General features: G+C 49.5%; 5 protein-coding genes across 6 annotated transcripts; 2 read left to right on the forward strand and 3 right to left on the reverse strand.

Annotated features, from left to right (window-relative positions):
* Window positions 1-383: 383 nt before the first annotated feature.
* Window positions 384-4,292, reverse strand: LOC126037747 (claudin-16-like). Its single transcript, XM_049798465.1, has 5 exons — window positions 3,178-4,292; window positions 2,721-2,823; window positions 1,516-1,680; window positions 1,166-1,357; window positions 384-581 (listed from the first exon to the last, which is right to left on the reverse strand). Exons 1-5 carry the CDS (start codon window positions 3,289-3,291, stop codon window positions 490-492), a joined length of 666 nt encoding a protein of 221 aa, XP_049654422.1. The 5' UTR covers window positions 3,292-4,292; the 3' UTR covers window positions 384-489.
* A 3,399-nt stretch (window positions 4,293-7,691) lies between these two features.
* On the reverse strand, window positions 7,692-11,903 carry CLDN19 (claudin 19). The gene is made up of 5 exons (XM_049798376.1): window positions 11,681-11,903; window positions 10,417-10,581; window positions 10,104-10,191; window positions 9,493-9,639; window positions 7,692-8,068 (listed from the first exon to the last, which is right to left on the reverse strand). Exons 1-5 carry the CDS (start codon window positions 11,901-11,903, stop codon window positions 8,017-8,019), a joined length of 675 nt encoding a protein of 224 aa, XP_049654333.1. The 3' UTR covers window positions 7,692-8,016.
* A 1,695-nt stretch (window positions 11,904-13,598) lies between these two features.
* P3H1 (prolyl 3-hydroxylase 1) lies at window positions 13,599-21,443 on the reverse strand. The gene is made up of 15 exons (XM_049798253.1): window positions 20,932-21,443; window positions 20,294-20,446; window positions 19,893-20,082; window positions 19,309-19,440; window positions 17,619-17,758; window positions 16,791-16,880; window positions 16,627-16,679; window positions 16,163-16,284; window positions 15,856-15,983; window positions 15,665-15,760; window positions 15,380-15,530; window positions 14,754-14,871; window positions 14,457-14,532; window positions 14,162-14,302; window positions 13,599-14,079 (listed from the first exon to the last, which is right to left on the reverse strand). The coding sequence occupies exons 1-15, from the start codon at window positions 21,412-21,414 to the stop codon at window positions 13,960-13,962; spliced, it is 2,193 nt and encodes a 730-aa protein (XP_049654210.1). The 5' UTR covers window positions 21,415-21,443; the 3' UTR covers window positions 13,599-13,959.
* Window positions 21,444-21,618: 175 nt separating this feature from the next.
* Window positions 21,619-25,111, forward strand: C1H1orf50 (chromosome 1 C1orf50 homolog). Its single transcript, XM_049798413.1, has 4 exons — window positions 21,619-21,767; window positions 22,696-22,782; window positions 23,915-24,046; window positions 24,759-25,111. The coding sequence occupies exons 1-4, from the start codon at window positions 21,633-21,635 to the stop codon at window positions 24,939-24,941; spliced, it is 537 nt and encodes a 178-aa protein (XP_049654370.1). The 5' UTR covers window positions 21,619-21,632; the 3' UTR covers window positions 24,942-25,111.
* Window positions 25,112-30,201: 5,090 nt separating this feature from the next.
* On the forward strand, window positions 30,202-58,956 carry CDC42 (cell division cycle 42). Of its 2 annotated transcripts, none has more exons than XM_049798388.1 (6): window positions 30,202-30,307; window positions 43,939-44,080; window positions 48,970-49,042; window positions 51,246-51,355; window positions 51,463-51,660; window positions 57,536-58,956. In XM_049798388.1, exons 2-6 carry the CDS (start codon window positions 43,976-43,978, stop codon window positions 57,623-57,625), a joined length of 576 nt encoding a protein of 191 aa, XP_049654345.1. In that variant the 5' UTR covers window positions 30,202-30,307; window positions 43,939-43,975; the 3' UTR covers window positions 57,626-58,956. The 2 variants fall into 2 exon arrangements, with proteins under 2 accessions (XP_049654345.1, XP_049654355.1); XM_049798398.1 differs by lacking the exon at window positions 57,536-58,956 and adding an exon at window positions 56,020-57,492.
* The last annotated feature ends 8,861 nt before the right edge of the window (window positions 58,957-67,817 follow it).

Raw genomic sequence — 67,817 nt, forward strand, 5'->3', positions numbered from 1 at the left:
TCCAGGCTGCTAGCTTTACCTAGTTTTTAAATGCAAACCTTGTGCTACCCAGTTTCTCAGCGCAGGGGCGGTTTCCCGCAGGGCCGCCGGCCACGTGGAGTCAGTGTTGCTCCGTGCAGAAAAGACTTTCCGCTAAATTCCTCCAAAGCACCGGCTGAGCAATGTCGGAAGAGCTCCTCTGCCCCCAGAGACCTAACAGCTTCACCAGGCGAATGAGGGGGCATCTTTGCTTAAAGCAATGCTTTTCTGGGGTTCATTTCCATGAAACCTGGCTGGAAGCGGGGAAAAAAACCTCCTCTGTGGGTGACTTCTGCAGCACCCTTGCTTTTTGCAGCCACTGATGCTACAGCTCATGTGGACCCTGCAATCAGAGCCTTAAAGCAACCGCAGAGATGTCCCAGTATAGGTGATGGTGCTTTAATAATGGGGTCAGGCTGGGAGGGGAGAGTGTGCCGCAGCAGGGCCGGGTGCAGGAGGTGCTGCTGCCCATCACACGCGGGAGTCCATGGCGTACATCTTGCTGGTGGCCGTTTGGCTCTGGGGCTGAGGAAGCCTCTGGGGTTGCCAGCGGCTGCTGGGGTCTGCCAGGAAAGAGTTGGGGTTGTGTCATGGCTGGCAATAGCAGGGGGGCTCAGGGGGGTGCTACAGCATGGGGACACGGCAGGAGAAATGAACGCGGACAGTGGGGTTGGCTTCCACCCAGTGGGACCAGGCGTAAGGGCTGGAGATGATGTCTGGTGAGGCATCACCGGCCCCATATCCCCCATGGTGGGATGGCCAGATTTCCACCGGCACATCCTTGCGAAAACTGGCTCAGGCTTTGGCTGGTTGCAGTGATGCGGCTTCAGCATGGCCACTGCTTTGGATAGACATCAAGACACCTTCACCAGGACCTCAGTGTCCCACAGATGTGGATGGAACATTTCTGTACCCCACCTCCATGCCCTGATGGGGCTTATGGGGTCCTTGCTCAGCCCAATCCTGCCTGGCATGACCCAGCCTCCCCTGCCAAGGTGCATGGGCCAGACATGAAGGGGTTCCCTTTGGTTTGGCTGAACCCTTGGAGAACTGCCTGTGCCTTCCGAGCTGGTCTTTTGCCCCACGTACATCCCTGCAGGGCAAAAAGCTACTTAAGGTGGGATAGGGTGGGACAGGACAGACTGACCTGTGCAGGCATAGAGGCAGCAGGTCAGCAGGACGGATGCCACGAAGCAGCCCATCGAGCCAGCCATCCCCAGCCAGCATGACCACCCGAAGTCGTAGTGGACTCCCAGGAATATGTTGTGCGACACCAGCATGGCCCTCTCCAAGTAGACATCCACTGCATACCACACGGAGCCCACAAGACCCAGGATGCCTAGGAGAAACGGGGCTGGCTAAGAAAGCCATAGAACAACCCCCCCCCCCCCCATGCTCCCAAGACCCCTCTGAGGGGGTACCCCTAGTTCCCAGCATCCCTCCCACTCCCTGTTGGACACGAGGTCCATCTGTCCCCGAGCTCTCCCAGCCACGCACTCCCGACGCCAAGGATGACACCAGCCCCGTAGCACATCTTCAGTTTGACACGAGGATCTTCCTTGAGGAACTTGATGCAGTCGAGCCCAAGGAGCAGTGTAGCCAAAGCCAGGCCAGCCAGGAGGTCCGCTGTGATCAGCAGGGTCCGCGTCACCACGATCTTCACTGGGCAGGGAAGGAAAAAAAAAACCCAGAAAGGGAACTGAGGAATGCTCAGAGGAACTGGTCTCCCCACTCAAGATTGCTGCCTGTGTCCCTGCTAGAGTCACCCAGCGCACCAGTGGCCATGTCCATAGGAGATATCTACACTGGGACCCACCAACCCCATGCCTGCGATGTGCCATAGGCAAGGTGCTCACCAGGCTCATCAGAAACTTTGCGACAGGACTTAATAAGCCCATTATTAGACGAGCTCAAGAAATCAAACAACTTAAGGTGCACCGATCAGCACCCGGGATGTGATCACCTGCTCAGAACCTTCTTGCGCAGGCTTGGACAGAAGATGCTGCTGTCCAGACTGTCTGTTTTTTCCTCCAAGTTGTGTAGCTGGTGTTTTGAACAGTAAATGTCAACATACCAGCGAAAAATATGAGAATTGGCATGGTTCACATCACCAGCCGTGTGCAATGTGACTTCTCCCTGCAAAGCTTTTTCCCCACAGCAGCACACCAGCCCCACTTAGTCTATGCTGACTTCTTGTTCCCTCCTCCACTGCCCGAACCTGTGTTGTCCCATGTGATCACCCTATACAGGACAAGGGCTCTCCTGTGCAGTGCCTGACGTGCCCTGTGCAGGCCAGGAGAAATCTCCATACCACAGGATGACTGTCTGTGAGCTGAGGACACAAGTCCTTGGCCAGTGGGAACGGTCTTCACCCCTGCATGCAACATCAATGGGGTTGCAAACCCCACCATGCAACAGGGGCAGGAGCTGCGCCTGGGGTCTGCATGCCAAAACACCTTTGTTGTGAGGTGGCACAGCTTCATGGCCTCTCTCCTGCTTGGTGACCCCATGGCAGATCTGGCTGAACCACGGGTTTCTGTCAAGGCTGTGCTGATGGGACAGGAGACCAAGAGAAGCCCTGAGCCTGCATTGCTAACTGATGAAGGTCAGCCCTTTGCAACAAGGATCATCTTCTTGAAAAGCGAAGGGGGAAAACTCTTAGCTGTGAACTTAAAAAATCCCTCCAGACCGTGCCAGCTTACCTGGATGGTCAGCCAAAATGGAGTCATACTGGTCACAGGTCCTGACCCCATCCTGCATGTTGGTGACACACTCCCTCCAAAGCCCCCGGCATTTGTGGCTTACCTGGAAGCCGGAGAAAGACACTCAAGCAAAATGCACCAAAAAGCACCCCAGCTCCTCAGGGATATCCCAGCCCAGCAAGGCAGACCTTCAGGCTCTCACCACCACAGCTGGACATGTCCTGGTGACTCCCTATCCATACCTTGCTCTCTGTCTCCTCCTTCTGCTCCAAAATTTCTCTACCTCTCTAATCCTCCAGCTCATGCAGAAAGCAATGGGTTTGTCCCACCATGTCCCCTTGCCAAGCCCGGGGAGACATGGTGCAACCCCATGGGCATCAAGGCACCCACCTTGCTCCCAGCTGCTAACCTTGACCATAGTTGCTCTGCTAACCTTGACCATGGCTGCTCTGCTCACCTCCAAGCTGTCATCAGCATTCACCATCCAGCAGTCGGTGCACGTGGCAAGGAGCAGGAAGATGGTTGAGAGAAGAGCAAGACCGAACACTGTCATCTGCAAGGCCGTGCTCATGGGGTTACCTGCAAGGGCACAGAGATGTCTGCCACCTCCACTCTGACCACTTCCCAGGTACCCGATCCACCAAGGACAAAGTGCCACCTAGGCCAAGGCGTCCTCTGAATCCCTGTGAGTCATCTGGGCCCCACTGCATGGTCCTCAGTGCTGCCAAAATGCTCTAACACCCTTAGCCAAGGTACCCTTAGACAGGGCCTTCAAGGATACATTAATATTGCGGTGGAGACATACCCACATCAGGCTGCTCTCTAGATGTCCTGTCTTCCAAATAGACCATCTGAAGTTGCCAACCATTAGTACTTGCCCTTTGGGAATCAAGAGCTGCTGGAAACCATTGCCAAACAACTGCTGTTGTCAAAACCTGTGATCTGAGCATGCATCTTCTGATATCCTGAAGTTTTCTTGTTTGCCTCCATCCCTGCAGCCACGTGATTTGGTGGGAAGAGCACCTTCCTTTTCTTGCTTTTTTTTTACCTCCAAGAAAAGCAATGAAGTGTTGACACATCCAGGTTGGAACACAAGCAAGTGTCCCATGGAGATGTTCTAATCTCAAGCAGAAAGCCCAAAGAAAGCATCTCCCATTATGAAGGTAGATGAGGGCTGCTGGGGCTTGATGTAGGTGCCCTTAAGTGCTGCCAAGGCTTTCCAAAACCAGACAAGACCATCTGTTTTCCATCCTTGCCAGAGATGGAGGGATTTTGCAGAAAGGGGAGCTGTGCCCAAGGTATGGAGCACAGATCTCCAAAGCCTGGACATGAATCCCACCTTGCTGCATTTTGCAACCCAACATGCTAAATATTTTAGTGCCTGAAGTCGCAACCACTGTGACAGCCCTTTGGACAGAGGGGTTCCCATAAGTCGCTTAATTAATGAGACTGGATGGGTCTCTGAGCTGCATGGGTTAATTATCATAGGGTGATGACTCTTCACCATCACTGGGTTTGTGACCTTCACCCAGATGCTGCCCACCCTGGTGTGGCACAGGCTTCCCCCGGGGGCAGAGGTGGGAAGGAAAGTCCTGGTCCCCACACCCAGAGTGCAACATCTCCTACCACATCCCCTCTTGGGACGTCGCTGGGAGCAGAGGTACCACTCACCCCCACTCTTTCAGCGTTTCTGTCAGCTTCACTCTGAGAGTGTATCTCATTATTAACAGGCAGCTGCTTAGACCCCCGTTTGCAATATTTTTTTAATTTCCCAGGCTCCCGTCTGAGCTAACTCTCCATAACCTTACTTTTTTCCACTAAACCTTAGCTGTTTTGGGGCCTTTGAAGAAAATCTGTTCAGCCAGCTGAGTTATATCAGCAAGCAAAAAAAAATAAAAAGGGGCTCGGGGCGGGAGCGTTACCTTCACCACAGGCTCATCCTTGCTGGCGTGGGAGGATGGCAAAAGCTCTTTCTCGCCGATGAGTGGGGCTGGGGATGTGGGTCTTGAAGATTCTTTCAAATGTCGATGGGATTCAATCCTGACCCACCTGATGGAGTTGAGGAAATGCAATGCCTGCCAGAGCCAGTGCCGGACTATTTAAGGTTTTTCCAAAGCACGTCAGATGGGCTTTGTGCTCCAAGGCGTGATAGGCATCCCTGCAGTTAAAACGGTAATAGGTTGGAAACAGAGCCTCCCCAAAAAATATCACGTGGGCAAACCTGTGGGAACCTGCCGGGAACACTCCCTAGGTGGGGGACTCTGTGTCCCGGGCAAATAGCCCAATATTTTTAATTAATGCTTTGGAGTGAGCGGTCTAAGACATGTTGGGTCCCCAGGACTGGTGCAAGAGGGGTGGAGGTGGGCAGAGAAAGAAGCTAAAATGCAAGGAAGATAATTAGAACCTTTTGGCCAGGCATGCAGTCAATAATTAAGACCCTTTTTTTTTTTCCTCATGAAGTGGAAAACAAGTGATAACCACTGCAGTGGTTATGGCTCAGATAACATGGCCTGTCAGGCCCCTGAGGAGGTTTTTGTCACCCTGGAAACTGGTACCCCAGCTGCCTGGCACTTGGAGCTGCCCTAAAAGCTTCAGGTTTGTTCCCTGATCCCCTACTATTCAGAAAAAAATTGCTTTTGCCCTCATTGTCACCAAGCATTGTGTTGCAGCATCCTCCGAGCATCCCTGGGATCAGCTGTGTCCCGTGGCTCTCAGACATCGCTACACCCTCATCTCCTAAGCCCGTGGAAAACACATCCTTATTTCCATTTCGGGGATTATATTTAAGAGATGCACTTGGGCTTTTTAAGTTTGTTTTGGGTTTGGTTTTGATTTTTTTCCCCCTCTAGATAATCCTCTGCAGCATTGAACTGTGGGGCTTTTGGCAACACACCAGGGTCTTGGCAAATCCTTGAGCTTCAGCCCCGCAGAGGCACCCGGGTGCTTGATGTGTGCGATCGCTGCGGCTTTATTTTGGGTTATCCTGTTTTCCCAGGATTTTGGCACATGGCAGGTCCAACACTTCAGCATGTAGTGGTGAATTAGGGATGAGAACGTCCAGGAGGGTTTGTGTACCTTCATTTTCCAACATTTACATCTCAGGATTTTATGGTACTTGGATATACACGACGTGAAATTCTGGTGTGACCCTGAAGCAATACAAAACTGCAGCTTGCATGCCCTGGTCACACCTATAAAATAGCCTTATTTTCATTTTCTGCTGATCCAAACAGTCAGTTTATTATATATCGAACTAATCTGCCTTGTCAATTCTCAGCTGAAACCTTCTGGGGGTGGGGTGGGGGTTGAAAAGATGCAGGCAGAAGGGCAGATCCATCGGTAGTTGAATAAAGATCATTTCCCTGGTTAATGAAGGTGAAAATCAGATCCTGTGTCCCACTAGGTTTGTAAAACCCTTGTGTTAAAAAAATGGTGTTGACAGAAGACCCAAATCTTTGTGTTTTAGCATATGCTGTGCAGGGGAAACCTGCTATGGCTGGAAGGAAAAAAAAAAAGAAATAAAGATGTTTTCTTTGATGGGACCATGTCATAGAGGCAGAGAGCACTCTAGATGCCAGTGGGGCAGGCCAACAAATAAAAATGTATAAAAATGAATAAAACCACCACCAAATTAAACCAGTCATGGCTCAGAGGCATGAGAAAAGCCCCTCTGCGTGCAGACCAGTTGCGGGCCCCCAGCCAAGGGCAGCACTGTCACAGAAACATCTTCGTGCTAAATATAACAAGGGGCACTGAAATGGCTTTTAAAATTATTTTAATAATTTTTTTTTGTTGTTTTTTTTTTAAGAAAAAAAGGTGATTTTTTTCAGTGCTGTGGCAATTTAGTGATATTTGCTGCGATCTTGGCGTCTGGGGGGTCATTTTCCCTTTTGCCTCATTTCTGCCTATTTAAAAATTAATATTATTTCACAGGGGTTTGGATGCGAGCAAGAGGTATGACCAGAAATCTCAATATTGGTCATCATACTGATTTTATTAAATAAAAGTATGTTGGGGGGGAATCCCCCCCATGTTTTAGCCTGGATGTGATGTGGATGGAGGCAGATCCCACGTATCGCAGTGAACACTGTGTCCTGTTCCCGTATTTTATCCTGCTTTGCCCTGTGCAAAACACACGAGGAATTGTCCAGAGGACAGTGGGGGCCTTTATACCCCCAAACACGTTATCGTCGCTCAGCTATTCCCACCCACCCCCCCACCCCCCCCCCCCGCTTTGATGTGCTTCCAGCCTGGGCGTCCATCCCCTGGGAGCCCTTGGGTGACTCATGGAGATGTCCCGGGAGCCACTGAGGACCCCAAATCCCTGCTTTTTGAGGTGGGACGGGATGTATTTGTGGTCCAGGTGCCGTGGACAGGATGAGGATGCTGAGCTAAGACAGTGGCTTTGCAAAATCCTGGATGAGAAGCATCATCCCCTAAGGAAAAACCAAGCACAGTGTCATGGGACAGGGGGTCCTGCCCCTCCACGGGGAAAGCAAAAATCAGCTTCAATTAGCCAAGTGCCCAATTAGGCACAAGCCAGCTCTGAATTGATGGAAAATGGGAGAAAATAAGGGACAGCCCAGCTTAGAGGGGCAATAAGAGGAGGATGCTGGTCGTGTTCAGTCTTGGGAAGAGCTCTGCAGAGGGACCAAGTGGTGTCTGCGAGCACGAGATGCTGGATACGACCCTGCCGCATGGGACATCTGGGCTCTTCCATGGCTTTAGCCTTAAATCAAGCAATTTTTAAGGCTACATCCCCGCTTTCGAGAGCAACATGTGGCAAAAGACTCGAGATATTTAGCGAGCACCTGGCCAGGAGGGCAAAAAAAGTTCAGCATGGGAGGGAATCGCCTGCCTGGACCACGCTGCCCAAGTTGCTTCGACCCAGCAAAGGCATCACTTGCAGGGGACTGGCTCAGATTTGGAAAAGGGGAGAACAAAGAGACGATTTTAGAAAGATGCCCATGATTGGAAACATTTTAATACCACTGAGTCACAACTTTTAGTACAAACAATCAGCAAAAAAATGCATTTAAAAATCCCAACCGGTCCCATTCCCACGGCCATGCATCCCATAGAAAAGTTAATGCAATTTTATATTAAAAGAATAAAAACAATATTCTACACAATGCTGTGCTCCTGATATAAAAACACTTTTTGATTGATTTTTTTTTTTTTATAAAGCATGAGTTTCCTTTTCAATCCTCACTGCAGTAGCTTTTGGTGTGTATTTTTGGAGGGGAACCCCACAAGTTGGGTTCAGCCAACCAAGCACCTGATGGGTGAAGACAGACTATAAGCACTGCTCTCCCCTGATGGGTGAAGAAGACATTTTTATAGGGGGTCTGCAATTTAAAAGAGAAAGAGGGCTGTTAGTCCCAAGTGAGAGAGAGGAATCAAACCCCAACCCCCCTGGGGCAAAAATATCCTTGCTTCCCCTCCAGCACAGACCAAGACCCAAAACAGCACATGGGCATAAAATAAAATTGAGGGAAAGGAAATAAAATAGAGCAACATAAAATAAAATAGAGGAAAACATAATAAAATAGAGGAAAATGAAATAAAACAGAGCAACATAAAACAGAGCAAAATAAAATAAAAAATCAGCTACTTCAACTAATTGGGATTCAAAAAAATATAAAATCAAACTCCTTGGATCATTTCCACTCTTTTTTCCTGCAGGTTAGCTGGTATAGCACACGCAATACAGATGGATGGATGGAGGTATGGGGAGTTTTGGGGGGGGGGATTTACAGATGAAATTGGAGCTACGGCGTTTGCAGAGCAGTTAGTAGCTGTCAAGACGAGGTACAAGGAGGTGGAGACAATTAGCACGTTGGTGTTTGAAGACTTCACCGCCTGCTCCAGGAGATCCTGTTGGGGGGAAGAGGGATTTGGACACAGTGGGGAGGCATCAAAATTCATGGGTCTGTCCATCTGCTACCCGAAATAGCTGCGCTGGGCACCAAAAGTAAAAACAAACCACTGCTTTGCGTTCAAAGCCCCCTTTTTGCCTGCTTTAATTTGACCAGTGCCATTTATTCTTCTGCTTAACAAGGCCACATACTTGTGCCTGGTGAGAAATAAGCCCAGGGCAGATTTTAGCTGGCAGAACTCAGCTGGAGCACCAGCAACTGGGCTTAAATCAAGAATTAATAATAATTAAAAATAATGCTGCTTTTGGGTGGCAATGAGGCAGGGGAAAGCTTGCACCCCAAAAGCATCCCTCTGCCAAAAGTGGGGTGCAGGGATGCTCGAGCCCTGGGTTGGGCTGGCTCTGATGGAGGTGGGCAGCAGCTTCATCCCGGGAAAACCAAGCACCGGCTTTGCTCCCCGCTTGCTCCTGAAAACAGGATGGAGAGGGTGGGTGGGATGTGGAGGGGTGACAGCACAAAGCACTTCTGTGCAGCACACCCCCACGGGACTGGCATCGTGCCCCCGCGGGAGCGGCATCGCCCCGCCGCTGCCATTGCTCCGCAGACGGACGCGGTCCAGCCACCCACGGTCCTGGCCACCCTGGGGGGGGGCCAACCCGCCTGGCTGGGGGGAGCCTGGCAATGATGGATAAGGGAGCTATGACCACCCAAACCCCCCGTTTTAGGGGATGGCGCTGCAAATGGTGCCGAAACCTGGAAGATGAGGAGGAGAAGAAAGGTCTCGTGGGGCATCCAGGGACCAGGCAGGGGGGGAGTGCCGGGGTCTTGCCGGTTTCTGGGGAGGGGAGGGAGGCAGTGGGCAGCAAGAGGGCAGGGTTAGGGATCAGACGTACTCCCGAGTCGTCGAAGGCTGCGACTGTCGGTAGTACTGCTGTCCCCGCCGCTCTTTGGCGGGGCAGGAGCAGCACAGGAGGGACCCTCCCAGCACGGTGAGGCTGGCAGCCCCCCAGCCAACGAAGAGAGCCGAGCCGAATTCGTACCTGTGGGGAGAGAGAGAGAGAGAGGGGAGCATTGGGGAGGGGGGGAGCTGGAAAAGGCAGAAGTGCAAACTGAGGTGGGCACAAGGATGCTCGAAGCCCTGACGAGGCTACGGGTCACGTTGAGGCAGATATTGGTTCTTCTTCTCTCTGGCCACCCCCATCTTTTACGCCGGCCGAATCCGGCAACTAGGTTTCCCCGTGCTTTAATTGTCCCTTGGACTGAAACCCCACGTGAGCACTTTTACTCTGTCCCAGTGCAAAGTCGGCGCTGGTACCGACTAAAGCTTTAGCATCGGGGAGACCTTCAGCACCATGGCAGCTGTGGGGTGGTACAGGTCCCACCCTGCGTGGGACATCTGCCTACGACCCAGCACGTTGCCAAAACTGGCAAGTGAAGGTCCTATGGGAAGTGCAGGGACAAGATGGGATTCAGATAAAGAGCATCGCCTGAGCCGGGCTCTTACCTGGCGTTGATGGGGACGGTGCTCTCTCTGAAGAACTCGTAGGTGACCTGTGTTGCATACAGGGACACGGCAGCCAGTGTGCACAGACCTGGACATGGAATCACAGAATGGTTTGGGTTGGAAGGGACCTTTAAAGGTCATCTAGTCCCATCGCCCTGCAATGAGCAGGGACATCTTCAACTAGACATCAAACCTTGAACAACAACAACACCCAGCCCATCACCAAACCTCTCCCCTTCCTCCATCAAACAGCTTTTAAAAAGCATTTGAGGTCTTCTGCATCAGAGAGATGCAAAGGCTGGAGCCGCCTTACCGGAGAGGACGAAGAGGATGCCTCCAGCAACAGCGATGCGGCTCTTGGTAACGGGATCCTCTTCGCCAACTTTGGTGCATTTCATGCCCACCACGCTCACCATGATGCCGAAGAAGCCCAGGAGGAGAGAAATCACCATGAGAGCCCGGGAGGTCTGGATGTGAACTGTAAGCGGGGGCAGGGGGGAGAAAAGCTGCTCGCCAGCATGTGCTTTCGGCCACAGCCGGACTCCGAAAGCAAGGTCACCTCGTCCCACGCTGGGGATGAACCTGTCCTTAACCCTGTCCTTGCTGTGTGGCTCCCGTGTCACCCCTTCCCCAGCCTGGGAGACCTCAGCTCAGCTCAGGGCACCGCTCCCAATGTCTTCCCTGACCTTCCTCCCTGCCACGCTCATCCTTGCCATGATTTCCTGGGCTGGGAAACACCTTGCCCACAGCGGCACCAGCAGTCCCGAAATGCCACAAGGGCGATGCACAGCCCCGGGGCTTGTGATGTCCCCATGGGGCACTGTCAGTCCCCAAACGTGATGCCCACCCTGGAGCTCAGACCCACAGGGGCCGGGGTGGGGGTCTCAGACACACAAAGGGGCTCAAACCCATGAACAAGAGGGGCTCAGACCTGGGGGGAGGGGGTGTCAGGGGCCAAGAGGGGCTCAGACCCACTGGGTGGAGGTGGAAGGCTTGGACCCACATTGTGGCTTAGATCAGTGGAGGGGTAAAGGGGGCTCAGACCCTTTTGAGGGGGGCTCAGGTGCATTAGAGGGGCTCAGACCCAGGGCGGGGGGGTTGCACAAGAGGGCTCAGACCTACAGAGGACTCAGACCACTGGTGGGGCCAGGGAAGCTCGGAACCTCAGGGGTACTCAGACGTGGAGAGGGTACAGATCTGTTGGGGGGGTTCAAACCCACAGAGGGGCTCAGACCCACGGGAGGCTGACTCCAACCCACAGAGGGGCTCAGACCCATATGGGGTAGTCAAACCCATAAGAGGGGCTCAGACCCATATGGGGGGTGTCAAACCCTCAGAGAGGCTCAGACCCCTACGGGGGGGGTGTCAAGCCCGTAAGAGGGGCTCACACTCATACAGCGGCTTCAAACCCAGAGAGGGGTCAGACCTGCAGGGGGACACGGGCAGTTCGGACACACAGGAGAGCTCAGCCCCACGGAGGGGTGTGTCTCTATCCCACGGAAAGAAGCGAGGCTCATCCCCACGGGGCCCCAGTCCCTTCACACCCCCCCCCCCCATCCTCCCTGCCCCGTACCCACCGTCGAGGGAGAGGAGCGAGTCGTGGAGGCGACACTGGACCTGCCCGGTGCTCTGGGCTGCGCAGCTCATCCACAGCCCCTCGTGAAGCCCCACGGCCGTAATGATGGCGTCCCCGGCGTACGAGCTCTGCCTCCACTGCGGCAGCACGGCCGCCGCCAGCGCCGCCACCCACCCGCCCAGCCCCGCCAGGTACCCGGCCAGCTCCCGCGCCCCACCGCCCATCGCCGCCGCCTCCCGCCTGCCCGCGCCGCGCTCTCCCCCACGGCTACGGCCAAGGCCCGCCGCGGCCACGCCCACGCCCCTCCCGGCCACGCCTCCCTCACCATTCGGCCACGCCCCCCGGGGAGATTCTGCCGGAGGGGGCGGGGAGGGGGGAAAAGGACATGGAGGGGGGGGGGTGTTGGAAACGGGAGGGGGAGGTTGGGGTCCCATGGGGAGTAGATTTGGGGTCCCATAGGGGGAGATGTGGGTCTGGGAGGAGCAGGAAGATTGGGGTCCTGGGGGGGATTTGGGACTTGGGGGAGGGGGGGAGATTTGGGTCTTGAGGGGGAGATTTGGGGCCTGGGGGAGGGGGGAAAGATTGGGGTCCTGGGGGAGATTTGGGGCTTTTGGGGGGAGATTTGGGTCGTGAGTGGGAGATTTGGGTCCTGGGGATATGAGAACTTGGGGCCTGGGGGAGGATTTGGGTCAGGGTAGGGTGTTTTGGGTCTGGGGCGATTTGAGTACTGGGGGGGGGGAGATTTGGGGCCTGGACCAGGGGGAAGATTTGAGGCCTCAGGGGTGATTTAGTGTTGGGGGGGAATTTGAGTCTGGAGGAGGAGATTTGGGGCCTGGAGCGGGGGTGGGGGCGAGATTTGGATTGAGGGGGTGCGTGATTTGGGGCTGGGGGGGTGATTTGAGTTCCTGGGGGGGGACATTTGGGGCATGGGGGGGTATTTGGGTCTTGAGGGAGGTGGGGACCCCCCAAGCAACAGTGGAGGGACATGGGAAAATGGGGGTCCCCAAGGGAGGCAGGGAAGGGGGACTGGGGAAAGGTGAGCCCCCAACCCATCCCTGACCCCTTGCACCCCTGCAGTGGGCCGGGACCCTCCTCCAGCCGCAGAGGTCCCGGGGGTGGCTCCAGGAATTTGGCATGGGAGCAGGGAAGGGGATCGTGCCCCCCACACCCCCAGGCTTGACCCTCGCCTCTCCACAGGGGGAATCCAGGCACGCCACCACGGCATCAAGAGCCACCATTGATGGTGCGGGGGGTACACGTGCCACCGCCCCGGTGACACAAAGCAAGTGGCAGCCCCAGGACCTGGCAATCGTTAACCGCCCCGACCTCATCAGCAGTCTGCTCACGCGCTCGGCCGGCCAGGGTCGGACACCGGGATGGTGGGCAACCACCAGAACTATCCATTCATCCTAGAAAAACAGTCCCCCAGGACCCCTCCTCTCCCACTCCGATGCTGAACAGGACCTGCCCTACGCCCTCTCCAAATATTACGGGGGTGCCCAGCTCCGGCAGCGTGGGGCAGGATTTATTTACTCACATTCCCCAGATGGTTATGGTAATGGCTGGACACCCACGGGAACAATTTGATGCCCTGTTTGGGGGGTGCCACGGTGCTCAATGTCCTTCTTGTTCAAGGACGGTTCCCTCCCTAAAATCGTGGGTCCCTTCCCGCACTGCAGGAGCAGAGTCCAGGCGATGCTGTGGGGCTTATGTAGGGGTTGCAGCACCCATGGCACCTGCTTGCCCCTCAAAAAGTCCCCCTTATCCCCCCAAAAATGCCTTCCTGGGATTGCAGGGCTGCAAAACCCTCAGGTAAATGTTTGCAAGGAGGGAGGGATGTGTCCCACCACCAGATGACAGCCAAGGTGGCGGGGTGGACAGCAGCCTCTGCCCCCCCCCCCCGCTCAGCAGGCAACAGCTTAGAAAAAAAACACCCCGCCTTTATTCACCCATTTTCTGCAGAAGGCACTTAAATAGCCGCAGGTTCAGCTGAGCAGCAAGGCACGTGTCTGCTACTGTGGCACTGGGTCCTCACCCCTAAAAAAGCATCCCTCCCTTGTCCCCCACCTCCCCCCAGAGTCTCTGCTTTACACCCAGGTCAGCTCCGCAGGGGGGATGCTGGATGCCGCAGGGGTGGTGCAGGGCATCCCCCAATTCCCCATCCCACGTTGGTTGGGGGCGGGGGGGGGGGGCTGTCCATCAGCCCCACGGCTGAGCAGCCTGAAGCCGCAACGCTGGTGTCGCTCGTCCTGGCGGGGACGTCCTGGTCCCCATGGGACATCACAGCTCGTCCTTCCCCACCGCGACGGCAGCTGGCGGTTCCTGCTCCGTCTCTGGCAGCAAATCTCCCTCTTCTGCACTGAAAAGCATCTTCACCAGGTCGTCTGCCTGCACGCGCTCCTGTGGGGCAAGACCCACAGGGATAAGCATGGCCATTGTTCCCCCCCAGAAAAACCCACCCGCTGCTGGGGAGGGGGCTTACCCGCTCACTGTGTCGAGGGTCCAGGGTGAACCAGAGGGCGATGGCGCAGCGTTGGCCCTTGGTCACGGCTTTCACACCGTGGGGGTTCTCCGAGCCGGAGGAGAAGCCCACGGCACGGCCACACTGTGGCTGAACCTCTGCCTGTCATGAACAGGAGACCCCAGTCAGGATGCACCCTGTGGGCAAGGGGGTGAGGTGTTCCCCCCCAACCCAACTTCATCCCTTGCGGTAGCATAGGGGATGGGGCCAGGGGTTTGGTGCTGCATGTGGATCCTCAAGGAGCTGAGCTACTTACAGTCTCCGTCTTGGCATCCAGCTCGGTGAAGTAGAAAGCTCCTCCTTCAAAGTCCCCGTTGAGGTAGAGGATGGCGCTAAACGAAGCAGGGGACAAGTGGAGGTGACGACCATCACCCCAGGCCACAGCTCCAGCAACTGGAACCACCCCCAGTGCCACTCTGCCACTCTGGCAAGAGCCAGAGGCAGGAGAGCCCAGGTTGGGCTGTCCTCCCATTCTGCTCCTTCCAACCCAGGTGCCAACCAAGCCACGGTGCCCTCAGGTGGGGAAACTCTGGCTGATGGACACTACCGGTACCTGTAATCCCGGAAGGTGTAGGCTGGAGGTTCCTTCACGCACACCAGGGCCTCCGCGTTGAGGATGCAGTTGTCCACATGCACCTCATGGCTGTTATCACTCCGGCCTTCTTGCTTCTCTAGGGTGGAAGAAGACCTGGCACATCAGGACCCCTTTGTCCCTGCAGGACAGGGGTCCGTCCCCAAGCAGCATGTGCTTGGAGGTGACAAGAGAGTCATGTGTAGCCTAAAGGCCTTCCACTTGCTGGAGCGTGGACCATGAGAGGCCATTTGGAGGGCACAAGCCCCCATTGACTTGTCCCATGGCATCTCCATGGACCTCCAGACACAGCCTCTCCCAGCACCCAATCCCAAACGCCTCCAGGTGCTGAAATCCGGTACGGCATGAAGCCACCTGCCCCCTTAGAGGCAACCAACAGAGCTGCTCATCTTCCCAAACTGGGCTGAGGGACAAGCTCCCCAACGCCTTCCTTTTCCCAAAAGGAGCAGGTTAGGGGGCAGCAAGGAGGTGTCTAAGGAAAGGTCCAAGGCCAGACCACTCCAGCTGTTGGAGAGAACCCAGACAGAACAAGAGGCTGAAGGAGACTCGCTTCTCCTCAGGTTGTGTTCCTCCGAGGCCATGCTCACCATCGATGGCTGTGCGGCACACCAGGTGGGAGTAGGAGAAGTGTAGCGGGACCTCCAGGCGGAAGTAGGACTCCATCATGTGCCGCACCTTCTCTGTCACGTTATAGTAGAGGTAGGCGCTCTGCAGGGGGACCTTGCCCTCCTGGCCCAGCTGCGGGGGACAGAAAGGACATGGGCTCAGCCCCAGGTGGGTTGGGCAAGCATGGGCAGCTGCCTGCCTTCAAACCCACCCCCTCCCTTGTCTCCACAGCCTGTTTCTCCTCCCTTCCCCACAGCCACCCTAACCTTGAGGGCCTTGAGGACAGTCACGCCATAGAAGGTCTCGCTGGGAGTGTGAGGAGATGTCTTCCCACGATAGCCATCCCCGGCCGAGGCAGCTGCCTGTAAAACCCAATTGGTGTTACGTGTCTGACTTCTGAGCCGCAGGATGGGACCCTTCAGCATCCCCTGCCCGCTATTCCCATCCCTGTGCTCACGTTGGTGAGTCTCTGCAGCTCCCGGCACTCCTCAGCAGAAAGGACTCCATCCACCACAACGCGCTGGGAGCCATTCAGGGTCCTGGAGTTCATGGTGACACTGGCTCCTTCGTACACCAAGGGGCCACCTGTGGCACAAATGGGATCAGGAGGACGCAGGGATGGGTGCCACCAACCCTGGGGTACAGCGCTGTGGGAAGCTGAGGTCCTGCCACCTGCTCCTGCCACCACCCACGTGGAGGGACTGTGAGCTGGCAGTGGGGGACACAGAGGTCCCCATCCCACCTCCCCTCCTGGCTGTCCGCACCTTCTCGGATGAACTTGCTCATATCGGCAGACTCCTTGGCCTTCTCCTCCACCAGCGTCTCGATCTCCTTCATGAGGTTGCCAATCTCCTCCGAGATCCGCGCTGCCGTCTCCCGCTCCACCCTGGGCATGCAGCAGCCATCAACCCAACAAGGGGGATCAGGACAAAGGCAGGACAAGTTGTCTCCAGGGGCTGGTGACAATGCCCAAGGCTGGAGAGAGTCATCTCAACGCAGCCCTCACCCTGAGCTGCTCGGGATGACCTACCCATCCCCATCACCCAAGGGCCTATGGGGAGCAAAGTTCTGCCCTCCAACAGCCTCTTCCAGCCCCAACACCAAAAATCCTCCCTGGTGGCAGCTCCATGGCCATGGTCATTGGCTCAAAACCCACGGAGGAAGAGGGGTACATCCCATTGGTCCCCCCGTTGCATAGCCTTGGCCATCAGCCTGGGAGAGTACTCACTTTTGTTTCTCTCGCAGCCTTTTTGGTATCACCTCTTCAGGTGTCCACGTGTCCTGCAGCCAGAAGAACAACATCAGGATCCAGACAAGGATCTGGCTGGGATGCAGACCCCTTGTCCCCTTTCCAACTGGCCACTGCATCCAGCCTGGTCCAGCACCACTCACCGGGTCCACGAAGGGGATGCCGAAGATGTCGTAACTGAAGAAGAGCAGCTCCTTCTCCATCAGGCTTCGCTGGCGGTACTCCTGGATCTCCTGTGATGAGGGACAGAGGGACCAGGTGAGGGCACGGCATGAGGGTTCTGGAAAGACCCCGAGCGAGGGCAGGAGGGTGCAGCGTTTACATCATTCCCATGGTCCTTGCGCTGGACCCGCAGCCCTGGTTTCCCAGTCCCTCTGGCAGCCGGGAAGCAAGTGGCTTTCCCCATCCTGCATGAACTTCCCTGTCCTGTGTGGATGAGCCCTGGGGAGAGGATGGGGGAGACAGAGGCACATGCGTGTCCCTCCTGCGGAAAGCTTTTCAGAAGCAGATTCCCTTCCCTGCTCCAGCTGACGTGGGGCAGAGACCTCCATCCCTGCCTACCACCCCCCAGGCAGCACCCGAGCATCCAGATCCACCTATTTTGAAGCCAAGTCGTCTCCTTTTTAAGCAATTCCACTTCAGTTGTGGAAGTCTGTAGCAGAGGTGGGCTCAGAGCCTCCTAAAAAGCCTGTCCGTCTGCCTCTCACAGACCTCTCCCACAAGAGCTGGTCCATTTGTGCAAGCCATCAAGCCTTCACTTGGCCAAAAATATTTTGCCAGTGATGTTTTTCAGTCTCTCAGCTATTTTCCAGCTTGTTGGGTCTTGCATCCATCCATTCCTTTCCACCTTGCCACCGAAGGGTGGCTGGATCAGAGCAAACCCGACCAGAGCAGACCCCAAAACTTCTGCAGAGGTCCCCAAGGAGGGGAGAAGATGTCCCCTGAACAGCTCAGCCCAGCCAGTTGCTCACCTCTCGGGGTTGGATGGGTCCTGCCAGGTTTTCCCCCAGGACGGCGGTGTAATAGGCCAAATTCTGGTTCATCACCTCATCGTTTGGGAAGAAGAGCAAATAGGTTTTGGCGCATTCAATGGCTTTTTCATAATTCCCGTCTGCAAAGAGAAATGGGGCTGTTAACAGCACGTCCAAGAGCATCAGAGACAGAGCAAACATGGATATGGAGGAGAAGTGAGAGAAAGTCGTCATTGTTCTCCAAAGGGTCTCCCAAGCAGGGCAGATACCCTGGAACAAAGATAACTGCTGCCACAAAGGCAAAAATGAAGAGTCTAAGGTGCTATCCTGCCTCCAGAAATCACCTCACCAGAAATCAGGGCCACTGCTTGGGTAGTTTCTCCCTTGGACAACATCTTGAAGCCTATTTCCAGGCAGCAAGACCCAACCATTTCCAGGCTAACCTGCAATTTTCAGCCACTTAAGCACCCTGACCCACTTTCATGCAAAGGATCACAGCCTTTCAATCTTCTTGGACTTCATCTTTTTTCCCTCCTTTTGGAGAAATTTGCACAGAAACAGTTTAGATTTTTCTAAGGAGGTGAATAAAAAATAAAGTAAAATGGGGTATATTCTTCTGGGTTATAACTAACAGTTCTGGAGGGGAGGGTGCCTCTGTGGTTTGGAGCAAGATGTGGATAGCTGGCAGGAGAAAAAAAAAAATAAAATGCTTCTCTAGGCTGTTATTTCACTTGGAAAGCAAAGCTGCCCAGGAATTGAGCAGCTAAAGCAACAGGGAGGGTTACTGCAGTGAGGCTCAGCGAGATCCAGATCTCCTGCAGACCATTTCAGACTGGAGGAACATGCCTGTGTGAACCTCATGAAGTTCAACAAGGTCAAGTGGAAGGTCCTCCACCCGTATCAGTAAAGAGATGGGTTTAGAGCAGCCCAGTGGAGAAGGACCTGGAGATACTGGTGGATGAAAAATTGGACATGAGCCGGCAACGTGCGCTCACAGCCCAGAAAGCCAACCATATCCTGGGCTGCATCGCAAGAAGTGTGGCCAGAAGGTCCAGGGAGGTGATGCTCCCCCTCTACTCCTCTCACGGGACCCCACCTTGGAGCACTGCGTCCAGCTCTGGGGTCCACAGCACAAGGAAGACATGGACCCGTTAGAGCGGGTCCAGAGGAGGCCGTGAAAATGGTCAGAGGGATGGAACACCTCTACAAAGAAAGGCTGAGAGAGTTGGGGTTGTTGAGCCTGGAGACGAGAAGGCTCCAGGGAGACCTTCTTGCAGCCTTTCCATGTATAAAGGGGGCTTGCAAGAAAGATGGAGACAACTTTTTACCAAGGCTTGTAGTGACAGGACAAGGGGCCACAGTTTTAAACTGAAAGAGGGTAGGTTTAGGTTGGTCATAAGGAGGAAATTTTCTACGATGAGGGTGGCAAGACACTGGCACAGGTTGCCCAGAGAAGTTACGGATGCCCCGTCACTGGGAGCGTTCAAGGTCAGGCTGGACGGGGCTCTGAGCAACCCCATCTAGTGCAAGATGTCCCTGCATCTTGGGTTGGACTAGATGATGGTTGAAGGTCCCTTCCCAACCCAAACCATTCTGTGAGTCTATGATTTCTGCCCGTGAAAAACAGCCCCTGCAGAGCATGATGTCCAGCACAGACAGCCACTGGAGGACGGGGCAACGAGCTGCTTACTGTTGTAGTAGGCAAACTGGAGGTAGTTGAAGTGCGAGGGCAGGAAATCCTCCAAAGGCTTCTCCCGGCCGGGCTGCGAGGCCAGCTCCGTAACGCATCCCTGCTTGCAGCTTAGCACCTGCATGTAGTGATCTGGTGGAGAAAAACCCCATGTCACTGCTTGTGGTCACCCAAGGGCTGGTGGACAGGACCTTGAGGGGTCTCAGCTCCAACCTCCTGCTCCCAGTGGGGCTGCTGCCAGCTTTTTGGTGGTGGAAAGCCTCACGGATGGTGGTTGCCCACCTCTGTGCGATCGGTCGTGGGGCTGTGCCGCTCTCTGGAGACAGAGTGGCCATCCTCAGCCTCCCACCCTTGCGTCCTGGTGACCCTCGGCTGGCCCCTCTCCTGTGTTTCCATATCCCTCTGGAATTTGGGGGATTCCTGGGCATCACCCCCAGTGCTAAGCGTGGGCAAACATCTCCTGCCACTTACTGACCATGCTCTTCCTAGTGAAGCCTAGGATGGCATTTGCCCTCTTGGGGACAACCCCCCCCCCCGGATTGTCCCCAACTCTTGAGACGGGACACAGCACGCACGGCTCCCACCTGTGATGGCCTGGAAAAGGTCGGCATTGTACTCCAGGTAGTTGTAGCCCTCGTAGTCGTAGGGTCCCTCACAGAGCGCGCGGCACTCGGCGTCTGCCACAAAATATTCCTCCAGCGCCTTCTCCAGGTGCAGGATGGCAGCAGCCGGTTGCTCCTCCGTGTAAAACCGGACGCCCAGCCTAAACTCGCTCTGCAGATGGAGGAGAAATGATGGTGGGGACTCGGCGCCCTGCTCCCTGCGGTGGAGCACCTGGGGAACCTTGTCCCCACGGGACGGCCCTCCAGCACCAAGGTGGCATCTCATGAGATTGCCGAGCCAACAGCCACGGCGTCACCTCCCCAGGTCCGGCAGTAGCTGGGTGTTTTGGGGAGAGGTTGCTCAAGGTTGGGGGGGCTCTCACCAGGTGGGGTTTGGCCTCCAGGTCGGTGAAGTCATCCTCACGGACGCCTGCCATGGCTTGGTAGTACTCCAGGTTCTGCCTCATCTCCTGGTGCCCGGGGTTGGCCACAAAGAAGGTGTGCGCCGCCGCCGCTGCTTGTGCCGGCCGGTTCATCTGGGCAGGACCGGGTGGTGGTGGTGGTGGTGGTGGGGGGGTGAGACAGCGCCGGTCACACCGTGCGGACCCCCCACGGGGTATGGAGGGGACCCCAGTCCCCAGGACATCACGGTGGCTGCGGGGGGGGTGGGGGGGGTGTCCTGCAGCCTAGAGGGCGGTGACGGGGGGTGGCTCCGGCGAGCTCCGACGTGGCACTACCGGGGCGGGGAGCGGAGGGACGGGCAGGGCCCGGGGCCGCCGTCCGGCACCCCCCACCCCACCGGGGCAGACAGCCGGACTCCTCCCGGGTCTCGGGGGCACCCCCCGCTCCGAGATCGCCCCCGCCCGGTTCTCTCGGTCCCACGCCCCGTTCCGCCGTCCCTCCGGGCATCCCGCCCATCCCGGATCCCCCCGCACCGGGACGCCCCTTCTTCCCCTCCCGGGGTCGCTGCCGGTCCCGCCGCCGGCGGACTCCCCCCGCCCTCCCCTTGCCGGTCCCGTACCTTGAAATAGGCGACCTGGAGGTAGTTGTAGGGGCTGCGCTTGCTGAACTCTCGGTCCAGCTCGTCACCCAGTCGGTACCGGGAGGGTGCGGCGGGCCCGCAGCCCCGCAGGCAGGCGGCTCGGCGCAGCAGCCCCCGGAAGAAGAGCAGGTCACGGAGCACCGGTTCGAGCTGGGGGTCGGCCCCCTCCACCGGTCCGGCCGTAGCGTTAGCGCAGCGCAGGCGGCACCGTACTAACCGGGAACGCACGGCCACCCGGGCCCGTAGCGCCCGTTCCATCTGCAGCACCACGGAGGGCCAGTCGCCCCGAGTGTACGCCTCGGCGCCGGCGGCGAACAGGGCGTCCGGGGGCTGGGCCGGCAGCGGAAGGTCGGCCGATGCCGATGCCGGCGCCGGCCCCGGCCCCGGCCCCGGCGGCGTCGCCGCCCGCGCCAGCAGCACCAGCAGCACCAGCGGCGGCAGCAGCAGCGCGGGCAGCGCCATGGCCGAGGCTTGGGGCCGCGCCCGCCGACGCCCCGCCCCCCAACCGGGCACCGGAGAGCGGCGCGCCCCGCCCCCTCCGCCTCGCCCCGTCCGCCGACCAATCAGAGCCCGCAGCTGCTCCGCCTGTAGCCCCGCCCCGGTGCGGCCCGTAGTCACGCCCACGCTGGGCGGAAGCTCCGCCCCGCTGGGCGGAAGGGGCGGGGCTTGGCGGGCCGGTAATGGCGGCGGAGGGCGGCGAGGAGCCCGGCGCCGGGGGTGGCCTAGGCCTGGCTCTGGTGGAGGGCAGCGCAGGCCGCGCCGCCCGCGTCGGGGACCCCGGGGACCTGGTGGCCCTGGCCCGGCAGGTCCAGCAGGTGAGGGCCGTGCCCCGGCGGCGGGACCGCGGAGGCGGGGCCGGGCCCAGGGCCGCGCGGGTACCCGGTGTCCCGCTGCCTCTCGGCCGTCCCCAGGGCCTCCTTAGCCGGCGGCGGCCCTGGTGCCTCCCAGCACGTCCCGCTGCTCTCCGGTGTCTCCGGCGGCCTCCCGCCATATCCCGCTGTCCCCTCCCAGTATGCCCCAGTGCCCCCCAGTACCTTCCCATTTTTCCCAGGGGGCCATGCTGTTTATGCCTCCAGCACCCTCCTTTGCACGTCGGTGCCTCCCACTGTGTCTTGCTGGTCCCCCCCCAGTGACTCCCAGAACATCTACAAAGTTCCCAATCCATACTAGTATACCCTACTGCCTTTAGTCCACCCCAGTGTGTCTTGACTCTCCCAGTTCATCCCAGCACCTCTTTGATAAGTTCTGTTGCCCCTTCAGTGACTCCAGTCCATCCTAGTGCCTCTCAGCCCACCCCAGTGCCTCCCAGTATGTTCTACTATCCCCCCTCGTGCCTCCTAGTACATCCTACTGCCTTCCAGTAATGCGTGCCAGTCCAGTACATCCCCCAGAGTTTCTCAGTCTACCCAGCCCACCTAAATGCTTCCCTGTAAGTCCTACTGCCTCATCCTAGTGCATGCCACTGCCTCTCCAGTCCACCCCAGTGCTTCCCAGTATGTCCTACTGCTCCTTTCCACTGCCACCCAGCATGTCCAGGCAGCTCCAAGTGCCTGGTCCCTGCTCCAAAGCTGTCACCCTGCTGCCCGGGGATGCCACGACTGCCCCACAGCTGCACATGGGGCAGCTCCTGCACCACCCACAGCCCCGTTAAAGCCTTGAGCGAGGCCATGACCGCCGCTTCTCCAGCGCACGCCCAGGCCATGGCTCTTCCCCATTCTGACCAAACCTCATTCTTCCTCACAGGCGGACGACTTCATCCGAGCAAACGCCTGCAATAAATTGACTGTCATTGCTGAGCAGATCCGGTACTTGCAGGAGCAGGCTCGGAAGGTGAGGATGCATCTGTGAGCTGGGTAGAAGGCTGGTTGCCTTGTGCTTGTGAGGGGAGGGAGATTGGTGTCTGACTTAACTGCCAGACATTTGGAAATAGCTGTGGCCTGGATGTGAATCATGGCCAGGAGCCAAGTAGAGAAGATACAGTGGTAAAATAAGTAGGGTTTATTGTCTGGTATCAACTGGGGACAGGGGAGGGTTGGTTTTGGTGCTTTCCCTGAGTCCTCTGCACATCAGGGAGGACTTCTGTTAAGGACGAGGAGCAAGAGTGGCTAGTCAAAAGCAGCTTGGGTGTCAGGAAGGACAGAGAGGTGACTCTGGTTTTGGGACCGGTAACTCTTGTCACCATAGTGTGTGCGCTGTGCTCCTGGGAGGACTCAGCACAGTGGGGTGACAATGTGGCTCTGGCTGGATCTGAGCCCCTGGGAGAGATGAGCTGTTACCTGATGATGGGCTTGGCTTTCCAGTTTGTCCCAGCTCATTTGCTGGAGCAGGTGGCCCCGGCAGCAAGCCCAGCAGAGCTTGGCTGTCCTCTTCAATTCACACTTCACCCTTGGGGGTGAAATCTCGGAGCCTGAGTGGGAAAGGATTTGCCAGTCACTGCGACTGGCTCACTGCCATCAAGGCCACTACGTCATATAATCGTTAACTGGTGGAGCCGGAGCTCTGGAGCAGTCAGCTGGTGGAGCTGGGGAGATGAATTACCCTTTGTTTGCTGTTCCTTCACTTGGGGAGTGCAGCAAGGAAGCCCCCAGGGTCCAGCAGCTGCGTACAGAGACGAGGAACGAGTCTAGCCTGTGGTGGGGTCAGGCACAGAGGTGAACCTGAGGCTGTGCTGAAGAGGTCCTTTACGCTCGGAGGTATCTCCACCTCCGTGGAGGGGTGCAGGAGGTCTGAGGTCCAGCTGACAGGGGAAACTTGGAGAAAGCTTTATCTCTTTGGAAAGCATTACTTCCTGGGGCAAGTAAAGATGTGCCATGTGAAGCCAGGCATGTGCTGGGGAGGACGAGGCCTCGTGAGCAGTGTGTTGAGTGGTGTGTCAAGCGATGTATCTCAGGCTCTGGCTGAGAGGCAATAGCATGTTGTTTTATTTCAAGTGTGGAAATTTTAAAGTTGGGGGTTTTTTTAGGTCTTGGATGAAGCTAACAGAGATGCTGATCTGCACCATGTGGCCTGCAACCTTGTGAAGAAGCCAGGAAACATTTACTACATGTACAGGCGGGAGAGTGGCCAGCGATACTTCTCCATCCTGTCTCCTAAGGTGGGTGGTTACAGCCCCCTGAGGAAGCAGAGGGGAAAAAAACACGTTTCTGGTGCTTGGGCACTTCTGAACCTCAGACAAAAGCACCAATTTAATGGGGGCATTTGTTGGCACCTACTCAGTTGGCATTTGTCCTTGGTCTGAGTTACTCTGCTGGTGTAAGAGCCATCTTATGAAGTTCCCTTAGCTCTTGATGGATGGTGAGCAAGAAGACCTTTGGTACATCGACCTGAATTCTGCCTTTCAGTCCCTGCAGTTCACTCTCTGAAAGAACTGCAAACATGCCCTGGGCCTTCCCTGTCTGGTGTGGCTGTCTGGCAGTACAGTCTCCTTGGGTGCTTCAGCCCAGGGATTGAGTTTGCAGCTTGGTAGGGGTGGTGTTGGAGGTATCTTCCTTCCAGGTCACCTGTTTTCTTAGACGCAGGGTGAAGACTTCAGAGCAAAGCACCGAGCATGTAGAGGAGCTCTGTGCAGGTCAAGGAGATCTTGTATCCCCAAGCCTCCCTGCGTCAGCAGCACTGTCGCTTGACCTGGACATAGACTCAGGGTAGTTGAGCCTATCTGTAGGTTAGAAAATGGGATGGTCCTGTAGTTGGGGTTGCTTCAAAGGTGGTAGGATTACCCAGCACTGGCAGAGGTTGGGCTGAGGGACAGGATAGTGCAGCTCCAAGGGAAACTGAGCAGCGATGTGAATCTCTCCTTTCTCCTCCAGGAATGGGGGACCAGTCCCCATGAATTTCTCGGTGCCTATAAGCTCCAGCACGACATGTCCTGGACTCCGTTTGAGGACATTGAGAGACGAGATGCTGAAATAAACATCCTGGACAAGCTCCTGAGCCGGCAGGCAGCACTGCCCCCATGTACAGAGCCCAACTTCCAGGGCCTGACCAAGTGACACAAGTGACCATACGGGACTTCTTGAGCAGAGTGCCTGCGTGAGGACACGCAGTGCCTGCATGCTGCCAAAGGCAGGGCAAGGAAAGAGACCAAGAAACAAAAATGCTGATGCTGCCAGTACTTGCTCTGTGCTTCAATGAGACTAATTCTGCATTTGGTCTTACTGGATTTTCTAGTAATTGAGTAATTTATTTCTTTGACTTATGCCAAGCTGTAGCAAAAGGCAGATAATATCAGGTAGAGTCAATTCCAAGAGAGCTTGGGGCAAAAAGCAAAAATGCTTGGGGCAGATGTGATAATGCTATAAAATACGTCCTACCTGTCTGGCTCTGGTGTACCTCACGGTGACTGCCTGCGGCAGGTAATGATTTCAGGGCTGGATTTTGCCCCTTGTTAAAATGTACATATTTAGCTCTGTGGCCTGGGAAGAGCGGTCAAAACCCTGCGCAGAAGGGTCTGTTGTGACCGGAGTCTGTTGGTCTCTGTCCCAGCTGGTCCAAACCCCTGAGTCTGGCCCACAAGGTGACCTGGAGCTCTTCTCTGGGAAGGGCGTCCTCAAAAGTGCCATGCAGGCTTCAGGTGCTCTTCAAAAGGTGGGTGTTTCACAGTCCTCGTGTGTTCCCCTTGGCTTCGAGTGGTTGATCTGTGTTTTGGGTTTGTGTGGCAGGGTTTTTGGTAGCTTCATGGTGCTTTGTTACCGGCTGGGCTTAAACCATGACAACCTGTGAGGGTGAGACTGGAATTTGCAGGGACACTGTGCCAGAGCAGTGAAGAAAATAAATCAGTCTTGATATCAGATGTACCTCTGAGACAGGCCCCGTGTCCTGTCTGCATGGCAAGCATCCCTTTGGCTTTACCAGGGAGACTTGGTGGCATGTGGGGCTGGTAGGACATCTCCAGCTTTTTTCCACCAAGAACTGGGGAGAGGCAAAGATCAGAGCTGCTGAAGAGATGTCCTCCCTCTGCCCAGCTGCTCAGGGCTCCTCCAGGAGCTCACCTCCTCCTCTGTGAGGAGCCAAGGTGGGAACGTACTGATGGAGAAGGAGGTGTCCAGGTTGGACCCCAGCATGTAACGTCAGATCTGGTTGGATCCTCCCATGGGTTGTTCACCTCCCTGAGATGACAAGGTGGTGACCTTATGTGCTGCTCAAGGCAGTGCACATGCACACTGGCCTTAGCTCTTCTGCTGGCAGCATGTGAGGGTTGGGGACCATTTGAGGAAAGGGAATTGGGACCCCAGGGTCTGGGTCCACCAAGGGTGGAGGTGGTGCTTCTTGGTGGAGCACAAACACAAGTGCACTTGTGTTTGGGCTCCAAGAAGCACCACCTCCACCTCCATTTGCGGTTGGGTTCTCCTGACTTCCAAGGTGTTGGTGGAAGACTGGTGTCCTCTGTTCCCCACGGCATGGCCTTGAGTGCAGCGGTCACTCACCTTCCTGGGGGCCTTGCTTGTTCCAGGCAGTCACTCAGCTTCAAGTGACCTTCCGAGGCATTGCCTCTCCTCTCCTTACTGCTGCTGAGGAAGACACCGCTGCCTTCAGCTCTGCTGGGTGATGCCTGACACAATTCAGGGCTAAGTCTGTGTGTCAGGCTTGGATTGGTTCATGCATATGCTCTCAAAATAATCTCTTTAACTCCTCTACACTTCCTTGTTCCCTTTCTAGCATTGATTTGTTCATCTTACACCAAGGCCCCGGAGCATCCTGCTCCTCCTGGCCCTCGCCTGCAGCTGGGAGGGGTTTGGGTGCCCCACTGGAGTCCTGCAGAGGAGGCTGCTGCAGCACTCCCAGGTCACCCTTGACTCATGCCTCTCCATCTCAATGCCTGAATTTACTGCTTCAGGTTAGGTGCTGCAGTGACTCTGCCAAGGGGTGGGAGGACCTCTTTGCATCCCCAAGAGACCCTTGGGGACCAGCGCCATCACTGGGTCTTGCCATCGCTGCAGTTTATTTCCCCATCGGCAGGGCACAGCCTCTCCTCCAGCCTCCAGTCTCCCTCCAGTCTCCCTCTATTCTTGTCCCCACACCCCTGGCACACCCTGGGATTTGCCTTGAGAGATGCTCAAGGCTGCTGGCAGCACCGATTCCCCATGGGAAGAGCTATTCCCTGCCAGGATCACAGAGGGATGGGAAGTTTGAGGCAGCTCCCTGGCAGCCCAGGACTTTTTTTTGTCCTAGATTTTCTTCTCCCAGCTCTGCCAGGTGCAGTTGCTCATCCCAAACCCAACATGGTTGAACCTCTGGTTGGCAGAAACCCGGTCCCTGGAGTCAATGCAGGACATTTCAATCACCTTTTCCCAGCTCACCCTCCCTCACTTGGAGCACCAAGGGCAGATTAAAAGCAATCTATTATTATTATTATTACACCAGGGTATAATTCATTCCTTATCGAGTCACAAGTGTCTAATTTGATGGTTTTTTTCCCTGCTTGTTTCATCGCCCCAGGTCTTATTTTACTGTGTATTATTAAATCTTAACTTGGAAGGGAGAAGTTAATTACTGCATGGGCTTTGCCGTGGTGCTAATTACAGCAACATCTGAGATCTTCACATGTGTTGATTTATGCTCCTCTGGGAAGAGGGGATTCCTGCCCCAGTTTTATCACTGTTTCCCATCATTAAAATCTGTACAATGACATGCGCAAGGGGATGGGGGTGATGCTTGTAGACCTCCATAGCTTGTGATTTTGCACGCTGGCCTTTGGTGGGATTTCACGCATGCTTTCCTACATTTCCAACAAATGCCCTGACCCCCTGTCCCCTGTAACTCGCTGGTGTTCTGCAGTTCCTTTGGGCGCTGGCAAGTCTTCTTGGATTTGCCTCAAAAGAGCAAAACCACTATGGCCATAGCTTTGTATGAAAATAGAACTATCCAGAGGCAAGACATGGAGATGGTGGGCTCGTGCTCTCTGCACTGCGGGAAGCGGGGATATGGCTGCCAAATGATCCTGCTGTGGGGCAAGGAGGTGATGCTGGAAAGGGAGAACTGTTCCCCTGAAACAGCTCACCCAGCATTGCCATCTTGGCTGGGTTTTGATCTAATTAAACCCAAAGAGCTACGGTGATGTCGGAAATACTGGAAGGTGCTCCCGCGGAGCCAAGCAACCCATCCTGTGGAAAGCCGGCAAGTATGGAGCTGGTGGCAGAAAAATGAGCTGGAGTTTCCTGCAATGCCTGCAGCGAGGATGAGTTTCTGGAGAACCGAGGAGATGCTACCCGGCGGAGGACTCCTCGAGTCCCTCCAGGTTCATGATCTCATCCGCTCGGCTCAGCCTCTACTGAGCTGTTGCCTTTATGGGTTTTTGGCTTGACGGGGCAGGGATTTAATCCAAAAATCAGCTGGGAAGAGTCAGCAGGATGCTGTGCTGGAGGGCAGAGGTTGTCCACAGATGAGGTATGGGCCGCGTCTCGCTCCTACGTGTTTTTCAAGCCTTTCATTTAGATGAGTGTGTGCCCTCTGCTTTGCTCAGAGCGGGTAGGTAAGGAGTGAACAAGGCAGAACCAGAGGTTGCAGGCTCACAGCTGCTGTTCCAGCTGCAGTACGTAACACATTTGCCAGATAAAAAGGTTAAAAATCAGCTGTCTCCTGCAAGACTTCGTTTCCATTCACAATTGCATCTTGAAAATTCATTTTGAAAATGCTCCTCTCCCTTTGCTCTTTTGTGAGCTCTCAGGGCAGCAGTGAACGTGGTCTGAAGGCAATAGCTTGCTCTGAAATCCCCGTGGATGTACAATCTTGGCAGGAGAAGACACAGAGGGACTTCTGACACCATTAATGTTGGGCAGAGCGGTTTTTGCTCCATCTTTGAACATGCAGATAAACCAGCGCTCACTTAAAAGGCCCGGCAGAAAGATGCTCTTAACATCTGATCCTCTCCTGGGTGCTCCCCAGAGCTGACGTTTGCTCTTAGGGCTGCCGTGAGCCTTCTTGTTGTCTTCTGGTCCCGAGAGATGGATTTATTAACGGCTCAATGGCACGAACGATAACTGAGTGAGAGAAAACATCTCTCAGACATGCTAAAATTGCAGGACGCACTGAACCAGGTCCAAGCACTTGCAGACAAAATTAAAAACTATATAGAGGTTTTTTTTTCAGCCTTTTCAGGTGGTTTTCAGCTGCCCACAGCAGGGGGTTTTGCCCATGGGCTTTCTGCTGCTTCCACGTCACTTTCTTGAGCTGCGCTGCAAGACCGGCAGGTCTTCCTAGCTTTTAAAAATTGAATTAACTCTAAAATAAAGTTTTCTGTTTCAGGCCAGATTTTGGCTCCTGCTTCTCAAATTGGCAGCACCTGGAGGTTTTCTTGTGCTCTTGTTCCTGAAGGGTAGCGTTTCCTTTTATTTGAGGGAGGCTTGGGGGTATTTGGTTATAACCCCCTGGGAATATCCCCTGCCCCGTGGGGTCGTCTCCTGGCCAGGGAGACTTCAGTAAAAGCCCTGCCTGGATGGCAGCACTAATTAGCTCATTATTGGTGATAAACCCCTGATCCGTATTCCCCCAGCGTTAGGGGATGTGCAGTGGATCTAGCAAGGTTAATAAAATTTGGGGATGGGTTTTGTTTTCCCCTTAGGAGACAAGGCGACCTGGGACAAACTCGCAGGGAAGCACCCACCCAGCATTGCGACCCGACGGCCCCCGAAGGCTGGGCGATGATTTAATTCTTAATTAGGCCCTTTCTTTTGGGCACCGAAGCCTGGATCTCAACAAGGGGAGTTGTAGCTCTTTGGCCCTTTTTGTTTCAGCTTCAGCTCCAGGCAGGAAAAGAAAAGGAAGAGAAAATTGAGGGAATTTGGGAACGGCGATGCAGGGGTGCACATGCAACACGTAGGGGAGACTTTGTGCCCTCCCTGTGCTCCTGTGGCCCTTGGGGGGATGCAGGCGGGTGCAAGTGTGGGGCCGGGGAGGGGGGGTGTTCCCGCAGCCCCCGGGGTGCATACACGGGGGTGCAGCTGCTGGGTGGGGGGGTCCCGCATTCCCCGGGGCGCATGCACGCCGGTGCATGCTTGGCATAGGGGGTGCTGCGGGCACGGCCCAGGGCCTCTCCCCCGGGTGGACGGGGCTCCCCCGGTGCGGGCAGGCCGGCAGCCGGCCCCCCCGCTCCCCGCCCCCACCGCGCCGTGTCCCGCCCTGCGGGCGGCGGCGCGCGCTCCCGCGGAGGGGCGGCGCGCGCCCGCGCGGGGGGGCGGGGCGCGCCCGCGCGGCCGGCAGGGGGCGCTGCTCGGCTGACCCGCCCCTCCACTGCCGGCCGCGCCCCTCGGCACCGCCCCGTGCGGCGTCCGCTGCGTGGTGACGTCAGCGGCGGCGTGCCCCTGTGCCTGAGCCGAGGAGACCCCGCAGCGAGCTGCCAACGCCCGGCGGAGACTCTGAGGTGAGCGGCCGCGCCGGGGCGGGCACGGTACTGCCGCGACCCCCCGTCCACCTTTTTTCCCCCGTCGTCCGGCCCCCACGTCGCCGGCCGGTGCGCCCGCCGGTGCGCCCGCCGTGCCGGAGCCCGCGGGCTCCGTGTGTGTGTGCGTGTATATATATATATATGTGTGTGTGTGTGTGTGCGCGCGCGCGGCCTCCCCGGGCAGCCGGTGGGGAGGGGAGGTGGGGGTGCGCGGGCTCGCGGGGCGACACCCCACCCCCCACCCCCGGTGCCTGTTGCGGGCGGGGGCTCGGCCTTTATGGGGTCTGCCGGGGGGCGGCGGTGGCGGGCCGCCGTCGCCTCAACCTCCTTCTCCCCTCCCCCGCTTCCTGGCGCGGCGGGCGGGGGCCGGACCCTCGGCGCTCGGGAGCGGCGGCAGGAAGCGCTCCCGTTCCTGCGCTGGGTGCATCGGCCATTGCCGGGGGGCCCGGGCCTCGCTCCCTGCTGGGAGCCCTCTGCCCTGGCTGCGGCGGCTTCCCGCTCCTCGGTGCAGCTTGGCTGCGGTCGGGGGCTGCGGGGAGAAACGCCGAGGGTCAGCCTGTGCTCCTGGGGCTGCAGGTTGGGGCTCTCTGGCCTCTTCCAGGCGAGCAGCGCCGGGCACCATAGGAGCTCTGAGCCGCAGCGGGGGTGCGGGCACTGTGAAAAGGCTTAGCTTAAGCAGTGTGCGCTGCAAAAAGTCAGTTCCTGCACGAAAAGGAGTTGGGAGGCTCGTTTGCCTAGGTGTGAGGTGGCTGGCTTATGCAAAGAGCGTCCAGCTACTGTCGTTATACAGTGCCAGTGATGTCGCTGGTTTTGGCTAGGGTAGTGGCCAGTGCCACTTTGAGAGTTGGCGTTGACATACGTTTCTCTTTCTCCTTTGAAATCTCATCAAGACGTATATACTGCAGCAGCATGTCACCTAGTTGTGTTTTAAAGGTTTGTTTTGGTGATCTGGACTTCAGTAGCGGGAAAGAACCTGTAAGCAGGTAGAACTTGCAGCTGGTGGCAACAGCGGGAGACGCTTGTATAGCCAGGTAGCTGTGAACATAACAACCGGCATTGTGAAATGTGTACTTAATGAAGAATTGCAAAGTGGTCAGAATTCCTGTTGCCCTGTCTGTGTGGGTACTGCAACGGGTGGAGCCAGAGCAGCTTTGCTACCCTCTTTTGACAAAAGCATGGGGAAGACAAGGCCTTAAAGAGGAGGCCATGTTGGATGACAACTTGGTAGTCAGAAGTAGTTCAGTCTGGCCATCTGTGATTGTCTTTGTCTTGTGTTTGTCTGTGTTTCTTCTCTCCTAGAAAGGAGGTGCTAGCTGTCTTTATTCAAAGTGTTAAATCATAGTTGCCTAAATGTGTCGTCGTCTCCCCCCCCCTTTTTTTGTTTTTGAAAGGTATTTAAAATCTGGATCAAGCTCCTGGTATTGCTAATGGGAATAACTCAGTAAAGCACTTAAAGCTTCTCTCTTTCAGTTAGCAAAAGGGTCTTATGCAAAACCAACTTTAGATAGAAAGCCTTTGTATTCAGCTAGCTATATGTGGAAAATGTGTTGTTCTGCTTTGTAAACTGTTCCTTCTTGTTAGTATAGGATTATGGGGAAGGCAGTGTAGGCAAATGTGTATTTGAAACAGGTCTTATGGATGCACACTAAGACTTGAATCAGTATATTGCTAATTGTAGAAATGATTCTGTCTAAACTGTTCACTTGTATGCCTCAGTAACAATGAGGACGAGGATTTTTAAGTCTTGGCAAGGAATACAAACTACTGTGATGCAAGATAAAACATGTTTGCACTTTGGTAACATGTTCTAGGCAGAAATTTTAATCATTAGATTTGCATACTTTGAACTTGGTTATTCATGACCTGCAACTGATGCTCTTAATTCATTATATGCCCTGCATTGGGGTTGGTTGTTTGCCTGAAACTGATGGCCAGTTTTGGGAAGTTTATGGTGTTTTCACTGTTTAATAGAAATGTTCTGGAAGTCCTAGAGTGTCTGGACTATCTAAAATAGAAACCGTGGATCTTCTACTAACAGAACAATAGTAAACAGAAATGGAGCCCATCTGAAACTCCTAGGGATTTCCCTGATGAGTGTGCAACTGTGCTTTTCTTACTTTCCTGTAAAGCACGAGAAGGCCCGATGTGAGGTGCAGCATGAAGTTGACTGCTAATCTTGATGTAAAAGTTGCTTCTGGTTAAAATGCAGCTGTAGTACTAAAATGAATTTCCAAGCCTTATAAGCACAGACAGCTGGACATCTTAAATCTTTTCAACAGCTATCTGTTACCCTACAAGCTTCAGCATATTGCTGTATCTGGGTTGCAACATTGCTTCTGGCTCCTGAGAACTTGTACAGTAAATTAATATGCATCACTGCAGTTGAGGTGTGCGTAATCTGTTTTACACTGATGTGACTGCTCACAGCTTTTAGAAGTCATCTATGGACCTGTGTATTTTAGCCCTCTGTTTCCTCTGCCTGCCTTTTGTGGTTAGCTGAGCTTTCACACTGTCATTAGGCTCGATCATATGAATTTCAATGATCTGAGCTTCTATAGTAATAGCCTGTAAGGAGGAATTGTAGGGGGATGTAGTTATCCTCGCTCTTGAGGCTCCTGAGGCTCCCTTCCTGAGGAAAGAACACCACCTTTTTTTGTAGAGGATGAAGGTGCTGTCAAATTAAATGGAAGTGAAATTGGTTTCTGATACTCCAGCTAGTAAGAAGCCCTCTTTAACTACTTAGTGTATGGTAGACTTCTGCCTTGGCTCCTTTCAACCCATTATGCTGAATGCAGGTGAAACCCCTCCCTATTTTTAGTAATTAATACATGACAAATAGTGTGTTGATTAGATAAGCTTTTATGCTGAAGTTTTAAAAAGATTTAGAGTATTTTTATAGTTCTGTAACCTATCATTGTTTAACTAGGTGGCTTTCTTCAAGCCCTGTTTAAAATAGCTTACACCATACTGGCTAAGGGTGTCCATCAGAAAGGTTTACCCCTAGAAATGGCAGGTAAAACCCTTTCAGCAGCATATCTTCTAGGGCTAAAGCCTGGCACAAAGTTATCCCACCCCGAGTATGTCTGGCCACCCCTGTGTAGCAATCAGCTGCCTCTTGCAGCCCCTGCTGCATCTTTATGATGGTGTGCAGGTAAATGCCTGAGATAAGTGACAGAAATGGCATTAAGACAAGGTATTTCCAGCTTCTGGCGGTGGATCCTTTACGTTGTTCTTGGATGGAAGAACTGGATTTGTTTACCTAGCCCTGGGTGTGCAGTAAACTTAAAATAGTGAGTACAAGAAGCAGGGTTTCAATGTTCTTGTCATGTTGTTGATCTTTGTAAGCTTCCCTTTGAGTTTCAGATAGTGACTTCTGTTTTAAAGAGTTTTAAAACTTCTCTTCAGTAAAGCAGCTGTCCTTTTCTCAAGATTATTGACTTTTCTTCTAAACAAGTGACAATTTTATAAAGAGAAAACAGAGTTAGTTTTGCAAAAGCTTTTAAAAAAACATTGTTCTATTTTAAGCTCTTGTGCTGCTAATTCACCCCATTACTTCTGAATGTTACGGTGTAATTCCTAGCAGGAGAGTTGGTCTGTGCACTGTTCTCTTGTCTTGTGAAAAACCAAAACAAAACCTTTATTAAAGTGGTAATGCAGGGGCTTCCTTTGAGCCTTGCTCTCTGGAGGTGGTGCGCAGATACCAGCTCATCTGTACTAAGAGTTCCATACCTGTGGTCAGATTGTGTGGTATCAGTGCCTGTTTTCCAAGTGTAGACCAAACTATGGCAGGGTGAAGGTTTTTACCAAGCTAACAGAGCGTTAGGGCAAACCTTAAACTGTGTAGTGGTGTGGGACTAGGGGAGGCCCAGAGGCAGACTGCTGAGTACAACAGGAAAGGATCGCTGTCACTTGTGGTGCCAGACTCGCAGCAATAGCTAAGGCTGCCAGAATTGTCTTGGTTTGTAACAAGCTGTTTTGAATTGCTCAGCTCTTCTCAAGTTGAAAGATGCTGTGCTGTGTTGTTGGCCAATGATGAGTGTTCTGTTTTGGGGAAAAAAATGACAAAAATGCTCCTGCAGCTTTGGATGCAAGGAAAGAAGGCATCTGCCACTTCATAAACTGGTATAGCTGTTTACGTTGGGCCAGCTGTGGTTGGTAAACAGCTGAATGCAAAAGGGCTGGTTGTGGGACGGCTCTGTGCTGGGCTTGGATTTGACAGTGGGCATGCTCTGGTTGTGGTTCACCTTGGTGTGTTTGAGCAGTTAGCTTGAGTTCAGTAATTTTTTTTTTTCTTAGTGCTTGTGAAGTGTTGCTGAGCTAAAGGCTTAGTTCCTCTCAGAAGGATCTTCTTCTCCCATGTCCTGGAGTGGGGGCTGTTACTTCTTCTTGAGCATTTTCTGCATTTACCTACTGCTGAGAAGCTGCCGGTTGCCCAACAGGCTCTTGGTCTTGCTTCCTCTGCCACAATCACGGCACTGTGGGTGGCTTGCCTTCTGCTGTGCAAGGGAGGGTGGTTCCAGCTGCTCTGGTTTCTTCCTCTGGTTACGTGAACACAGGACAACCACTACTGCTTCAGTCCTGGTGTGAGCGAGCCTTCCAGCTGCTTTGTTAAGGTTTAATGTAAAACACCAAGATAGCTCAGTGTCTGGGAAAAGTTGCTTTTGCAATATTTTTTAACAAAGCTTCCTCTCTTTAGTCCTCAGACAGTATGTTGCTACTCGGCCTGAGCTATCCCCCCTCCCCAAACACACAGCATCCTCAAGGAACTCTTCAGGCTGTGTGCATGGTGCACCCGCAACTCTCCCATGCAACTCTCCCATTCCCTGAGCGTAACAGGAAGGAGAGGTGATCTGTTGCAACTGATGCGCATGCAGGGTGCTTGCCATTATGCAAAAATGTGCTTCAAAATAGAGGAACTTCTGCCTGTGTCTGTTTTACCACTGTTAAATGTAGTTGGCCATGAGTATGGGGAGAGAAGCATCGAGGCTAGTGTGCACCATTATTTGGTAGTATGCGCAAACAGAAGTATAGGTACAGCTTGTATTTTTAAATATTAACAGTATGAAAGTAAGCTAATAAAGATAGGGCTTTTTAATGTGGTGTTAAAAATACTGAACAGGATTTTGTTACACGGTAGAGTAAAACAGCTTCTTGTCGAGTATGAAAGTGAAGAGTAATAATGCAAGATTAAAATGCCTTTGACAGAAAAGGAGTTAATGTAAGCCCACATACTTCCCAGTGTTTAATCTGGGGCAGGTTTTCCCAGTGCTGTTGGCTGGTTTGACTGTGTAACCTTAACCAGAGTGATAACAGAAGAAGTTGACGCTTTTGCTTTTTTCTGTTGAGCTCATGATAAAGTTAAGGTAGTTGTTTTGAGCTGTGAAGTGGGATAGATTGACAATGCTGGCCCTAAAGCAGGTGAGCAGGTGTGGGCGTGGCTGCATCACAGCCTAACTGGTGTGGCAGCAAAGAGCCCACTGAGTCGCATGCTCTCTGTCTGACCAGGCTGCATGGGCAGCTTTCTTGCTTTGAATTTAGGACTAAAATGGGATGATATGGCTTTCCGCTTCTTTTTTTGAAGTTGTAGAACTTGAAACATGTTACAGTACTGCTGGTAGCTTAGGTTCAGGCTTTTAAAATTCCCCCACCCAGCTGTCTTCACTTCCTATCTTGTGTATGTCTCTTGCTTTACCAGTTTCTTGTGAGGAGCCTTTATGAAAATATGCAAAGTAGCTTAATTGGACACCTTCCATATAAACCAAATAACAATGCTGTTTTTTGGAGATAGTTCTCCCTTGTGGAATGCAAATTCTGAGATAGGATTTAAAGGATTGTCTGACTTGTTAGTGGCAGTTAAACCAAAAACCAATCAATCAACCAATGCTTAAAAAGAAGGATATCTTTTTCAAGATCCTGAACTGATATGGTATAAGACTGTTTCTTGAGTCTGTCCCTTCTGCTTTTTGCAGGTTTTGCCGTGGACTTTGTGATTTGCCTTGTTCTAAGGGAGTGCAACTCCTGCACTGGTTTGTAGTTTGACAGCCTTTTTAGGCTCTGTTTAAGAAATTAAGTACCCAGGCCTTAAGCTCAACTTGGAACCTTTGGGAGCAAATGCATTTGTGTATATAGCTTGTGTGCCTGCAGTAGTCTGAGCTATGGGGAAGATGGGTGGGTGATCTTGGTCACCAAGTGGTTTAGAGCATAATATATTCTTTTAAATTTAATTTACCACATTGATAGCATAGAAGTGACAGATGTGTTTAGTTCTGGAGTGAGATCTCCATGAAGAAGATTGCTAGCAGACTGAAAGGTGGGCTTTGGGCTGGAAGATTTATGTAATGTCTGTAAATGGCTGCTGTACACCTGCAGAGGAGAATGCTGGCCATCGTAATACTGCTCTTGAAACCAATTTTGCCTTCTGTGCCAGTTAGTCTTTTTGGAATTCAGCTCTTAATCAGAGAGCGACTTCTGTTGGTGTTTTGCATCATAGGTTTGTGACAGTATCAGTGCACCAAGAGGTCCAGGGTCTTTTAGCTCTGCGGTTGACAGCTGAAGTCGTGTGGTCTCTTCATTAGTGGCTTGCAATCTTTGCAGAAAACTGGTGTGTTGTGTGCAGTGGTCTTTGCATTGAAGTGTTTGTTGTGCCAGGTTTGTAATACAGGCACACAGTCAGTACCTTCTCCATATAATGCTGGTAGGTATCTCTGGTGGGGAAATACGATTGCTTGGATCGTAGTAGCTGATTATCTCTTGTTGGTGCCTCTGATTTGGGAGACTTGTCACTTTGAAAAGCAAAAGTGTTAGTTTGTAGTAGGGATAGAGGAGGTGCCAGAGGGCAAGGACCTTGAAATGGCAGGGCAAGGGTGCCTTGAAATGGATGTAATTAATCTAGGAACGATTATCAAATGCAAACAAAGACTTTATTTAGAAATGTGTGTTTTTTATAAGATATGACATGAAGGTAGTGTGGAAGGGTAAAAGTGGTTAACGGAGATCATGAGGAAAATCCTGTGAATATTGTTCCTTTCATTGTGGACTCCCAAGTGCTTTGACCCCACTGGAGTTAGAGGAATAACCTGTTTACTGTAAAATTACGTTGTCTGGGGGAATGGGGAAAAGGACTTAGTTTTCAGAAACGGCTCTGTTTTCTTGCAATGTGGAGCAGGCTCTCAAACAGGATCTGGAAGCCATGATGGACTGGTTAAGCTTCGCCTTGTGAATTGATGGTGTATACTAAAGAGCATCATGAAATGGTTCTTGGTCATCAGCTGGTAGTTGCTTGCAGCAAGCTGCATTTAGCTGGTACCTGTGATGAAATGGCAGCAGTTTCAGTCCTGCCTAAAAGAGGAAGTCTTGGTGCTGCTGGGGCTCGACAGGAAACTAGTGCAGGATGTGTGGACAGATTTGACAGCTTGGTTTCCTTTGGCTAGGAGAATGTACACATTTTAACCTGAAAACAGGCTTTGGTAGCTTAAAAATAAAAGGATTCTTAACAAGCTTGAAGGCTTGTGGTTTCTACTTCAGATTGCAGGTACAGCAAGAGTGAAGGCAAGATCATGCAGATTCTTACCTCTTGGTTTAGGAGGGAATGCCAGTTGCGTACAAAGACCCACAAAATTTCACTTAATTCTTCACAGTCAGTAGTTCATATTGCTGCTAGATTATATTGCAACTACTCTGCATTACAGGCAATTTTTAAAACTAAGGAGCTCCCATAGTAACATCGCATTTCATGTGCTTGCCATTAAAATGGGAAAATTAGGCTTGCACAAGAGGGATTGTGGTCCTCAATGTCAGGTGCATTTGGGACAGCATTTCTTGCAACTTGCACTTAGTAAGTGGGAACCTGTCACAGGTACCATGGATTTCTTCAGCCTTTTGTGATCTGTCAGTGTCTTCTGGTGTATGTACAGGCCTGTGTGGAGAAAGTGCATAATTCCAAATTTTCCCTTGCAGTAGGAAGGATTACCTATCTACACAACATCCCACTGGAGACTTCAGTTAACTGTTCATTGTAGCACTTGCATTTCTGTTACCACTTCTTAGGATTAATCCTAAATGCAGATCAGCTATCTTTCATAGAAATGTAATCGAGCTTTAAAGCAAAATTCTGTAAAATGGGTCTGTTCAGTCTGGAATAGGGCAATCTGATGACTTTGACAAACTTTACAAGGCTTTGCAATCCACAGTTTCCAGGATGCTGTTGAGTTCTGTGAAATTGTATGAGGTTCAACAAGGCCAAGTGCCGGGTTCTGCAGTTCGGTCACAACAACCCCATGCAATGCCACAGACTTGGGGAAGAGTGGCTGCAAAGCTGCCTGGCAGAAAAAGACCTGGGGGTGCTGGTTGACAGCTGGCTGAATATGAGCCAGCAGTGTGCCCAGGTAGCCAAGAAGGCCAACACCATCTTGGCTTGTATCAGAAATACTGTGGCCAGCAGGACTAGGGAAGAGATTGTTCCCCTGTACTCGGCACTGGTGAGGCCAGGCCGCACCTTGAGTACTGTGTTCAGTTTTGGGCCCCTCACTACAGGAAAGACATGGAGTTGCTGGAGCGTGTCCAGAGAAGGGCAACCAAGTTGGTGAGGGGCCTGGAGCACAAGTCTTATGAGGAGCGGCTGAGGGAACTGGGGTTGTTTAGTCTGGAGAAAAGGAGGCTGAGGGGAGACCTTATCACTCTACAACTACCTGAAAGGAGGTTGTAGTGAGGTGGGTGCTGGTCTCTTCTGTCAGGTGGCTGGAGATAGGATGAGAGGAAATGGCCTCAAGTTGCGCCGGGGAGGTTTAGATTGGATATTAGGAAAAATTTCTTTACTGAAAGGGTTGTCAGGCATTGGAACAGGCTGCCCAGGGAAGTGGTTGTGTCACCATCCCTGGAGGTATTCAAAAAGTATGTAGACAAGGCACTTCAGAACATGGTTTAGTGGGCATGGTTGATGGTTGGGCTTAATGATCTTGAAGGTGTTTTCCAACCTAAATGATTCTATGAAATCCTGCTGGTGTGATCATGTGCTGAACAGGTTCAAATCCAGAGAAGTATGATCAGTTAACATATACTTTACTGAAGCACTGAAGTTTTTGATTACAATATAGAGAAGTTTGAGAAATTAAATAAATTTAGTGTATGTGCTGGGTTTTTAAGAAGTCTTTAGATCTTGTTGAACAGAACTAAGTCATATTGACTTGTGTTACATTCCCAGTCTTTATCAGCTCTCTTCTCCGGGCTTGGCCAGATGGCTCATGATTACATGGCTCAAAATCCACTCACTGCACTCGAACTGGGATGACTTCAGCTCTTTCTAGTCTGTTTCAATTCCCTCAGATATTTAAAACTACTTGTGTTTTCTAGTCCTGCTGGGTGTTGTATATGTTAGACTTCCTTTTATTAGGCTGCTTTGGAGGGGGGACAACCCCAAACCTCTTCTAACTACTTTGTTTCTTCCTCCCTTGGCATTGTACTCTGGGGATGAGTTATTCTCTAGTCGTATCTCATATTGGATTAAATTACTTTTAAACCACAAGTCAATGATGTATGTGTCTTTAAGCTATTCCTATGGAAGAGCAGGTCCCAGGATAGTGCATCTAAGCTCCCTAAAAATGAGCTTGTTTTCAGCTGTGTTCTGTGGACTTCTAAGAAGTGGAAAATATGAAGTAGCTCATCCAGCTAATCTAGAAAGCCTACTAATCCAAATAAAATAACTTATTCAACAATTCCACTTTCCCACTGGTAAGACCTTGGAGGCCTATGCTTAAGACGATAAATCTGTTTAAAACTTAGGCCATTTTATTTCAGTATTTAAAGATAAAGTTATGTATCCATTAAAAAAAAAAAAAGGTGAGGGGATCCCTTTACCTAAAGATGTGCTTGAATGCATTTTGGTCCTTTAAAGATGTAATTAATCCTGAAGTGTATAAAGTGTGGGGGGAGGGGCAATTAAACAACTGTGTGAGAGAAGTGGTAGTCGCTTGGTACATGGAGAAATTCTAGTGGGCTAGTTCAGTGTTTTTCATGGTAAATTTTGTTAATTTCTTCCTTCAGAAAGAAAAAAAACCACCCCCAAACAAATGCCCTCAGGCTTTTCCAGGTCCCCTGTTGTGCAGTTCACGTTTTGCTTTATGCTCCAGAGTGAGGCTTTGGGTTATTTGCACTCTGTTTTGTTCCCGCTGCCAGAAAGCTTTAAGGATTGGGTCAGCTGGTAGGAAAAGGTGGTGCATGGTTTGAGTTCAGGGCCTTTGCCTCACACTGACACCCCAGTGTAGGGTGGTACATGTTTCCATTGGTGATGTGGACTGTGCTAACCCTTTACTTTGGGAGTGAAGTAAATGTGAGAGTAAGCAGTACTTTTATAGGAAATACTCTTAATTTGAACTGCTGGTGTTCTCTACGAGAATAATTATGTAGATAAAGTTGATCATTCACTGCAAGAGTCAGAGTTGTCTGTTGCAGGAATAATGCAATCTGCGTGCGTGTGTGTACAGCTTGTGCTTTGTCTTAGCTGGAGTCTTTGACCTGAGCCTTCACCAGAGTACCGCAGATTCACTTCCAGGGCCAGTGTGGGGACTTGGCTGTGTCTAAGGTCGGGAAAGAAGTGAAGGTTTGCAGTGCACTCGTGATCTGATGTGTGTTCTGATAGTGTGGTTTCGTTTTGTTGCTTGCTTGGTGCTCTCTTGAGTAATGAGTTTTGAAGAGTAACACTAAAGGCTTTTTTTTTTTTTTTTACAAAGGCATATGTGAGCTTTTCTTGTGCATATACAGAATTTTAAGATTTATAGTGAATCATGGATTGGTATGCTGCAGTGAGCAGAGTCGGGATTTTTCCTCTAGTGTGCTTTCTGGGTTCTGGAAAGGCTGTCTTGAAGCAGATGTGTAACCTGAAAATTATGGGTAAACAAGGAAATGCAAATAATTGGGGCAAGAGGGTAGAAGAGGAGGTAGAGCGGGAAGGGAGGAGAAGAATACAGAATGGAGGAGGAGGTGTCTGCTGGGGGAGGGCAGGGTGGCAAGTGAGATTGGGTTTCTCTAAACCGGTGACTGCACAATGCTGTTAACTTGGAGGTGGATGTGCTGGTCCTCTTGTTACAGCACTTGGGGTGAGCAAGGTCAGCTGGAGCAGGGATTTCCTGAGTCTGGGTGGGCAGTGTAATGAATTCCAGTTGCAACTGAAAAGGCATACAAGAAGTGGCTGGGAAACCTAGTGTGGAGAGTTGTTTTGTACTTCATTTATTAACTCTGAAAGAAATTCACAAAGGCTGCTACCTGTACTGTGCAGCAACACAGCTGAATGGTTGTGTTTGGGCAAATCCCCAGACAAAAGGCAGATGATGGTGCCTTATTGCATGGATAAGGCTGGCAAGCTAGTGAGGTATGCTGGTAATTTAGGCTGGTTTTAGTTGGAGTGTGCTTGAGTTGCTTGGCTAGGCCTGATACCTGTTTTGATGTGTTTTCCTTTTAAAATCTACTTAAGTGACTTATCCCTTTCCACCTTTGTTTTGCACGTGAAGCCTGCCTTAATTTGGGACTGAGCTGCTCTGTTCCGTTGCTTGCTTTCTTTCTGGTGACTTTTTTTTGTTCTAAAATGTGACTTCTCTGAGATCAGTGCCACCAGTGTGGCAAGGCAGAACTATGTGAGCACCTCAGCAGTTGAGGCAATATTGACTAATATTACTTAGATATAAATGGTTGAGCTGACCTGAACACAGAAAATGTCTTTTGAAATGGAAACAATTACTTTGTCCTCCTGAGTAAATGTGTGTTTGCTTCAGGGCCAAATTTGAGAGCTTTTTGTAGTAATTAATGAAGGGCCTGTTGCTATGTGAGACTGAGGTCTGCTACTGCAGCATAGATCAACAGATTCTATCGTTTTGATACAGAAATATGGCACCAAGTAGAGGACTGGTGATAATGCCTGATGCCTAAACAAATCTTTGATTGTGTTGAAAGAAGATATATAGATGAAGATATATAGATAGCAGTGTTGTGAGTGCGTGACGTACTAGATGCTGGCTGATGTCCTGCTCTGAGAAATTTTTTGCTGCCATTTCCTAAAATTGACTGCTTGTGCATCTCTGTGGCTTGTGGGAACGGTGGTGATTCCCCTATAAGTATTGTTTTTAGGAACTTTTGAGGGTGTTTATTAGGAAGGTAGCTGGCTTTGTCTAAATGTTTGAGCATCCTTGCAGCATTTGAAGAAAAGCTAGTGGTGTAAAGTTTGTTTTGAGTTGCTAGCAATTATCTTTCCTTGCAAGTGTGACGATGTGATGTGCAGTATCAAATCACTTTGCTAGCTGTGACCAGAGCGCTCAAAAACTTCTTCCAGATCACTCTGAGAATTGAAATCCCCAGGAAGTGCCCAAATGCATAGTTCACTAGGGATTGATTCAATTTTTTAATGCTGTTACCCAGACCTGAGAGCCATGGCAACATCCGTGCTAGGCTAAAGCATTGCCACCATTCTGAGGGTAGATTTGCTGCAGTTGATGTCTCTTCTTGTCCTCTCCCCCCACGCCCTGGCAGGGGGTAACTCAGTTTGCAAGTCTTTGTTGCTGTAAATAAAAGTATTTCCAATAATATGGAAATGTTCAAAGTTAGTGGGAGCTTTGCCACTAGGCTTGCTGGGGTCAGGATTTCACACCTGTAAGTGAATGAATGGTCAGAGGCCTGTTAGTTTTCTAATTAAAGTAATATATTAATGAAGGACAGCTTTGTCTGGCACTGGACGCTGCTAACTGATGTTTGGAGGGGCTATTGGTGACAAGTACTGATTTAGTTCATGTGCTAAAGTCTGCTGGGACAGTGACGTAGCTGGGTGCATCATGATTTTGTAATGTCTGGAGAGTAATATGATTCCTTGGGAACTGGATGCCCTGCTGAGCTTCTCGGTGCTGTTAGCCACTTCAAAGTGGGGATAAAGGTACATGTTAAGTAGCAACTTCAACCAGAAGATTGTAGAATTGTACTTAGGCCTTAAAAAGGGGGGGGGGGGGGATTAATCATGCTTACTTCTGTCTGTACCTGCTTATTTTTATCCCATAAACTAGTTTCAAAGCTCATACGGCTGTGTTTCCTGCTGCGCTTTCTTTACTGCTGTGCTTTCCAGAGGGAAGATCTCTTGGGAGGCATGTGTGTTACTTAGCTATCAAGACCCAAGCTTATGCTTTCAGCTTTCAGTGCATTTAAGGCTGGATGTTTCTATGTGTTAAAAAGAGAGTCTGGAAAAGCTAAAGACTTTTTTTTTGTCCACCTCTAGGTAACTAGGCAAAAATCCCCCTGTATATTGTAGTGACTGAATTTACCTAGTCCTTTTTCCCAGTGTAGAAAAGTGACAGTGCCAAACATAGTCTTAGGTGGTGTTTGACAGTTGTATGCAGTGGGAGGGGTCTAGCCATAGGGAGGAGGTATTTGCATTTATGAAAATGAGCGGCTTCCTATTGTGTGTGTGATGGAGGGAATGGATCTACCAACTCATTTAGGAGTCTTGTTTTCAGATCCCAAATGTGCTGTTAGTGGTTTGGGCTCCAGTCGAAGCTCATCATTGACATCTGCTATCTGGTGAGTATGAGAAACATCTAAATATATGCATCTCTTTTTTTTTTTTTTTTTTTTCCTTCTAGGTGCTCACTGGAGTTGATATTCTAGTAGACTTCAGCTATGCAGACGATCAAGTGTGTAGTTGTGGGTGATGGTGCTGTTGGTAAAACCTGTCTCTTAATTTCTTATACAACAAATAAATTCCCATCGGAATATGTACCAACGGTAAGTGTGAGAATGGCTCTGGTTGTTCTTTGGGCATGATGGGATAGAGCAGCATGAGTTTCCTTCCCAACTAACCTTTATGGTGTACATGCCTTAGTACTTGTTCTTACAGCCTGCTTTCCTGTTGGAGACTAACCAATATGTCATGGAAAAGTAATGATCAGTCTGATACACTGCTGCTACCTATATTTTGTATTACCTGGTAGTGCTGGGGTGCCTTTCCTGTATGTGGTCAGTTCTTGCTGCTTGACTGCTCTGCTGTTTGTTGATGGCCACCAGTTGGATTCTGTGAACAAGATTATTTGTGGTTGTTAGGACTGCTAAGTGGGAGAGCAAGCAGCAGGAACACCTCTCCAGCTTTGTGTCTCAGTTCTTGCTAAATCTTCATTTTTAGGGAAAGAAGTATTTTATGTTGCTAGAATAGTCAGCAACTACAGTTAACATTTTCTGATGTTCATTTTTGCTTTGCAACTCCGAAAGATCCAGAGGTCGTGCAATGAACTATGGAGTGTAGCTAGTTAACTTCAGCTAAGCATGAGAAATACGTTTGAATTTAGACTGTGCAATCTCATTCATTGGTACTTACAAACATTTGCAAACTTTTGTGTATAGTCCTTGACTATTTCTAAGTAATGTTTTTGAGTTTTACAGGCTCAGTTTTCTGAGATACTGAATCTGTTGACTTATCTAAAGATCAAGTTGGGAGCAGTTTGCTGACTGCCTGCAAGGCATGTACGTTACCTTTGTAATAGGAAAGTGCTTTTCTTATTAATATTGCATATGCAAGACGAGCGTACTGACACTGAGGTGAGTCAGTTTTTTAGTGAGGTTGCTGCAAGAGACTTTGACATCTGGATGCTCTTTTTACTCATTTTCTCTGTTACGGACCTGAAAAGGCCATCTTCTACCCATATACAAATTGAAGAGTTTACCTAGGTACCTCAAAGAAATTTGGATTTGGAAATGCATCGCAAAGAGGTTGAATGCCTGTCAGTGAAAGGGTGAATGATCTTTTCTGTTATTATAAAGCAATTAAAAGAGCAGATAGCTCCTCTGAGATGCCAGGTAGCTCTGCCTGATAGCTCTTTCAGAATAGCTACTTCTTTATAAAAATATCCTCTCTTTATGGGAAAGAAGTTGCAGTGAACTTCATTGCCTCTTTGGGGTATTGGCTTTGTACACTATCCAAAGATATTCAACTTGTCAATTTTGAGGTTTGTTAAGAATAGGACTGACTTTGAAGGAACAAAAATGTTTGTGTTGTAGTTCTGGAACTAAAAATGAAAGGACTCCTAAACCTGAGAGTATTCAGGTTGGATGCAGTGGCCACTGCTAGGAACCTGAGGGTTGTGCTGTAGGCCTGGAGACCGAAGTTCATCTCATGGAGATCCTCTCGCTATGGAATGGTAGGGAAGAAGTTGCATTTGAAACTGTGTTTTGCCATTCTCAAGTTTTTGAGAGTGGTGTCAAGTATCCTGCTGTGATTCTTCTGGGACAACCACATCCTGTGCTGAACCTGTGGAAGCCCTGCTTGCCCTATTTAAGCTATTCTTTATGGTCAAGACAAAATGAAAGTGGTCAGTGAGTTCAGGCAGCGAGTGTTTCTATACTTATCCTTAGTGAAATGACCCTTAATTATGTTGAAAAACATTATAATCTTAAAATGTGTATTTTGAAAGCTTGCAAGTTTGTGTGCTGTCCTGCAGATGGTAGTACTGTCTATAAATCTCTGCTAACAAGCAGTGTGGAACAGGCTATTCAAAGAAAGTAAGTTACTTGCCAGTAAAGTGTGTTCAAGGTGTCCTAAGGCTTGTTTATAGTGCCTTTTAAAACTGTCCCATGTTTCTGGAATAGTATTTACCCCTGAACTTCATGATTTGAGGAACTTGCTGTTCTGGGGATATCACAGGCCTATGCCTAATTCTGTGTATGACTTAGAGGCATATTTCAGACACTGGAAACTAGTAAGTAACTTCTGATATTCCAGCTAATACTTCTAGTAATAACTGGGTAAAGAAATAGATAGCATTGTTCCCAAAATGAAAGCAAGCTGTCTGAGAGTTGGCAAACCTTAATGTCTCCAGAACGTTTGTGACTGAATAAGGACCCTAGAGTAAAGTGGGTAGGACTTGCTGCTTAACAAAAATATTTAAGCAGGAGGAGAACCTGGAGGTAAAGTTCTGATTTTGAGAACCTGGTAAATACTGGTGGTAGCTCAAGGCCAGTGTACTGACCAATACTGGGAATCCAGCTGCAGCAGCTACTGCAAAGTGTCTCTTGAGAGGAAGGTGGCACCTTTCTTCCTTGAGGGTGTTCAGTGGTACTCAGCATAGAGAGTTAGTAGGAGGTGGGGATGCTTTAGCAAATCAGTAACAGTCTGGCTTCAAACTGAGCTGCTCTGCCTGTGCAGGCACTGGAGTGGCTGGTGTAAACTGCCTGTGCTGTTGCCCTGTGTAGCTGTGCTTGTGTAGCAGTGCGGCCAAAATGCACCAGTTCAGACTGATAGATAAGATTAGTTTCACTTGGCCCTGTGTTTTGCAGCCCTTTCTCTTTTTTGAGGATATTTCCCAGTGGGAGATGGGTTTCATACTGGTTCTGCACATGGTTTGTCACCTGCATGTTTTTGATGTCATTGCTATTCTCAAAAAAAAGAAGCAAGGGACATGTCTGTGGAAAGGCACTGGGAATGCTCGGGTAGCAGCAGATCAGGTGTGAGTCCTGTAACAGGAAAACTCATGCCTCCTGCTCTAATGGGCTGTCTGGCACTGACAGGAATTGAAACTTCTTGTTGGGCTAGTTGTTGCTCTGGTTTTTAGCCTGTTTGGCACAATTGAGGGTAAGATTGTAGAGTGCACTATGAGACTGTAGTTGTCAGGTTTGTCTGAAGGCTAGCCTTGTAACCCTGGCCTCCTTAGGGCTGAATCCCACCTGTTCAATAGTTGCTGTACCTTAAAAAAAAATAAATAAAAATTTGCATTTTTCAGATAGGGAGCTTAAAAAAACCCAAACAAAACCCAACAGCCCAAAACAAAAATCCCATGATGAGGGAGAGTGCATGCTAATCCCCCTAAAGGGCAGCTACAAGTAGTAGTATTGACTTCCTGTTCACTGGGTGAAAATGAGGGGATATCTTTGGGGGATTAAGCTACTGACCATCTTCTGACATCTGAAAGAGCCAAATGCTCTGACCTCAGCACATAGCATACCAGTTTCTTGTTCTGTACCTAGCAATAGACGAGTTCTCATCCTGACTTGTCCTTTGGAGTCCTGAAGTAGTAGCTGTGGCATATTGAATAGGCTCTGTGAAATGCCTTCCACCTTCCCCCAGCCCAAAGGTCTTACTTGTAGCTGGACTCTTTCTGGGGTGTTCAGTAAGGCAAACTCAGTGCAGCGTGTACAGGATTGGGCTGTAGGTAATGTAGCTGAGTGGTGAAAACTCTTGCAGTACTTCAGAATCCTGACTGCTAATCTAAAATAGTATGAGAGGTGGACTTCTGCTTCTAGCTGATCTTCCTGGAGATATGCAGCATGCTCTGGCCAGAGCTGCTTTCTCAATCATTGTGAGTTGTGAAAAGCTGAAAAAATCAGTGTGGTGTTAGGTGTTGTTTTAACCAGGACAGTCAGGTGGAAAGGAGACAGTTCTGAACTCTTGGAAGTTCAGCTTTGAAGTGCTGTGTCGTTGGTCTTATCTCAATTTTTAGTGGGATTTTTTTCAAGAACCTAAGCTCTTAATAAAGCCCTGTTAATAGATGCATGTGACTGCTTATTTCTCCATGTCCCTCCCTCCCTCCCTCCCTTCCATGCAAAGCTTTTGAGACAACTGCTGGCCTCTTTAATGTTGTGGTTTACTTCATCTGTGGGGGCTGCTCAGACTTCAGTTTTGTGTTGAAGCAGAGCTTCCCTATCGTTATTCAGAGATCTCAACTGTCTCTGATAACCTTGCAGCACATGCAAGGACAGTTGTATTTTTATTTTTTTTTTTTTAGAGTGGGAAGGATTTTTTGCTAAAGATACTTTCTGAAACACTCTCTATTGTGGTTCTGAAGATAAAATGGTTATTGAAATTTAGGAAGCTGACCTCAGACAGTATACTCCTTAATGCTGTATGTGTGGGTGGTGGAGGAGAAGACTTTGGGTAGGTCCTCGTGCTCAGTGTTGTAAACAGGTTGCTGGGTGAAACATTTCTGGTGGTGTTAGCTTTTGATCTGTGTAGCAGCACTGCCCTGGAGGACAGGACTATTGTGCCAGCTGCTGTACAGAGACAGTAAATATAATTTGGTCTTTTGGAGCTGGATTCTCCATTTAGGTTGAGAGTGAATTTGACACAGACTGATTTTGACCAACTATATTGCTTCCTCCAGAGATGGAGGATAAATTCCTGTTGAAAAGATGGACTCTGTATTGAATTCCCTAGATGTTCAGAAAGATGAACTTCAGAGGACTTGAGTCCTGTGAGAAGAAGCCCCATAGCTCTGTGCCCTGAAGGGCAGGGCTGAAGTTTATCAGGTCTGTCTTTGTGGGGATGTGTTTAGTGTGTCAGACCAAGTGTGAAGGTTGAAATCTCTGTGGCAATGTGGGAAACCTCTGCAATTACAGGCAAGAGCTGTTACAGGTGTTCTGTTCAGTGGCTTTTACGCTGTTATGTGCAGTGGTATACCTAGTGTGCCTTTGCTTTATATACATCATGGAAATAGCTCTTGCATCCCTATTCCATATTGAATTGTCCTATTAACAGCCTTAACGGTAATACCATTGTAAGCCTAATGGCTTCTGTTATCCTGTGCAGGTGACTCCTCTACAAATTGAAGGTGGTCTGGCAAGGCGAGTAGGATGATGGTTTGAAAGATGGCTTATTCGCATTCTCTTAAATGTTTCTCTTTTTTTACCAGGTTTTCGATAACTATGCTGTAACAGTGATGATTGGAGGAGAGCCTTACACCCTAGGCCTCTTTGATACTGCAGGTGAGAAATGAAATGCTTGTGTCATTGTAACTGCCCAAGATGTAGTTGAGGTGGTGTTGAACATGAAGACATACAGTTGGTTCTTTTCGCCTTTCATTAAAAAAAAAAAAAAAAAAAAATCATCTTTCCTGATTCTTCATTCCTGACCTTTGGAGAGTTGCAAAATTGAGTTTATTAAAAAAATCCCAAACAACACACAAACAAAAACAAACAACAAAAAAACCCCCAAACAAGAACATCTTCTACTTGTTTTAGAGCTGTTTTATTTTTTGACACCAGATGACAACTTTCAAGCTTTCACCTCTAATCTAGGTGATACCTGAAAGATAAGGGGGTTCTATGTTTTTAAACAAAATTAAAGGAGAAAATTGTGTTGAATAAAATATGTGGATTGTTTGTGGTTTTGGTATAGTAAATAGCCTATTTTTTGATTAAATGTTAAGACAGAATGACTAACATTAGAATGTCTTAGATGTGCATGTGGCATGTCTCTGCATTCCTAACATGGATGAAATCAGAATGTTATGTGGAGTGTCATAAGCCTTCTCGCTGTGTGCTTTTTTTAAATTAAAGATAAATCTGCAGGCTGCTTTGTTTATGGTTATTAGACTGTATCTCAGTTTGTGGCTGGAGGAATGTATAATGACTAAAGAGCTAAACACATTGCTTTGAGCATGTAAAAGTTTAGCAAGAAAGGGTAGAAACTGGTTCAACTGCTAGTTACCCAGTCCCCAACCTGTAATAATACCAGAGTGGTATGGCAGCATCTAGCATTGTAAACTCTGCTTCAAGAAAGTCCTTCCAGAGCGTTTAGTTGATAAGCTGTTACCTAAAATAGTCTTGATAGAACTTTAATCTGACTGTTTCCAGCTGTATTCTTACAGATGCATCATTAGTGTCGTATTTGATTAATGAAAAAATCTTGTGCTTCCAATTAAACACTGTAGCTTCAATTAGCTCTTCACATTATCCTCCCAAATGTGATTTGTGTGTTAGTTATTGCACACTCCCTAGTTCTTGGAATAAGGAGTTAAGTAGAGAAGTGTCTCCTTCCTGACACACATTGTGTAGGCTGCTATAGGGACCACTACTTACATGGGTCTCAACTATAGCATTCTGGCTTCTTTTTTGTATCCATTCTGCATGGATACAAGCTGTGTTAGGTCCTTCTCTGCCTGTTTTCCTGCTGAGGTCCTCTAGGTTCAGGCCTCTGGAAACTGGTGTGTGTGTAGATATGCATATCCACGTACTTTTCATCAGCATGAGTGTAGTAACCCATCTGGTAATTCTGAAAACTTACCAAGTGACGTTAATGCGTGTAGGTGACTCTACTTAATTGTGAATATAAAGGCTTTCCTTTTGGAGCTGGGCTTCTGAAGTGGGAGGCTTTTGTTCTTTAAAGGTCACCTGCTTTTTGCTAACTAGTAGCTAGCACAAGTTACAGAACTTAACAATGGATAAACCCCCTATTACTAACTGTCAAATTAAAAAAACCCACAGAACAAACAACCTTAAAGTCTTTGTTTTGAATTTGTACTAGGAAGACAAAGCTTTTTGGAGTAGTCTGTTAATGGCTACAAGATATTTTGGTCAGTGCTTAGCTCTTCTTGTGTCCAGCCAAGCATGATAGCTGTAACAAGCTGTTTAGACCTCCATCTTCAAACTGTAGGTCTTCCTCTACTGAGATGTCCCAGGTGTTGAATCACCTCCTTCAAGATCTCAGAGGTCTTTGTCCTGTATGATAGGCAAGAGAGCATCACTTGAAATCTGAGACATTTTGAACAAGTGTTTCTGATTTGGTTGCCAGCAAGTAGAGCAGCTCCTTTAGTGCCAGGTTTGCTTTCTAAAAAGAGTGCTACTGAACTGAGATGAGGAGGTTTAAGAATGAGCTCAGGCAGTTGGGCTGGGGGGTCAGTGCTACTGGTGCCCTACAGGGACTGCCTGCTCTTTTACGGACCCAAAGGAAAGAGCCTGGCTTCCTCTGAAGCACAGCTTGCACTGGGACTTCAGTGCGTTTTTAGGGGAATGCTGCTAGTCAGCCTGAATGCACTTTGAATGTTTGGGTTCAGGGCATCTGTATTTGCTGAAGAGTTAGGATTAATCACAATAATGCTGTTGTGCTGGGATATGCATTCTAACCACCTGTAAAGGGCAGTATTTCATTGTCTGGGTCTAATACTGCATTAATTTTCTCCTCTTCTAGGTCAGGAAGACTATGATAGATTACGACCCCTCAGCTATCCACAGACAGATGTATTTCTGGTCTGTTTTTCAGTGGTGTCTCCTTCTTCATTTGAAAATGTGAAAGAAAAGGTTGGTTGAACTCTGCCGGAAAATGGAGCTGCTGCATTGATTTCAGAAATACATGAGGAGTTATCTTAGGTGATTAGTAACAAATACTATGTCTTCTCTGTCTTTAGTGGGTACCTGAAATTACTCACCACTGTCCAAAGACTCCTTTCCTGCTTGTTGGGACCCAAATTGATCTAAGAGATGATCCCTCAACAATTGAGAAGCTTGCCAAGAACAAGCAGAAGCCCATAACTCCAGAGACGGCTGAAAAACTGGCCCGGGACCTGAAGGCTGTCAAATACGTGGAATGCTCTGCACTTACGCAGGTGAGGATTGGTCATTGACCATTTTTGCTTGCTTGTATTCCATACTTTTTTCAGTTAAGGGGAAAACCAGCTCAATATGTTTGTGAAAGGGTATGAGCTCTGCTTCTGCTGGTGAGACAGTAGCTTTCTCTTTGTCCCGTTGTTCTAGGGCACAAGGAGTTGGCAGTGGTAGAAAGAAAATCAGCCTGTGAAGATTAGGCATAGTGTAGAGAGGTGATGGAGGAGGATGTGCTTGCTGTGTTTGCTTTTGTGTTGGAGGAAAATAGCTATTGAAAACTTAAAGGTGCGTTAAGGACATTAAATGGGTTAGGACACAGGATGCAGCTCACTACTGAAGAGAGCAGGCAAAGAAAAAGCCGCTCAGAAAAGTAATTTCTGGTACTTCTAAGACTAGAAGAAGCCTTCATACTTCAGAGCTTCTTTCTTTTCCTGTGCAGTCAGTGGTGAGCTATGTTTTCTCTGTCCTCCTTAAGATGGAAGCTGTGTTGAAAATGAAGTAGTTCCTAAGGCATAAACATGGTGATGTTGCGTGAACTAACTTGTGAATGTGAGTCTAAGGCCAACTGAAGTAGCTGATTTGAGGCCAGGAAACCTGATTATCCTTTCCCTTCAATGTAGTAATACTAGGGTGGGGTAGATGGGAGCCATCGGCTGGCTAGCTGGTGTGTTGCCTTGACTTTGGATGCACTGGGAACTTAATCTTGCGTGCCTACTCTTGCAGAATTGACTACAACTCTCTCGCAATTTCCTTAGTGCTACTCTGTAAAGAATTTGTCCCTATCTGATGTGCATGGAACTAGGCGTGCACAGTATCAAGTACCTCACTCTTTTCAGTTTTGTTCTGCATTCGTCTCTAGTATCTTGAGCACAAAGCTTCATGAAGCATGAAGTTCTGCTTATCTTGCACCTTTCGCCCAGATTGCATGTTGACTCTTCCGGTTGGGATCCTGAGACTTTTTTTGTAACAAAGCTTTGCCTGAGTGTTTGCTGAGAAGAAACTTTTGATGGAATTTTGCAGGACACTGGCACTGAAGGTGTTGTGGTGAGGCACACTGCAGTTCATCCTGGGAATCCCTGATCAAAAGGTGGTCTTGGCTGTGCTTCCTTACTGCCCACATGCAAGCTGGGGGTTATTTGTGCTTGTGCTGTAATTCTCCTAGATCCATTCAGTCCCAAAATACCATTTTAGATAGTGTCTGGCACATCCTGAATGCTCCTGCTAACTAGGCTGTAGAACCTGCTAGTTGGATAAATACATACCAGGACTTTTTGTCCTGTATTGCTCACTGAGACTGTTTCCTCTGTAGCTTTAAACTTGCCTTGTTTAGTCTGCTCAAATTGCATGGAAGCACTTAGAATTACCAGAGTAAGAGCTGATATGATTAAAAATTTCAGTGTTTATCCATTCTTTTTATTTCCAGATAGACTAAACTGTATCTGTTGCAGAGGACAGCTTTATGCACTTGGAAGCTCAGCCTGAATTTCTTCCAGAGCACTAGTGCTTGTATACCCATTGATGGTTTTAGGAATCAGGAGTAACCTGGGGGGAGGGTTCAGAGGCCTTCTCACCTGGAAGACTAGTTGGTTTGCATCTGCTTTATTCTTCTTTCTTCATTTGTTGTCGACTCACCTTACAAAACACCTTTTTCCTTAATCTGTCAGTAACAGCTGCCAAACAGAAATGTAGATTATCTGCACAGAGTTGTTTGAATTTCCCGGCAGTGATCTAGCTGGCAGCTTGCTAAACACAAAAGTTGGCTGGCTTTCCTAGCTAAGGAGGGTTGTTCTCCTACCTGCAAGGCAATGTTGTGGTGGCTGGTTTCAACTGAAGCTACACTCAGCTGGGTAGTTCAATCTCTCTTTACCTTGGCTTCTGTCTACACAGCTCACCTCAGCAGTCTAGGGTGGTTTTTTCCTTCCGAACTAATTTACAGATTACTTTGACACCACGGTAGCAAGTAATCATAAAATCATGGAGCCATAGCATGTTTTTTTTTTCCTGGGAGGAAGAATTTGCTTGTCTGTGTGGAAGGGTCGATGTTCTGAAAGTGCTAGGTGACTTGTAAGAGGCCGAGTTTGAGTCTTCTCTGTAAAGACAGAATATCTTCTTCTCCCTGTGGTTGGGTGACTGCAGTATGGAGGAGTCAGTTCCTATTCCCACCTTTCCTCAGGTTGTGGAATCCCTTATTGTGAGGAAGGCACTTTTTCAATGTCTGTTTTCAACCTTTCTCTGCAAAATAGCACCCAATACCACTGTAAAAAATGGGTAACACTTTGCTATTAGGAAAGAGTGACTGACACAGATTACAACTAAAATGGTTGTTGCTTCTCTTAAATGTAAGAGTTAGGTGTCTGAGTGAACTTTCTGAAGCTCAACGCTAGTACCTAACACAAAGGAGAACTTTTGAATTCAGTTCCTTTTTCCCTCCCTGATGCTGGGTTTACAGTTTTGACACAGATTTTTAAAGTGTCTTAAACTGTCCATGACTGGAGGGGGCAAAGGGAGCTTGAGATCAACCTGTTCCCCAGTGCAGCACAGGAGCAGTGTTACTTTAACCTAAGTATCGAGGTCTGTGTGCCAGTGGTATCGAATATGGTTCCCTTCACGTGGTTACTCTTGTAGCATCCAGGCTTTTAACCCCAGTCCCATTTTTACAATTATTTTGTCCCTGTCCTGTTTTTTCTTCTCTTCCCTTATCCCATTTTTTTTGCTAGGTCTTTCAAATCCCAGATTCTGTTCCTGTGAACAAATTAATTTCTCCTGTGCAACAGGAAAACAAAAGAGGAGTCCCTGAGTAGGAGAATTAAGGAAGCATGTTTTCTTGACTCTTGCCCTGCCTGGGTTCTTAATCTATATAATAGTACATAATTGAGTTTATACTACAGGCGTATTCTTGCAGAGAAAGAAAATCTAATTAGCACTCAAGACTTCGCATAGGCATTATTTATCAGAAGTCTCTATCTCTTTTGTCAGCCAGGGTTGCAACTCATTTAAAAAAAAAAAAAGTTGCTGGGAAGGATTTAGAGAATGATTGTACATGGTGATTTCCTTAACTTCTGTTCTTTCAAGTATAATCTTGCATGTAACATGATGGACTTAAATGCTTCCAGATGGAATTGCCTGAGAGATTTCCCATGTATGTGCTTCAGTGAAACAAGATTAAAGGCCTTCTAAAAGGGATATATCCAGTCTAACCTGTGAGGGAGAAACCAGTTACATCTGAATGATTTAAAAAAAAATAATCTTAATTTTGCAAAGGCTACAATTGTTTACAGGAAGTAATTTAAGCGTTTCTGTTTGTCTTTAGCTGGGATAAAGCAGTTCTTCGGAATTTATGAAGGTTGCACTCATGACAGTAGATTTAGGCGAGTCCAGTTAGCATAAACTGAGCCAGGTTTCACTTCTGGTGTTCATGTGTAACTTGGCAGAGTTGCGTGGGAGTGGTAACACACTGCAGTGTTCCTGTTGTGCTTATAGCAAATGCAACGCATGCTTCGTGCTCCAGTGTAATCCCTGCAGACTGCTTGCAGCTCTGACTGCTCATCTGGTGTTGGATCTCAGTTATTCCAATCCTAACACCGTTTCTGTCTTCCTGTGACTTGAGTGGTTATACTTGCTTTGGTAACTAACTGAATAACTGAAATGCACCATTTCCATGCTGGCTCTCAATGTCAAAATAGCAGCACTGGTAAGGTAATGCATCGCTTCTTAAAAGACTGATAGCCAATGTCTGAAGATGACGATGGCTTACCAGAGAGGTACTGCTTCGATCCAAGATTGTGTTTCCCTAGCCATCTGGAGATCTTCAGTTATTCAGGGGCTGAATTCACAAAGCAGAGTTGTTTGGAGCCTTTGCTCTGGACTAGCTGCCGCTGGGGTAGTTGGGAGCAGTAAGTCCATGCATCTGAGGTGCTTGCTTATCCATGGTGGGTGACTACAAAAGGTTTACCCTGACCTTTTGGATCCCTGTGGTGGGGCACGCTGCTCTCCCATGTGTTTATTCCCCTGTAAACTCCCTCAGTGTATATTCAGCAGTTAAATGGAAACCATCACCTTTTCTGCGGCCCCTTGCACCCCCTTGTTCTTGCCGATTGCCTCTGTGTTTGTGCCTCTGCCCTTGTGGGTGTTCATTTTGTCTAACTTGGTCTGTCACATGTTCTGTCTGTCTCTGACATTGACTTCTGGGTCATCTAAATAAGATTTCCTCCTGGGATCTACTTTGTTTTTTTTGCAAAGTAAATCTGTTTACTGCCTCTGTGAATTCAGCCTGGTCTATCCTGAATGCTCTGTGTATCTGCTTGTTTTTCTCTAATCCTCTAACCTGGCTGCTGTTTTTTCTCCTCCCCTCTGTCTTGTAGAGAGGTCTGAAGAATGTGTTTGATGAGGCTATCCTAGCTGCCCTCGAGCCTCCGGAAACTCAGCCCAAAAGGAAGTGCTGTATATTCTAAACTTTCTCCTTCCCCTCTTGCTGCTGCTTCCTCTGTCCCACTACTGTAGAAACCTGGTTAAAAAGTGAATAAAACCACCTTGATTGAAAGCTGTTGTGTCTGCTTGCCATCTTAGAGCAACCTCTGTATTAGCTCTTGGACTGAAAACAATACTTATGATCTTTAGTAAAACGTTGTGACTGTGGAACATGAACTGGACTCGCTTAACTCTCTGCTGCTTGGGTTGCCAGATGTGGGTAGCTTTATAATTCAGGCTGTTGGGGGAAAGGATCTGGTTACATCATTATTTAAAGAAAGATCAAAAGAATAAGACATGATGTTTGATCTTCCTGAATCCAACTGGAAGAAAGGATGCGTGTTTTTTTCAATTTCTACTTGTGACTCTTGTTAACTGTATTTGCATGACAAAAGTACATGAAACAGTGATCTGCAAGTTACGCTGTAATGTGAAGGGTTTTCTGGTTCTCCTTTGTGCAGTGGGATGTTTTTCTGTTGCTATTGCTTTGGCTGTCTGTGCTGTAGTGGAGTATTTGTCGGTCCTTGGGGGGAAGGAAATATCAATGTACTTGCTACTGCTTTATGAACTGTTAAAATTCTTGCTTTCACTAACATGGTAGACCTCTTCATTTCAATAATAGATCCTTAAAGCCTGTTACTGTAACATGTAAAGCTGCTTCTTACTATTATGCTTCTGATTTTTATTGTTTTAAGGAGAAAACATCAATTGTAGCTTGTCTTTAAATTTTGAAATTAAAAATTGCAGTTGTTTGTATAAATGACTGATGAAGCTTTATTCCGATTTGCACTTCCTGGCTTCAGTTTAACACTTAACGCAATGTACAGTATCTGCTTCATACTCCTCCCATCTTGACTTCTCTGATACCATGCACAGCTTCTGGGCTCTACCTGGCTGCTTCTAACCATCGGGTGTTTGGGGCCAGAAGCCTGACCAGAGCGTGTACCGGACTGATCTATTGTTGCATGCTTGCCTTGTGTCTTCTTTCCCCTGACACACGGGTGTCTGCACTGCTGTACCCGGTGTGTTCCAGATCAATCTCTTCCATTTGAATGCAGCACTTTCTGCTTTGTCATTAGCATGTGAAACGTGTTAATAGCCAACTAATCATAAAAATTGCCTTAAGGAAATGACTTGGTTATGTGTGTTTTGCTTCTTGTGAAGTATACTGGTCTGGTCTCAAAGGATTTGTGTTCCTGTTCAGAAAATCAGATGCTGTGCTAGGGAACTGCTAACCACAGCAGCGCAGCTTGGACAGAGCCTAGCTGAGCAAAGGAGGCTCTGGGAGTTGTAGATGGCAAACCTTGATTCGTCATTAGAGGGGTTTGTCTGCCACTTGGCTTTCTGTGGTTTTGTTTGTGTAAAAACTCAAAAATGAGACTGCCCCTTTCTCTCTTTGCCCCTTTTCAGAAAGGCCTAAAGAATGTATTTGACGAAGCGATATTGGCTGCCCTGGAGCCTCCGGAGCCGAAGAAGACTCGCAGGTGTGTGCTGCTATGAACGTCCCTCCACAGCCCCTTCTGCAAAGCTGGTGTTCGATGTCATACTAAAAGCAATGTTTAAATCAAACTAAAGATACAAATTTTAAAATTTGTTTTTGCAATAATGACAAATGCCCTGCACTCCCATCTCCCCCACACGATCCCTGTGTGAGATGAGAATGTTAGTGTTTATTCCCCAGTGCCCCCTCAATTCAGTTAAACTAGTTAATTTTGAGTAATTATGTATTATCAGAAAACACTGATCAGTACTAGTTTTTTATTTTGTTTACTGTTTCTAATTTTTTTTGTTTAAAGTCCAGGCATGCTTGTGATGACTTTCTGTAACAGACTAATTCTAGGCTGTTTTACTGAAGCCTTGTCCCTTTATGCCAGTCTGGTAAGACTTGGTTCTGGTTTCAAGAACTTCTGGGACTGTTCTGCAGCCAGCCAGCAGCCTGGGTGTGAGCAGACTTTAGTACTCAAGATAAATACAGGAAAATAAAATGTCCCAAGCTGGTGCTCCTCTAAGGAGGAGTGTAGAAAATGTATCTGCATCTCCTCTGAAGTTGCCTTGTATCTCTTCCCCTGGCTTTCCACTGTGCAGGTCATAAATTTCTACCCCATCCTTTAAGTTATGAAGCCTTAGGAATAGGAGAATCCTTTTCTCGATGCACCATCGGTCTTGAAACTAGCTTGCCAGTCTCTTCCTTAATCTTTGACATCATAAGCTTTTGTCACGTGATGAAGAAATAACTGCACCTTTTTAAGCATGCCCAACTGATTCAGTTGGCTTTTAACAAATTCATCTTCTGCCAATCCTTAACTATTAGCAAAACGCTTACAATGACCAGCATGTACACTGCTGTTTGGACATTCTGAAAGGACCTGGTGTATGTTAAGACAAGTTTTGGAGCTGGCCCTGGTGGTGCATCTCTTCCTGGATGGCTTGGCATCCTTCAGGGAGGGGTGGAAAGATAAACCTGTGTCAGTAGGAAGGAACTGCAGGGAGGGGTTTCTAGTGTTTAGTGTGGCACCATTTAGGGACCAGTTAAGGGAATCCCCTTTTTCTGCATTTCGCTTGTACGTATCCTTGAACCTGTAAGATGGGCTCCAGCCCGCTGAGGATTGCGTGCAGGGTCTTTACGTAGACTGACTGCAGTGTTGTAGGGATTTTACCAAAAATATATTTTGGCTTGCAAATTCAAAGTTTTTTAAGACTTAGGGAATCTTCTCCATCATCCAAAATTCCAATTTCTTGTAGACTCATTAGTGTTGAAGCAATGCTTTTTCATGTCTAAGTTCTTTGTATATGCATTCTTTTCAGATGTATTAAACAAAGTATCTTCACAAGCCTGCCTGAGGGTAGTTATTTCCCTTGCCTTTCTCTTGAGTGTGAAGGACTAGTACATATGACTTTTATCCCTTGCGAGCCCCACTCTCCTCCTTGCAAGTTAGTTTGGGTCTTACTGCTTAATCCTGTCAGTTCATGTCTTCCCTCATCTCTGCTGCTGGCCTCGGTTCTGTCAAGATTGCTCTGATCTTTGATGCATTGTCCTTGCTGTTGTACCCAACTCTGAAGAGAGGGCATAGTGGTTCTTAATGAAAGGAATACTTGTTGTTGTGCATGTTCCCAAATATTAAAAGTTGGCTTTTGGCGGTTACTGGGCTCTTGCACCCCTTCTGTCAAGAATCCAGTCTTTGTGGAAGTTGCCTGTTGTTCCTTGTTCATGAGCAGATAGCAAAAACCCTAAAGGGACAAATGGTATCACACCTGTTTCTCACCCAAAAGCTCACAATTTATTACACTTTTTGTTAATTCTCCAAAGAAATGGTGAAGTCTTACACTGTTGATGTGTAACTTGTATTAATTATTAAAACACATTCCAAAGAGCCTCATTAAAGGTCATTTTTATTTTAAGACTCTGACTTGTGGGTGCTGTAATCCAAAAGCTCAGGGTAAAATGTGTGCTTTTCACTTTTCATAGTGATTAGTGCTGCTGTTCAACTTTGCAGTTCAGTTTTTAATTGCTCTCTTCTGCGGGGAGGCTTGGCTGTAGGGTCTGTAGGTTGCAGTTGGAAGTATTCCTGGTACTTGTAATGTTTGGTGACAGTTGAATGTTGGTGGCTGCTCCGTGTGCTTACAGCAGACTGAAATGGGCTTCTGCACCTTCTAATAGCTAAACCTAATTCACGTGTCTAAAGCCAGCAGCAAGACTGGTGACCAAGGGATTGCCTGCGTGAAATCAGGCAGGAAACTGCCTCTGAAGTGGAGGGATCACCCTTTAAGACTTCTGCTTTAAGTGGTAGCAGGGTTACCCTGTCAAGCTTTTTCTGTCTTGAATGCATCCTTATGTGGGGGTTGCCTATAGCTTTCTGGTGCTTCTGCATAAGTTTTTATGGCAGTGACCTGTACCAGTCCTTTCATGCAGGTCCATTTGGCTAAGCAATAAATTCTGTGTTGTTACATCGGTGCCATGAGGTTAAACTTGGCTCTGGAGGGAATCCTGGAGGTGCTGGATGATGGAAAAACATCCTTTTCAAAGAGCAGTGCTGCTTCCTTCCTCTCTGTGTTGCATTAGCTTTGCAGAAGTCGGATAGCTCCATGACTCTGCTAGTACATAGCTGTCCTTGTCCAGAGAGAGGATGAGATGCTGGATGTGATGAAACAAGCTTGAACAGCTTAGCTCATGGGCTTTTTCACACCATGCCTTTCTTTTCTCTGCAGCTCACTAGTGAGGTCTCTCTCAAGCTGGGTGTGTGAGATATGTTCTGTGTTACCAGGTTATACGAGCTTCTCATAAGAGCTCCTTGGTGACTGTGTGAAGGCATGCAAAACAGGGGCAAAACCAGTGAGAAAACACCACTTTCTTCCCCTTCTGGGACTGCCATTTTTGGCTAGCTCATTTGAAAGCAAAGGTCTTGGAGGCAGGTGGGAATACTTGGCACTTCCCTTAAGGCTAGTATGGCAAATATGTGGTATGGGCTGGGATTGCCTCATGTTACTGCTTTTACAATAGGGGACTTGCCTATCTGAAGATGCACCCATGGCTCAGGGCTGGCTTCCTTCTCACCTCTGAGGATTGTTGAGGTACCCATAGTAGCTCACTAACATAAGTAGTACAGGAGATCTGGGCTGGCTGCTGAACCAACTGCTACATGTGTTAATGGTATCTCTTGTAAGGGCCCAAAATCTCTGATGGGAAAGCATCCGAGAATCATGTTAAAATTGCTCCAAGGACTGAAGTCTGCATGGACACTGAAGAGCAGCTTCTTGTTTTAATGGCTGGGATGCGCAGCAGTTTCTTAGTGAAATCTTTTGGTTTGGTTAGTGAGTTCTGAGTTTTGGTTGGCTCTCACGTGAACCTCCAGTTCCTAATACTAAATCAGTTTTGCTTAAAAGCAGGTAGTGAGCGGAGCTCTTGCTTCTGTTGGCTACTCTGAACAAGTGGCTCTGTGTCTTTAGCAGCTGTTTGTTGTCTATGAAGCAATGATGATCCCCTTTCCCTGCCTTGGCTGCGTGCTCCACACATGTTGGCTCCATTCAGCTGTACAGGGAGATGATTACATCCACTAATTGCATGGAAACTTGCAGGATACTTTCCTGCTGAACTAGTAGACTCTACTGCCTGTTTTTTGTGGTCAAGCTGATGCCAAAATGACCGCAAGGGAGGAGGTAGGAGAGCAGATCTGGCATAGAGGGTTAGGGAGGAGGTAGGAGCATGCACATGGTCTGACCAGTTCAGCTGTATTGGGTAAACACATGTATGCTGTGGTGACAAATAGCATGAATCAGTTTGTTTTCCCACCGGGCTATTGTCAACAGAGTTGAAATACAGAAATTGAAGACTATCGGCTAAATAGGCAAGTACTTATTTTGGAGAAAAGTCCTGCCTCTCTCATAAGAGACATGCTTGCATCAGAAATCCAAAGCAAGAGGTTGGATTCCAGGGTTGATTACTGGTGGGAAGAGTGTTCCAGGGCAGCAGTTGCTTTCCTGAGCAGGAGATAACTAAGCACACCCTTAGGCTCAGTCTGTCCCTTGAAGATTTAGTAATGTGTAGAAATTTCCCACTCTACATATACTGATGTAACTAACCCTGCTGTTTCTGTAGCTCCTGGTGTAGGCATGGTCTCTATATGGCTGCTGTAACTCAGCCTGGTGCTAAGATTGTGTTAAACTGGTGACTGTTTTTTCTCTCCAATGTTTCCTGTGCTATGCCATCAGGAACACCTTGGAGTTGTGGACTTTTTCTTGCTCTCCCTTGCCTGTTTCCCTGTGGGGCAACAGGAAACTATGTTATGTGTTGGAAGAAATGGTGCTGCTGAGCAACAGCTGCAGCTAGGGTTGTCTTTTCTTAAGTGTTTGGGAGATCAGTGAGGCAGGCTGAGCTCTGCAGCTTTCCCAGGAGGGAGTTCATTTGCTCAGCCATATTCTTTACTCCTCCATCTCCTTCCCAGTAATGTGCTAATAGTTCTTGCTGTCAGCGCTGTGCATTATACTTATCTAGGTGTGGCCCTTATTAAAACGAGGGTAGGGTATGTAAGGAAAGATGAGCACATTTGATAAGACCTCTGAGAGAAGAGCTTTTTGGAGCAACTGCATCTTTACCAGCACCACTGAGTCACCCAGGCTCCTTAGCAGTTTGTTTCATGGCATTGCCCAAACTGTGGTTAAATGCTGTGTGTTGCCTGAAAGGCTTTCCAAGCAGTGTGCTATCTCATCTGACCTGGGGATGGTCCTCTTTGTTGTTTACTTTCTGTGCTTGGGTTATGTCTGCCTGCTCTTTCTTTCTTAAGGGGCTTCCAGAAGGGAGATTTGACAAGGTGCAGCTACTTTCATGTGTTGGGTCAGATGGATGAGTGAATCTCCAAGTTGTCCATACTTGACATGCTCTATTTCACATCCCAGAGTGTTTTTTGGAGTGTGCTAGTTGGATTTATACTAGGTAAAATTTAAACTGATATTGTCCTCCAGCAGCGAATGGAGTTTGGGTCTTTGGGACCCAGCTAGAGTTAGTTTGAAGGGCCCCCTGAAAAGTGCTCAGTGTTGCTGTTGGGTATGGTTTCACTTGGCAGATCTGCTCCTGCTGTCTCTGCTGTTTGCTGCTGTAGACAGAGCTAAAAACAGACTGATGATGTTGGCGTGTTCCCAAGAGGCAGCAGTGTCCTCTGTTACTTGGCCACCATCTAGGTCTCATTTTGCAGCTGGTAGCAGCTGCCTCCTTTTAAAAACAGACTTTGAGTGGGATTTGTGTGAGCTGTTGTGTCAGCACTGCCCCTGACCCAGCCTTCCTGTTGCCTTAACTTACATGAACCAGCCTCTCTCTCACTGTACAGCTATTTTATGTGGGGTGCTTCTGGGGTCCTGTGCTGGGGAGGTGCACTGCTTTGCTTTCTCTTGCTGCCCATACTCTTCTTTACTTCCTCTGAAAAACATTCCTCACTGTTGCTCCTCTTCAACCCCTGGTCTCCTGTCTGAGGACTGCAAGTCACTCTTTGGGTACCCAGAGACCTTTCTGCTAGCAAGCAATAAAAAAAGTAGAGAAGATCAAGCATGAAAGAGGAAAGTACTGCTTAAAAAAAATGTAAAGAATAACCCTAAAGGGATTAAACTAAGAATAAATTAGTTCTAGTTGGCAAAAGGAGCAGACCCCTGCTTCTGGCAGTGCATTTCTGCTGGTTTTGTTACCTTAGTCCCGGTGGTGATCTGTCCCTTTCATAAACTGAATCAGCCTCCTGAAACCCAGCCTGGGAGAAAAGAAACCATGAGCAGGGAGTCGTTGGTTGGCTGGAGCTTTCCTGTGAACTCCTGCCCTAAATGACTTGTCCAGGATTGTGTAAGAAACTGGTAGCAGGGCACAGGCTTGAGCTCAATGGTGAGGTTATCTTAACTAGAGATCCTGCTGCCCTGTTATAAGCACACTGGCAAGTCCAGGACCTCCTCCCTCTTCCCTTGTCACCTGGTATCAACTGACCAACTCCTGCTTGCTACAGTGAGGTGAAATAAAAAATATAATTTATCATGGGCTTGGACCAGGATAAAAAGCCTGGATAAAAAAAAATTCATTTAACCTGGACAGAAGAGACCTGGATGAGGGGCAGAGGAATGAAACTCCTGATGCTGTAGCAGGGCTCCTGTCTGGTTTTGAGGACTCTTGGGTATAGACTCTGTACTTTTTTTAGATCTAGCCTCATGCTGCTGCCCTCTGCCTGCTTCTCAGCTTTGTTGGAGGTTGAGAGTAATAAAAGTGGTGTATTTGTCTGATCACACCCTAATCTAGTGGACCCTGGAAGTTGGTAAAGTGTTTTTCTTGCCCCATGGAGGCTTTGGGCCTGAATTGTCAAGGTAAGCCTTGAGAGCATACTGCTAAGGACCGGATTGACACACCCTCTGCCATGTGTGCTGGCAGGCCACTGGCACTGCTTTGCAGCAGGGAAGAGGGCTTCCCTGAGATCTTAACAGTCATCTCATCACACCTGAAGCCCCTCTAAAGGGTAGAGAATGTGGTGGGGGGTGTCTTTTAAGTTACTGTTGGGCAGTAGTTGGGCAAGCAGGTTTCAGTGCTCAGAAATGAAATATTTAACGTGGCCAAGCCTGTAAATGGTTATGTTTCAAGCTGCCCTCTGGTGGTTTTGGACAGAAGGACTGAGCTGAAAAATCAGCCTGTGTCATTGACGTCAGCCCCTCGTAAGAGCCTCTGCGGCAAATTGGACTGAGTGCTCTCCGCACCACACCCAGGGACCTTCCGGAGCTGAGCAGCTCTCGGAGCAGGAGCCGGCAGCAGGGTGGGACAGGGTGGGCTCAACTCCAGCAGCCCTCCAGGCCTGCTGGATAGCCTGCAGTGGTGCTTGGGTCATGTGTGCTGCTAGTAAAGCCTGATGAGGGACTAAATAAACCACCTGTGAGGGTCACACAGCATGGTATCTGCATGGGAGGTGACTGGATGTTTCAGGGTGAAGTGGTGGAACTGGAGCAGGAAAATGCAAGCTGAAGGCCTTACAGCAGCTTCTTCATGGGCTCTTTGATAAGAAATGGGCTTGAGCTCTGAAGCACAGGTTTACAGTGACCTTTAATCCCTTGCCATCAGTATTTGTGCTGGGATAAATTACATAAACATAAAATTGAGCTAGGTAATTTACTTACCAAGTTCCTGACTTTTAGACTTTATGCATGTGTGAAAATACTTCTGTTAGCTTTGAATTTCTATCTTTTCCTTGGTTTTGAAGAAATCGGGACCCTGCTGAGGGTTGCGTAGTGCAGCCTGGGCTTGCTGCTTGCACATACAGGGAGTGTGTGTGCATCTGCTCACTCCTTCTGTGCCTCTACTTACTGCACCTCTCAAGCTAGAGAAGTGCCTGTGTGAAAGATGTAGCTGTAAGTGTGCAAGCAAAAAGTCTAAACCCCACACTACAAGGAATGTACTGGTTCCCGTTGTACAGTTGCTGGAGATGCTAGTCGGAGTTGGATGAACACTCTGCAGGTTTGTGTGGCTTATTCCTGCTGGGGTGACCCCAGGTATATCTGCCTGTTGGCTGATGGGCTGATATTTCCCTGGTAGCAGTTACAGTGGGTGAGCTGTATAAAAACCTAGGACATCTGCAGGTAATGTGATGACATCTCAGCAAATGTTGCTGCTGAAAAGTCCAGCTCCTCTCTTTCCTGAATAAAAGTGGTTTCTGCACAAGTCTTGGACACTGACGACCTGCCAATGCTCAACGTGTGTGAGGACATCAGCATCTCTTATTTTGGGGTGGTGATGCTTGCCAAAGCATACCTTTGATTGTGTGGGGAGGGGAGAGGATTTTTCACATTGACACAGAGGGGAATGGTTACTTTATCCAACACACAGCCCTGGAAAGATGGATGAGTAGTAAGAAGAGTGCTGTATGCATCTTCCTTGAATTTTTAACATGGGATCTAGAGTGCTATCCCTCACATAGATGTGACCTCCCGTGTTCCCAGTGACATGGTCACAGCTTACCCAGGAGAAGCTCACAGCTCTTGACCCTTCCTGAATATTTTGGGAGCATCAGATATGTGGTGAGGTTCCCTTGCTGAGAGATGTGGCAGCAGTGAAGCAAGTAGCTATCTTGCCTGCTCCATGATGCTCTGCTGGTTTGAAGGCCTTTCTCTTCCCCTTCACATCAAGTGGGAGCCTTTAACAAGTCCTGTACTCCTGCTCTGCAGCTGGTCCTGGTTTGGGTCATTTGTTTCCCCAGTCTTCTTCCTCCCATCTTTCACAATTTGGTACTCGAGGGGAGCTTGAGATGCCAGCACAGCGCAGCCTGCTTCCCAGAGCTTTCAGAAGGGTGGTCCCCTACTTCTTGGTGGTTTCTGAGTTGTTTGCTGTCTTTAACCTGCCTGTCCCAATTCTGGGCTGTGCTTACATCCAAGGGTCAGTGTAGGGTGAGAATCAATTCGTTTAGATGCAACCATGAGCACAGAGCAGGGGTAACGCAGGTAAAACCAGAAATGTCAGATGATGGTTGGAAGCTCGCGATGAACACCTTCATGCACGAGTTGAGAACTGGAATCTTCCAAGCGAGGTAAGTGACTGCTTTGGCCCCTGAGGAGCATTTCGGCCTTCTCATCTGTGGCCTGCCAGCGCAGTCAGCTCTTTCCTTCATGCCCTGGGTGGGCTGTGTGTGTGCATTGGAGGTGTGGGGCTGTGCTGGGTGTAGAGGGGATGCTTGAATATATGTAGAAGCTAACAGCATGTGAAAAGCTTGCCCTGTAAACATGCTCTGGCTTCTTTCTCTTGGGGAGTGTCTGACTTGGGCACCACTTTTAGAAACTGCTGAGGCATCATCCTGGCAGCCAAGAGGCTGTTGCTTGTTTCCTGCAAGGAGACGCGAGGGACGGGTCTCCGTTGCACTCCTGTGCTGATGGGGAGATCTGGCTGTGTCTGAGCACCACAGCTGTGGAGGAAAAGCCACTCCGCTTTCTGAAAAGCAGAAGTGGTAGGAGGCAGAAGGGCTGGCAGACAGGATTGGGGACTACGATACAATTGCGTGGTTGCTGCTTTTTTTTTTTTTTAATCCAGAGTTTGGTTTTAAGAGGTGTTGGCTGGCCCGCCCTGGAGCACAACATCCCTGGCTTCATCCCAAGTGGTGGCAATGTTGGGATGCACAGGTGGCTGCTGAGGTCGCCACTGGCAGCAGGGGATACTTAGCAACCCAGGAGGTGACTATGGCAGATCCCTGGAGATGTTCAGCCCTGCTTAGGCATTGGAGCCTCCTGTGCTAGCAAAGGGTGAGCTAATGAATATTGATTCAACTGTGAATTTGTCCTGGCCCTGGGTCAGATCCTGGCAGAGGATGGGGTCTGCTGAGCTCTCCAGGCACAGCGTGTCACTGGAGAACAGGAACTGGACACTCAGTGGTTCCTGTAGAGTAAATCGGAGATGTCACAGGCATAACTGATGTGGCATTGCACCCTTTGCTTGCTGTCAGGATTTGCTTGTGGATAGCTGTGAAACTTGTCCTGTATTGCATTGCCTTCATTCAGTCTAACTTACCAGAGCATGCAGCAGCAATCACAGCTTTCTAGCACCCAAAGGTCTGGCTCTGAAGCACAAGAAAAAGCCTTTTCCATGACACTGCATTTCTCCACTCATGTTCCATATTGGGAGTGGAGCTCTGGGTGTAAACTAGGCAGGTATTGCTTGCTGTAGGCACGGTTTTTACAGGACTGGGGGGCACTTGCAGTGTTTTTTGGGTATGGGGGCAAAGAAATGAGCTCACCAACCTCTTCTGAAGATGGCCAGCTCTGTGTTTATCTCAGGCAGATAAATCTGGGCTGCTGCACTGAATCTGCTGTCAGTGCCCAAGCTCCATGAATGCTGTGAGTACACCTGATGCCTGTGGGAGACTAGCAGCTGTGAATGCTGGTGTGGGTCTCTGCTCTGCCTGGCATCGAGAGCATTTGTGGTGCAGACTGGCATCTCCTGGGAACTCTGCCCACTGGTGCAGGGTGAGGCAAGGCCAGCCCTGTTGTTGCTTGGGGATTGAGAAGTGTTGCTTTCTGTGTACAGGCAGGGATTTAGCCCTTGCTGCCTGTATTGGGCTCATGTGGAGGCAAGGGCAAGCACAAGCTGTACTTAAGTAATTGCTATACAGCAGAGCTGGTGTTGCTTAGCACAGTGTTTGTCCTCCAATAGGATAGGCATCCTTATTGCTGTCCCTGCAGGCAGCTGGCTTTTTTTTATTTC

This window comes from Accipiter gentilis, chromosome 1 (genome assembly GCF_929443795.1).
Source record: "Accipiter gentilis chromosome 1, bAccGen1.1, whole genome shotgun sequence".
NCBI lineage: Eukaryota > Metazoa > Chordata > Aves > Accipitriformes > Accipitridae > Astur > Astur gentilis.

Bases quoted from the DNA above. Each gene is read 5' to 3' on its own strand.
- LOC126037747 (XM_049798465.1), bottom strand. From the start codon at position 3,291: ATGAGCACGGCCTTGCAGATGACAGTGTTCGGTCTTGCTCTTCTCTCA. The intron at 2,824-3,177 runs GTGAGCAGAGCA...TCCGGCTTCCAG, and splicing joins ATGCTGATGACAGCTTGGAG to GTAAGCCACAAATGCCGGGG. The intron at 1,681-2,720 runs GTAAGCTGGCAC...TTCCCTGCCCAG, and splicing joins CATTTTGGCTGACCATCCAG to TGAAGATCGTGGTGACGCGG.
- C1H1orf50 (XM_049798413.1), top strand. From the start codon at position 21,633: ATGGCGGCGGAGGGCGGCGAGGAGCCCGGCGCCGGGGGTGGCCTAGGC. The intron at 22,783-23,914 runs GTGAGGATGCAT...GGGTTTTTTTAG, and splicing joins TGCAGGAGCAGGCTCGGAAG to GTCTTGGATGAAGCTAACAG. The intron at 24,047-24,758 runs GTGGGTGGTTAC...TTTCTCCTCCAG, and splicing joins TCTCCATCCTGTCTCCTAAG to GAATGGGGGACCAGTCCCCA.
- P3H1 (XM_049798253.1), bottom strand. From the start codon at position 21,414: ATGGCGCTGCCCGCGCTGCTGCTGCCGCCGCTGGTGCTGCTGGTGCTG. The intron at 20,083-20,293 runs GTGAGAGCCCCC...CTCCATCTGCAG, and splicing joins TGGAGGCCAAACCCCACCTG to AGCGAGTTTAGGCTGGGCGT. The intron at 16,881-17,618 runs GTGAGCAACTGG...CCCTCATCACAG, and splicing joins GACCCATCCAACCCCGAGAG to GAGATCCAGGAGTACCGCCA.
- CDC42 (XM_049798388.1), top strand. From the start codon at position 43,976: ATGCAGACGATCAAGTGTGTAGTTGTGGGTGATGGTGCTGTTGGTAAA. The intron at 49,043-51,245 runs GTGAGAAATGAA...CTCCTCTTCTAG, and splicing joins AGGCCTCTTTGATACTGCAG to GTCAGGAAGACTATGATAGA. The intron at 51,356-51,462 runs GTTGGTTGAACT...CTCTGTCTTTAG, and splicing joins TTGAAAATGTGAAAGAAAAG to TGGGTACCTGAAATTACTCA.
- CLDN19 (XM_049798376.1), bottom strand. From the start codon at position 11,903: ATGGGCGGTGGGGCGCGGGAGCTGGCCGGGTACCTGGCGGGGCTGGGC. The intron at 10,582-11,680 runs GTGGGTACGGGG...CCCCGCTTACAG, and splicing joins CTCGCTCCTCTCCCTCGACG to TTCACATCCAGACCTCCCGG. The intron at 10,192-10,416 runs GTAAGGCGGCTC...TTCCATGTCCAG, and splicing joins CATCCTCTTCGTCCTCTCCG to GTCTGTGCACACTGGCTGCC.